At 36.7% G+C, this 72,089-nt stretch overlaps 1 protein-coding gene across 2 annotated transcripts; it reads left to right on the top strand.

Annotated features, from left to right (window-relative positions):
* The first annotated feature begins 39,714 nt into the window (after nt 1–39,714).
* Nucleotides 39,715–70,808, top strand: Snx16 (sorting nexin 16). 2 transcript variants are annotated; one of them, XM_090338998.1, is made up of 9 exons: nt 39,715–39,892; nt 40,327–40,422; nt 42,012–42,486; nt 50,162–50,248; nt 53,684–53,832; nt 61,718–61,787; nt 66,283–66,419; nt 67,384–67,503; nt 68,780–70,808. In XM_090338998.1, the coding sequence occupies exons 3-9, from the start codon at nt 42,112–42,114 to the stop codon at nt 68,874–68,876; spliced, it is 1,035 nt and encodes a 344-aa protein (XP_090195124.1). In that variant the 5' UTR covers nt 39,715–39,892; nt 40,327–40,422; nt 42,012–42,111; the 3' UTR covers nt 68,877–70,808. The 2 variants fall into 2 exon arrangements, with proteins under 2 accessions (XP_090195124.1, XP_090195125.1); XM_090338999.1 differs by lacking the exon at nt 40,327–40,422.
* The last annotated feature ends 1,281 nt before the right edge of the window (nt 70,809–72,089 follow it).

The raw sequence follows: 72,089 nt of genomic DNA, 5'->3' as shown, positions 1-72,089 counted from the left end.
ACTCAAAAGTACCCTAATGGCCGGGAGTTTGGCCTAGTGGTTAAAGTGCTTGCCTAGCATGCACGAAGACCTGGGTTCGATTCCTTGGTACCATATACATAGAAAAAAGCCGGAAATGGTACTGAGGCTCAAGTGGTAGAGCTCTAGCCTTGAGAAAGTCCAAGGACAGTGCTCAGGCCCTGAGCTCAAGCCCAGGACTGGCAAAAAAAAAAAAAAAAGTGCCAAAGTGCCCTAATTTCTTCTGAAAACTTCCCATGAAATTCAAGACTGAGAAACACAAATCTAGGTATGACCATATTTTAACAGATTAATAAGTGGGGGCCGGGAGTTTGGCCTAATGGTAGAGTGCTTGCCTAGCATGCACGAAGAACCAGGTTCAATTCCTCGATTCCACATACATAGAAAAAAAGCTAGAAGTGGTGCTGAGGCTCAAGTGGTAGAGCTCTAGCCTTGAGAAAGTCCAAGGACAGTGCTCAGGCCCTGAGCTCAAGCCCAGGACCGGCAAAAAAAAAAAAAAAGATTAATAAGTGTATATTAGTAAAACTAAACTTAAAACAATTTCTTTTTTTGTTGCTAGTTGTGGGGCTTGAACTCAGGGCCTGAGCACTGACCTTGGGCTTTACTCAAGGCTAGCACTCTGCCACCTGAGCCACAGCACCACTTCCAGCTTTTTCTATGTATGTGGTAACTGAGGAATTGAACCCAGGTCTTCGTGCATGCTGGGCAAGCACTCTTAACCACTACGCCAAACTCCCAGCCCCTTAAAACAATTTCTATACATGAATTATGTATTGTAGAATGAAAAGAGAAGAAAGAGTGGCTCTAAAATGACTGACATCGAGATTTTCATGGAAAATGGAGATGATGGAGTCATCAGGATTTAGTTTAGTTCAGTGACTCATTAATATCCACTTCTGTCTTCAGCCTGATATCTTTTTTCTCTTCCTCAATATTATGATCTCTGTTAAGGTAGCATTTATATTTTTCCTATTTGCCTAACCTTGAGCCTGACATTCAATGAGACCCTAGTACCTGGTCCAAGGAAGGAATTATCTAGGGAATAGAGAATAGAATAAAACTTGACTGACAATGACTCAAGATTCAATGAAATACTGTCTACAATAGAATATAGACCTTTATACTGTTTGGAATTGAAAGACTACCTAATCGATTTTTTTATTAAATCAATGAATATAATTGTAAGTAACTGAATATGTAGAAAGGTTGTACACAAATACATTAGATAGACAGATAAACAGAAACATACATACATGTATACATACATGCGGAATTTTCTCAGGTAACGTGAGTATGCAGTTAAATTTATAAAATCAAAAACTTAGTAGATGCCAGATACAATGACTCAAGACTATAATCCCAGTTACTTGAGCGTCAGGAAGTAGGGGACTGTGGTTCATAGCCAGTCTAACTCATAAAACTTCTCAAGCCTCCATTTCAGCCAATGGCTAGGGTGGAGAAGCACATGCCTGTTATCCCAGCTACTGGAGAAGCACAATGACTGGACCAAGTAATATGCACCTGTCATCTCCTGGAACACAAATAGGAAAATTGAAATCCAGCATGGCCTACAAATGAAGAAAAGCTCTACCTCAGAAATAACTAAGGCAGAAAAGGGCTAGAGAGATGGCTCACGTGAGAGTACCTGCCTAGCAACCACAAGGTTCTGAATTCAATCCCCAGGACTGCCAAAAACCAACTTCATTGTTTTACATGTCTTCAAAACTTTATCTGAATTATTTAGATTTCACCAATAAATCCTTTATAATATTCCAATGTCTGTAGAAATTTTCTAGCTGTAGCCTTCATATGTAAAAGTAACTCTTTAACTCTGATTCTCTGACTCAGCTCAATTTTTCAAAAATTTCTCTTTGATATGGCCATCTGAAAAAGTCTGATGTAATACAATATGTAATACAATAGGACAATACTGCCTATTAACTTGTTCTTTAAAAATACCCTTAAGTAAGTGACTTAAAACAGCATTTAGAATGGTGCTATCAGGTAGGAATATGGCTCTTAACTAGAGTTGCTTTCAAGCACAAAGATAAAGGCATTTTCCCTCCAACCTTTTATCCATGAGCTTTCAGGGACAATTTGTTCCACCTGGAAGTGAGTGTACCAAATCAAAACAAAAGCCATACAATGAATGATTGTTGTCCTTAATGTACTATGTTCTCTCATCTTTTTTGCTGTCCCTTGGTTATCTCATATTGTTATAGTATCTCACTTTGTTATCTGATATATTGGATTTATTTGTATTTGGTTATTTGAAATTGGATGGGGAGGGGGGAAAACCAAGAGGGGAGGGGGTGTGGAGGAGAGGGTAATGGGGACCAAGAAATGTGAAAGGGTATCAATATATGTGAATTAATGCACCTTCTATCTGGCAAATATCATGTAACCCTTTTATTAATTACAATAAAAAAGTTTTAAAAACAATGTTTTCTCCATGAGAGAACAGATTTCAAAATATAATGAACAGAATTTCTTGTTTGCTTTATTGTTTTGTGGTAGGAAAATGTTCATCATACTGGGTCTTCATGAGCTATTTCAAAAAGTTTATTCAGAACATTAGGTTTTACATGATGATGAAGGTTCTTTATTTAAGCAGAGGAATTTTTTTAAATGTTTCCAGGCTTCAATTGTTTCCAGGCTTCAAAGTGCAACTGTGGAATCTATTGATAAATTCTATTTCTTCCACAACAATGTAAAGAATCAATGCCTTCTTAGGAATGGCACAGAAATGTTTGCGTCTATCCACACATTATCTATCATTCACAATAGGCTGTCCAAGGGGATTATTTGTTAAATATAAATTTGGAAGCTGTCACCTAGGTTGACCCATTCAGAAACTGTGAAAATAAGACAAGGTAAACTGCATTTTTAAAAGCTCCCAAGAACTTTAGCCATATTAAAATTTGAAGGTGTTTTCATTATAGATTACAAATTTTCTCATCTGAAATCTCATGATTATTTACTGAAACTTTTCAAAAAAGTGAAGAATAAATATAGTCCTACTGCACATATATATGTAAATAAAAATATTAGTGAAATCTCATACCTAAGCTTTAAACAGATTTCATTAGTTATAAAACAATATCTTTTGATTTTCAAATAAACTAGTGAGACCTAATGAGATACAAGAGAGGTAGAATGTTTATTATTATTAATGGTATATGTATGGAAATATCTAGATCAAGCCAAGATCAACGGAGTCATCATTTATTCATTTTCCCACAAATCTTGTGCCAGTCCTTCTGATAAGTGCTGGAAGTAGAGATATGAATTAGAAATGTCCTTTCCAGGCTTTGGGAAACACCTGACCTTTTACTCATCCAATAGGTGAATGTAGTTCAAAGACAAATCCCAGCAGATAGAGAAGCTGAAGAATATATAGCAAGTACACTCTGCTTTTAAAGGATGTAAGAAGAAGGAGGATTGATTAAATTGAAGTGAAGGAGAGACAAAGGACAAGGGACTGTGCCTTTGGTATGTAAAAGTGGGATTCTTAAACACATAAGAGAATAATTTGAAGTATAGGACATAAAAAAAAAAAACAAATGGATTATCTTCCCAGAAGAAAGAGGCCAAGATGAAATCAAGAACCCAAGGGGATTGTTCAGCCTTAATCAAATGTCTTGACCCCCCTCCAGTATCAGAAGGAAAATAAGTATGCATCCAAGACCACAAAGGAGCTTTGTTCTGAGCCAGGCTCCTATGTGACATTCAGAGCCATAGCAGAAACCTGATCTGAGAATCAAATGCCACAGAGTTTGGGTAGAAAGGACAAATGTATTAGAAACAGAGAGCAGAGGTCTTGTTTAGGAACATGGCCTTCATTCCAACCCTTTAGCAGTGACCCTGAGCAGAGGACTATTGGTGATGGCCTCTTTCTCAGTGTTAGCTGTCACATAACATTTAGAGTATTCAGGCTAGAAGAGATAAAATAAGAATACTACTTTTAATAATGATGATTAAACTAGATGCTCTGATGGACCAGTCATGTACTCCAATCAAGGCTATTTCCCTCTGGCTTACAGGAGAGATCCTGTCTGACAGTCTTAGGTTGCCAAGTTTCTCAGTAAATTAATATGAGCTAAAAAGAGCTGCCTTCCTCTAGGCCATCATTCTCCTCCAGCCACAGTCTGCCCCCACCCCCAACCAACCAATGTAAGAACAGAAACTATGTCTCCTTACTGCAATCTGAGATAGAAGATTCATCCCAGTTTACTATCCCAGCTTCCTATACCATTCCCACTTCCTTCTCTCTCTCCGCAAATGGAGCTTTCACATAAAAATGCAGAACACATAAATTTTATTAATAGACAAATATATCCAAGTGAGTGCATTTTTAAATTTTACTTTATTGTCAGGGTGATATATAGACAGTTGCATTCATAAGGTAGTGAGTATATTACTTCCTGAACATTGTTACCCTTCCCATGTTTTTCTCCCACTTTCCCTCCCCTCACTCACTCCCAAGTTGTAAAGTTCATTTCCAACATATTGTCTTGTAAATATTACTGTTACTTTGACTTAACCTTTGTCCTTTGTCTCATCATTTTGTTTTTCCTCTTCCCTTCCTAATTTAAATAAATAATTCAAATAAATAAATGTATATACAATACACCAGGTACCATAAGCAAAAAAAAAAACAAATGAGGAAACAAATAACTTCACATAGTACATTAAAAAGAATAACTACAAAGATAAACCTCTTGTTTCTATATCCTGGAGTTCATATTACATAGCCGCATTCTATATGGCCATATGCACATCAATTTTGAGCTGTTATGATCCCAGAGAATACATTTTTATATTTTATTCATTCATTGCATATCCGAAAGTTAAATTTTACTGAACATTCTGTATACTTTTTTGGCCAGTCCTGGGCCTTGAACTCAGGGCCTGGGTACTGTTCTGGAACCTTCTCCAGGCTAGCACTCTACCACTTGAGCCACAGTGCCAATTCTGGCTCTATATTTTTAGTTGTCAAATCTTAAAACTCTATTCACAACTATCTGACAGTAACACTTCCTACTTTTTGGAATTCAATCACCTGTTAAGTGGATGGAAATGAAGAGTCAATGTCTGAGAAAATGATAAAAATAATTAATTCTTTAAAAAAAAATTGTCAGTCATGGGGCTTGAACTCCAGGCCTGGGCGTTGTCCCTGAGAGCTTCAGCTCAAGGCTACCGACCTACACCTTGAACACAGCGCCACTCCTGGTTTTATACTGGTTAATTGGAAATAAAGAGTCTCATGGACTTTAGTGCCCAGGCTGGCTTTGAACTGCAATTCTCAGATCTCAGCCTCCTGAGTAGCTAAGATTACAGGAATGAGCCACCTCCCCCAGAAAATATGATTATTTGATGCAGAATAGCAGAATAATGGTGCAATTATTAGTATTCCAGAATGACATACAGATGGAAGCAGACATACTTTAAATGGGACTCACTGAGATTTGAGAAGTATTGAGGGAGGAATGCAAATACAATGACAGTAAGATTGGATTTCTTTTACTGGTGATGATCAATGCTATAGATAAAGGATAATGAATAGCTGAATGTGATTAAATAACAGTGGAAGACTGAATGAGGGAAATAGGACTTCAGGGAAACAAGGAGATAGTTGGTGACAAATTGATACTTTCTACTCTGGAAGAATACTGGTTTTCTTTTCCTGCTGAAAGCATGTGTTAAGATAAAGGCTTACCATTCTTCCTTATAAAGCTTTAGCCTGTTGATTAAATAATGTGCAATTGAGGCCAGGAGTTTGGCCTAGTGGTAGAGTGCTTGCCTAGCATACATGAAGACCCAGGTACAATTCCTCAGTACCAGATACATAGAAAAAAAAAAAGCCAGAAGTGATGCTTCTAGTGGAGCTCTAGCCTTGAAAAAGTCCCAAGACAGTACTCAGGCCCTGAGCTCAAGCCCAGGACTGGCAAGCAAGCAAGCAAGCAAGCAAGCAAGCAAGCAAGCAAGCAATAAATAAATAAATAAATAAATAAATAAATAAATAAATAAATAAAGTGTGCTCTATGGACATGGAATTTCAGACAAAATCATATCAAAACCATGAAGGTAAAGCAACAGGTATGTGAACCCAAAACTTGGTGGTCTCATGTACTGCCAGATTCATAGAACAAAGAGGGGAAAGGCCTGATGAATTATAACTTAGACACTCTCTTTTTTTATTATTTTATTTAAATTTGTTGTCTGGGTGATGTACAGAGAGATTACAGTAAGGTTATGTAAGGTAGTTTGCACGTTTGTTCTGGAATATGGTTACCTGCTCCCACATTTTTCTCCGACTTTCCCTCCACTCAACAACCACCCCACCAAGTTGTAAAGTCCGATTCCAATATTGTATTGTGATTATTGTCCTTTGTCTCATCATTTTGTTGCTCCCCTTCCCTTCCCTAGTTCAAATAAATATATATACAATACACCAGGTAGCAAAATCAGGAACAATGACAACAGGAGATAGTGGTTTAAAACAATAACATAGAATGAATCTAAGATTAAAACTTTGCTTAGACACTCTCTTAGAAACAATATTCCTCCATGAGGGGAACCCCTTCTCTAGAAGGAAATATGCATATATACATACATACATACATACATACATACATACATACATTCAAATACACATGCACATGCAGCCACAGAAATTGACTCAGCCCTGTGTCTCTAAAAGGGAAAATCTTTGGGTTTGAGAACCAAAATATTAAAGAGGAGATTACCTAACTTATAAAATCCCTCAAGAACTTACTGAGATCTTCTGCTTCTCAAAGGACAAAGACTCCTATGTGGGAGGTGGGGAGAATCAGTAAGGAACGTCTTCAACTTTAAGCTATAGCTTTCCAGCTTAACATTTCATGTTTCACATCAAAAAAAAAAAAGAAGACCCCAATTAAGAGGAGAGGATACCAGGCTGCATGGGGGTAATAGATCCGATCATAAGAAGGAAGTAAAATGATTACACTATTAAGACAGAGAGAAATGTATTTAACACATGGGAAAACCACTTGGTATCACTCGCTACTCCCTTAGTCAAGTCTGTGGAGATACTAAACATAGGACAAAAGAGTCCTAGAATCACATAGAAGTTTTCAATGAATTCAGTGTCTACATTTCTATAACTTTCTGGTTTCCAAAGAACTGACCCCGAAACAAGATTACATTAAGAACCTTACTACATATCAGGTAATTTTCTTGTATTAGTTCACTATAATATTCATTAAATAAATTAGATTTGGATCCCTAGAGGTTAGAGAATTGACTTTTAAAATGTGAATGAATAATGGGGAAGCATTTACAAAACTGATAGAATTTTTAGGATTCAGATCAAAGAGGATGTTGGAGTTTCAAAATAGAAATGAGATGTCTAAATATAAATACACAGAAGTACTATGTAATAGAGCTTTCTTGTTGGGGTTTTTAGTCCTCTATCCCTCCTGACTTGCAGGAGGGATGGGGAGAATAAGCCCGGACCAGGACTAGCCTAGAAAGGAAAAGGCCGACTGACCGCCTGCACCCAGCCCTCCCTCACCAGACAATCAGACAAGTCAGGGAGACCCATTAAGGCAGGAACTCATTTATTGAGGAAGTATAGTCAGCTAATATAGGATCAGCACAAAGGTGGGGGGGAGTAAAGAAGGGGGAATCTTGTGGTGTCCTAGAGGGCAGAAGGGTTTGGGGCCTATCCCAGAGGTAGCATTAGTTTACATCACAAACCACAGCCACACCTTCCAACAGGGCAACAGGCAGGCTGGGTCCCAAAACCAGGAAATAAGGACTGGGCCACGAGGTAGGCCTCATTTTACAGCATAGGCTTCCATTTCCCTAATATGACGTGCCCCACAATTTCTGGTGTCATGAGAGAATATTTGATATTTTCAACACCCAATATTCTGAAATATATGGGATAAAAATGTTCTACATATATTTGTTTCCTGTGCATTACTGACTACCCAAAGCAAATAGCAATTATAATGTGTCTAATGTAAATGAGGAATCAATTTATCTGAGTGATTAAGTTAAATTTCAGTAACTACTTATATCAGATAGTACAATTCTATAGGATTAAATAGAATTTCTCTTGGGTCTCTAATAAACTTACCTAGGAGCTAAGATAATAGGTACAAAGACAAGTACTGAATTTCCAGAACAATGTTTCTAGTTTCCTGATCGCGCTTTTCTTCTCCCTCAAGTAATGACAAAATTGGTCTCATTGGGTGCTGAACTATAATTCATATGTAAAATAAAATGTATTAGAGACATTGATTAAAGCAGCCACCACTAAGTACAAAGAGCATTCAGAGCTACTTTTCATTTTCAACATTTTCTTGACTGGGTAAATTGTAACTTTCTCAAAAACAGTGTCTTGGTATGTTAAGCTAAGTGGCTGGTTTCTATGTTTTGATTTGAGACCTGTCTTTGTTTAGAGGGGCTGGTGTGATTTTGTTTTTCACTGTCAGTCTCATTTTTAAATATCTCTAGTCTGATGTTTACTGTTGATACAAGCTCTTTCTCCAGGGATTTAGGCCAAATAAATTTTCCCTGATTAGGTTGCTCATGATTATTTTCTGAGCTTCCAATTAAGTATCATCTGGCAACCTGGTAATTCTATGAAACATTAAGGTGGGCTCTGTTTCAAATTTTACCTTTTATCTTTTATCTTTCATTAAAAGAAATCTATTTTGAAGCCACTGCAGAAATAAGACCTACAAATACTTCATAAGTTTTGACACCTTGCCAAATCTACAGAAACCTAAATTTTGCTTAAAAGGGTTTTTAAAAATTGAATCCTAAGACAGACCATTTACCAAATTGAGTGTATTTAACTAATTTTCTGGCTGCTCTCATTCAATCTAATGGGTCACATTGAAATCCTGAAGTTCTGGCCACTTCCCAAATCCTACAAATATGTCAGAAATGTTATTTTTTCTCAGTAAAATTTAAGATTAAGAAAAGTATTAGAATATCAGCAATGTACTAATCTCCACAAAAATATTCATACAGATTTTTCAAACATAGAGTAGACCAGGCATAATAAAACTGTCATATCAAACTGCCAACATTTTGATTTTCAAGTATCTGATGAGATTCTGGAAGCTACACAAAGACTAAGCAAACACTAAATGTTCCACAGCCAAAGAAAATGGGTTTGAATGCTAATTCAATATGAACACTAGACAATGATTTCATCTATCTATGCATTTGATTCTTTATCTATAAAGTGGGAATTACATTAAAGACTTCTTAATAATGTTTTGATATTCAAATAACCATGTTAATACTTATACAGTACTTAGTGCCTAGTAAACTAATAGCATACCAGATAATATTATTAGCAAGAATATGATTGTGACTTTAAATAAAGTATCAAAAAATCAACATCATAAGACCATTGTTAAATAGTACTTTAGCAGCTGTTCATCTTGGGTGTATATTTAACATTTGTGTGATCTTCAAACACTTCTCAATATACCTTTGAGGGCTTCAGTTTTAGATTCTAGAAATAGTAAAAATTCATTTAAAACTTTCTATAAGCAGAAATGACATAAAAATCAACTTTATCCACTTTGAAACTGGTATTATGATAGTTCTGAAGTTACCAGAGATATAAATTTCATATCACTAATGGAAATTATGCCAACAGTTCTCATAGTGATAAGAATTACAAGCAGTGATACACTAATAGTTATCATACTCTTGAGTTTGCACAGTAAATTTGCTCATTTCATCAACATTACTTCTTTTTTTTTTTTTTTTGCCAGTCCTGGGCTTGAGCTCAGGGCCTGAGCACTGTCCTTGGACTTTCTCAAGGCTAGAGCTCTACCACTTGAGCCTCAGCACCACTTCTGGCTTTTTTCTAGGTATATGGTACCGAGGAATCGAACCCGGGTCTTCGTGCATGCTAGGCAAGCACTTTAACCACTAGGCCAAACTCCCGGCCCCTCATCAACATTACTTCTAGTTCATTTCTTTCCTAGAAATTTTGCTAGGTATGACAATAAGGTCATCAACAAAATAGCTCTTATGATACTTAATGCAGTAAGGAGGAAGACATTAATCAGAAAGGATCACATGATAGTGAAACTTTAACTGGTATATATGAATGTGTTGGAAAATATTAATTGAGGAATTTGCCCTAACCAAAGAAATTCAAGGAATTTTCTATTTAAAAAAGGTGATAAATACACAGGTTACTAAAAGACAAGAGGAAATGAATGGATCAAGGAAATGTAGTAAATGCATACAATGGAGTTCTATTCTTCTATCAGAAAGAATGACAGTACATCCTTCATAAGGAAATGGAAAGATTTGGAAAAAAATTATAGTAAGTGAGATAAGCCAGACACAAAGAAATATGGATTGTATGGTTTCTCTCATTTTTGTAATGAGAATGTGCTTATAAATCTACAAGTAAACACACTGAATGGCAAAAAAAAATGCCTTTGGACATGATAAATTAAATAGGAATATAAATATCCACACAGTGAGACAAAAGGAGGATACTTAGGAGAGGATCAAAAAGTCTATGTGTGTGATCACATAAAATGATGTTTATCAAAATAAACTCCAAGAAAAGAAAACAAGAAGCTTTTTGTTATTTTGAGTTTGTTTTTCTCTTTTGTCACTGTTTTTGTTTCTGTACCTTTTGTCCTATATGTTAGGTTCTCTTTTTGGAGAAAGTAAAGGGAGCACAGAAATGGTGGGACAAAGGGTGAATAAATGCAATGATACTCACTAGAGGCTATATTGAAATGAACAACTTGTAGTGGGTGGGAGGAAAAAACTATAAACAAGTGAGGAAAGGGGTGATACTGCTTAAAAAGAAATATACTCATCACCTAACTTACATGATTGTAACCCCTCTGTACCTCATCTTTACAATTGAAGAAGGAGGAGGAGGAAGAGGAGGAAAAGAAGGAGGAGGAAGAGGAAGAGGAGGAGGAGGAGGAGGAGCAAGAGCAGAAGCAGGAGAAGGAACAGTAGGAGACTTTGTACAAAGAAAACAACATGAGCAAAGTCTCCTGGGACCAAGGGAAATGATTAAGGTGAATGGATATTCAGCAAAGCTAAATGGTAACTAGGAAACAGAGGAAGAACTTACAAGTCAATCTTAAGTAGTGTTTTCCTCATGATATAGCCAATGGACCGCCATTGAAATAGTCTAACTAGGAGACACAGAAAGGAGAGAAAAAAAATGATCAGATTTACACAGAAAACATAAAACTATCATAAGAAGAGAAATTGGTGGAAAACAAAACAAAGCTTAAGTAAACTGTTAGATAATATGGAGAGTTTGCCAAAAAAAAAAAAAAAAGCAGACATCCAAGTACAGGGAACAAAAGAAGAAGTTTAATGCTGGGAATGGGACCTGAGACCCCCTCCCACATAGTTCAGCATGTGGGAAGACCCGCTTGCTATTGTTAGGGGGTGACCTGTATAACCTATAGGGAAAGGGAGAGGCCTGCTAGCTTATATGGTCATGGTCTGATCACCTCAGGTGACCTATAGGACCAGTAAGGTGTAGGGGAACCTTGCTGGCCTGCTTGGTGATAGCTCAGCCCTAGGGGGCGGTCCCAGGACAGGGGTTTGGTAGCTAATTATACTGAATGGGCCTAATGTTGCCTAGGCATGCTGTGAGAGAGGGGCCACTGGGCCCTCACCATCACCATCATAAACTGTTGAGAGGATGTTTAAATACTGGTAGATTGGTCCAACATGTGAATAATGGAGGAGAGGAGAGAGGTTCAAATTCTACAGTTCTTTTAAAAACCTTCATGATTGGGCCAAGACTATGCCTAGTGATACAGTGCTTGCCTACCATGCACTAAGTCCAGAGTTCAAACCTTGGCACAGAAAAAGATAGAAGTGGTTCTGTGGCTCAAGGGTAGAATGCTAGCCTTAAGAAAGCTCAAGGACAGTGCCCAATCCCTGAGTTCAAGCCCCAGGACTGGCAAAAAAAAGTCTTCATGATTTAATGTGAGGGATATGAAAAATATGGAAGTACCACAGATTGTCTCTAATTAACTTGTATAAATAGACCTGATTTGGGATGGAAAGCCCATGATCTTCTTTACTTTGTACTAGTTGCATGTGGAAGGCCTTTCAAATGCATAAGCCTAGTTATTAATTGACATTAAGGAAGCTTCTGGTTTAAAAATATTAAAGTCGCTGCTGTCAGATTCTTCTTCCCACTGTAAAATTGGACAAAATATTCAGAGCAACATTGTAAGACATTGGTCAAAAGTCCACTTAACTCTGATTCCTCTGAAATGGAATGGACCTGAAGTAAGCATTGTATTTGCCCTGAATTTCTGCCTGGGAAGTATTTGAAGATGATAGCATAATGGGTATAGAATTATGCAGAGCATAGCAGCATCACTGAACTCAGGAGACAGACATCCAAGTTTAGAACTGCTGATTAGGCTAAAATCTGTGGGAACTGGTGCCATAGACAAGGAAGAGATACAGATAAAGACAAGAATCTACAAATAGGTCATCTTAACATTTATTTAAATTCAAAAGCTTTGTGCATGCACATGATGGGACCAGTTAAGACTTGATGAAGAAAAACTGCTAGAAAAACTGTGAAATAAAGGACATATTCTTGTGGTTGCAACAATTAAATTAAATAGAAATTCCCATATCCAGAATGCAGAGACTTCAGTGGTCAGCCCAGTTACTTACGTGACATGGTTCACAAAGGCTATGTCACAGTTGTTTGGGCTATAGGGTAAGGTCTAAGCTAGAGCCTTAATAATGTTAACATACTTTATGAACAGCTTACAGTGAAGTAAATCATTCAGTAGCAAATTATCCCACTTTACTGTTCAAAACAAATTTATAAAAGAGGCTAAACGTAAGACTTTTATTCTACAATGTCTACTGCACAATCAAAAATTACTGGATGCAGAGAAACAACATCATAATAGGACTGTTCCCAACTCTACTTATAAAGTTCAATCTGTTGAAAATCTCCTACTAATTTCACTCAAGACCCATTAGGAAATAAAAATAATAGAGGAACAGCTAAGATAAGCAAAAATGTTTGCTGCAATAAACATTAAAAGAAAAGTAAGTAATGAGTTGTTTCAAAACATCCAAACCACTAGACCAAATTAATAACACCCCAAAATAATAACTAAAGGTTGAATAATTTAATTATAGCAAGAAACAGATTTCTGGAAGTCAAAAAACTGCATTTTTTTTTCAAAAAAAAATAAGAGTTTAATTAAAACAAAGAGCAAAATCTGTGTCTTCAAACACACATAATAAGATATATGTTAAAGGAGGAAAAAATATAAAGATGGCTATTAGGTTAACAGACTAATAACATAATAAATAAATAATAAGAAACCTAATCAATGATAAATAAATAAGTCATTAAGTCACAGAAATTAAAAAGACAAAAATTAAGGCGATTAGAAAAAATTCAACTTTAAAAGCTTAAACATCTGTAAACAAGACTCTTAAAGAGATTCAGAGAGATTTTAAAAGAAACATGTCAGGGCATATTTAGGGGAAAAAATAAAGGTTTCATGTTGTGATAGGCTGAAAAAATGGTCCTAAAAGACAAAAACATCTAATCCTTGGAACCTGTGAATGCTGCTTTATATGGCTGATGTTTGGGAGTATAATTAAGGATCTGGAGTCTGTTCTAAATTATATGGATAGATTCTAAATGCCATCATGAATCTCCTTATGAAAAGGAGGGCAGAGCTGTGCGCTGATGGCTCACGCCTGTAATCCTAGCTACTCAGAAGGCTGAGATCTGAGGATCAAGGTTTAAAGCCAGCCCAGGCACAAAAGGACCTAAGACTCTTTTTTTTAATATATATATTTTATTGTAATTAATACAAGGGTTACATGATATTTGCCAGATAGATGATGCATTAATTCCGATACACTGATACCCTTTCACATGTCTTGGTCCCTATTTCCCTCCCCCCCCACCCTTCATTTTGTTTTCCCCTGTTCCCTATCCAATTTCAAATAACCAAATACAAATATATCTGATATATCAGGTAACAAAGTGAGATACTGTAACAATATGAGATAACCAAGGGACAGCAAAAGAGATGAGAGATAACATAGTACCTTAAGAACAACAATCATTCATTATATGGCTTATGTTTCTATATCCTAGAAATCCTTTCATTTAGTGTCCTTCTATATGGCCTTATGTATCAAGGTTTTGCTCTATTGCAAATCTCTGCTAGGAGACCCCAAGTTTTCTACTGATTATGACAAAGGAGGGAAACCACTGAGCCTAAGTTCCTTTGAGTCTGGCTTACTTCACTTAATAGGATCTTTTCTAAGTCTTTCCATTTCCTAACAAATGGGGCAATGTCATTCTTTCTGACAGCAGCATAGAATTCCATTGTGTACAAATACCACATCTTGTTGATCCACTCATCAACTGAGGGACATCTGGGTTGGTTCCATATCTTTGCTATGGTAAATAGTGCTGCAATGAACATTGTTGTGCTGGTGGATTTAGTATGTCTTTGTTTCTGGATGATTGGGTAAATGCCAAGTAGTGGAATTGCTGGGTCATAGGGGAGTTCTATGTTTAGTCTTTTGAGGAACTGCCGAACTGCCATACTGCTTTCCATAGTGGTTGAATGAGTTTGCCCTCCCACCAACAGTGTAGTAGTGATCCCTCCTAGCCATATCCCCTCCAGCATCTGTTGTTATTAGTTTTCTTGATCCTGGCCATTCTAACTGGAGTGAGGTGGAATCTTAGAGTTGTTTTGATTTGCATTTCTTTTATGACCAGAGATGTTGTGCATTGCTTCATGTGTCTATAGGCCATTTTAGACTCTTATCTCCAATTTATCTCTAGAAAATGGGAAGTGAGGCTTGGCTAAAGGGTAGGGTGGTAGCCTTGAGCTGAAGAGCTCAGGGACAGCACCCAAAACCAGCACACACACAAAAAAAAATGAAAAAAAGAAAGAGAGAAAGAAAGAAAGGAAAAAAGAAAAGGAAGGCAGAGTTGGGAGGGTTAGTGGAAGGGCTAGTGGGAGAAAAACATGGCAAGGAGTATCAATGTTCAAGAAATAATGTACCACTACCTGATTAATATAACTGTAATCCCACGGTACATCACCCCAACTTAGAAAAAATCATCTTAAGTGAAGTAAGCCAGACTCAAAGTAACATAGGCCCAATAGTCTCCCTCATTTGTCATAATCAGTAGAAACCTTGGGCTCTCCTAGCAGAGATTTACAATATAACAAAATCTAGAGACATTAGGCCAAATAGTATGATACTAAATGTAAGGACCTCCAGGATAAGGAAACAAAAACCATATAATGGGTGATTGTTGTCCTTAATGTACTATGTTATCTCTCATCTCTTTTGCTGTCACTTGGTTATCTCATATTGTTACAATATTTCACCTTGTTATCTGATATGTTTTATATGTGCTTAATTAGTTATTTGAAATTGGTAGGGAAGGGGGGAAATCAAGATAAGCGGGGGGAGAGGGAGGGAAATGGGGACCATGTCATGAGAAAGGGTATCAATGTTTGTGAAGTTATGCAACTTCTATCTGGTATAATGTAACCCTTCTATTAATCACAATAAAAATATTAAAATAAAATAAATAAAAATAAATTCTTTTAAAAAGAATTAAAAAGAGAAAAATTTTATCTGAAATGAAAGGAAAAGGAAAGCAGATGAAAACTAAACAGCTGAAGAGAAGGGCAACATGACCACAAGGTCAGAAAGAGCCTTGGTAGCTATCAGAGTCTAGCAAAAAATATCTGTTCTGTTTGCTTCCTGTCATTCATGTATTGAAAAAAGCATCCTGACATGAAAAGACAAGGTTGTAGCACACAAGAGTGGATGAGGTGCAAATTCCAATCTCCCCAGAGAATGTGTACCTGGGCCAACACCTTGACTTCCACTTACTAATACTGAATTCCACTTTTGGTCTCCAGAATATAAGAAGTTGTACATTTCTTTTGGTTAAGCTGCCCAGTTTATGATAATTAGCTACAACAATCACAGAAAGCTAACACAGTATAAACACAAAACTATGCATCCTTCTACACAGCAAGAGTATGTTATTCAAAATTGATAGTAAAGAATGCAAAGATAAGATTGAATACACTGCTCAAGTGGTAGAGAATCTGCCTCCAGAGCCAGGCAGAACCCAGTGCCACTAGAAAAATAAAAAGAACCAAAGGTATAATTTTGTATGAATAAAGAAAGCAGGAAAATAGAGGACAACAAACAAGAGATACCAACAAAATACTTAAAAGATCTAAAACATTTAGAAGATTCAAAATGTAATCATGACACAATAAGCATATAGTTTAGTAGTTAGAATATTCTAAATACTTATAGTGGAACCAAAATATGGTGATAAAACAATATTGAGAGGCATAGGGAAGAGGGCAGCCATATGTAAGGAATACACATCATTCACTACAATAAGAAAAACCAATAGATAACTAAAATCAATAATGCAAGAGCCAGCAGGAAAAGGAAAATATTTAAAACATGAAGGAAATTACAGAAGATGGAGCTAAAGAAGTATATGCAATAGGTCCTTGGGTGTAGAGGAGTAGGAAACTTCTGGAATTTGTCCCAAGATTTAGAATGTTTACGTTTAGACTATATACACATATTAACCTAGTCAAAATTCAAACATAAGGGGCTAGGAGTGTAGCCTAGTAGTAGAATGCTCACCTAGCGTGATTCTCTGGAACTACATATTCAGAAAAAAAGCCAAGTGGCAGATCATTAAACTTGAGCAAAAGCGTCCAAGGACAGTGCCCAGCCCCTGAGTTCAAGCCTCAGGACTGGCAAAAAAAAATTCAAGAATGTCACCACCACACATACTGAGACTCTACAAGATTCTACTTTGAAAAAAAAAAAAATGTCCATTGGGTTCCCGAAGGAAATAAGCCCATGAGGCATAGTTTATAGTATCAGCCTTTGGAAAGAAGAACAAGACCATGGAGCTGCCTTGACAGAAGTCCTTGAAAAGGCAAAGAGAAAAATGTATCAAAAGGTCTAAAATCTGTTCACAAAGTGGGAAGATGGTGACCCAGGCTACTCAGCCATGGTTCAAAATGGGCTGTGCACACTGGAGCTGTCAGAGCTAGTCTATCTCCAAAGATAGAATACTTCATCATGGAGTGTTTTCTGCTCTACAATCAGTAGTGAGTAAATTGTACCTGGAAAACTTTATCTTCAGCTTTTCCTGTTGTGGGCATGTGCCCACTAAATGGGTTTAATTTTTGTTTGCTTAAGCACCCAGTGTTAAAGGAGTATTGATTTACTTGAAGTAGGCAAGTAGACTAGAGTGAAGTGAAATAAGTGATGGCTAATCAATAAATTCATCCTTCAGTGGCTACTCTGCAACACTCCAAAATAACTATGTGTTTGCTGTGCACAAAGTCTCACTTAAGATACTGCTTCTTGCTTGATATCTTCCCAGATCTCTTAGAGCAATGGTTCTGTCAATCTTCTAATCATGGTCATTCAGATTCAATCCTTATACCTGATTAAAATTTAAAAGAAGCCACTGGCTTTATTATCCAATCCTTCTCTTTCAAATGCAACACCACACACACACACACACACACACACACACACACACACACACACACACACACACACACACACAGAGAGATCAAATAAAACAAATACTGTATTTGAAAGATATTTTCTTCATATCACTGTGGAGTTCAACTCAAAGAGCCCAGAATATATGTAGCATGAATAATTAAAAGACAAAAAGTATCTAATAATAGCAAACCCAATAATAATGGAAAATCCAACTAATGTTTACTATGCACTCAGTACTTTCTACTTTCTGCCTGTATTATCACCTGCATTTTACCTATATTAAGTCATTTTATTCTATCTCTTCTTTTTCTGATCCATCATGGGGCTTGAACTCAGGGCCTGAGTACTGTTCATGAGCTCTTTTGCTCAAAGTTAGCACTCTACCACTTTGAGCCATAGCTCCACTTCCAGTTTTCTGGTGGCTAATTGGACTCTGCCTGGGACTTTACTGCCAGGGCTGGCTTTGAATCTCGATCCTCAGATCTCAGCCTCCTGAGTAGCTAGGATTACAAGCATGAGCCACCAGCACTTGGCTAAATTATTTTATTCTTGAAGTTTTATGAGATAATGATTCCCATAATTCATTTAAGGCACATGGAAATGAGGCTTATAAAATTCAAAAGCATTCCCTAAGTAGCCCATCTAGTCACTAACCAAAAGGAGTTTGAACTCAGATAGTATGAGGCTGTGTTCTTAACAATATAATATTGCATCAAACAGCTGAAAAATCCTTAAGGTTAGTGAACAGGCTGGTCACGTGATTATGATATTAACATTTGTTCATAAATAGAAATGAAAACTGTCCATGGGCATGGATAATTTCTACATCAATGGAGAGCTGGTATTTATCCAGCTCTACATTGGGATAATTCAATTCTGACTCAAGACGTGGAAGTCTGAATGGAAAAACACAACTGAAACATAGCTCCATGGCATAAGAGAAGTGATCATTTTTCTGATGTGTTGAGTCCTAGAATATTAAATGAGGGAAAAAAGTTAAAGTGGGTCTGAGATTACATGCTCAGAGAAGAGGGCACGATGTTTATGATTCAGGAAGACAGGAAGACTAGTAAACAATGACAAGTAAGTCTGCTTTTGCTATATTGTTACTCTCAGCAAATACATCTGTTAGCTTAGTAGCTCTGTGTCCTGCCAGTCAAGTATTTATCAGCTGCTTCTCGAGAAGAGTCTCATTCGGCTGCTTCTCAGGAAGAGTCTCATTGGTAAACATTCTATGAAGACAAACACATTATATGAATGCCATCAAACATGTTGGAGAGATTTCTAGCTCCTGCTCATCCTGTCTGAGTAAATCTGAGCAGCTCATTTACATCTCGAGAAACATCCAGATCTGAAACTCCAGTCATTTTAAATCTTTCAAAAGTGAGACATTCAATAAAAAATAACCCCAAATAAAATATGCTTCCTACTAGTTTGAAAAATCAACAGTACTATGTTTTTCACAAACATCTGCTGCTAGCCAGAATTTTCATGTAGTGATTTCAACAAGTTTGAGAATAATTCTTCACTTCATTTACTTAAGGACAATCATTGCTTTCCCACTGACAAGCTTCCTGGCTCACTTAATCAGTTCTGCATCACCAGGAATGCCATTAAACAAATCTACTTTTCTTAAATATGACACTTTCCTTGTGACATGAGATTTAATATTTATGTGTAAGAAAATAGTTGGATTTAATTTATATATGTAAGAATAATTTTTACTAAATACTGTCTCTTTCCAGGATTCGTCATGTGATGTCTATTGCCATTTATACATTAATATGGACTTTATTGTTTCATATAATTTTTATTATAATTAATAGGAGGGTTACATTATATTCACCAGATAGAAGATGATTATTTCACAAACATTGATACCCTTTCTCATGTTTGGGTCCCCATTTCCCTCCTTCCCTCCTCCCAACCCCGCCCCTCATCTTGTTTTTCCTCCTTTCCCTATCCGACTTCAAATCACCAAATACACATATATACAACACATCAGATAACAAGGTAAAATGCTGTAACAATATGAGATAACCAAGGGACAGCAAAAGAGATGAGAGATAGCACAGTACATTAAGGACAACAATCACTCATTATATGGCTTTTGTTTCTATATCCTGGAGGTCCTTTCATTTAGCGTCATATTTGTAAGGAAATAGAAAGACTTAGAAAAATCATATTAAGTGAAGTAAGCCAGACTCAAAGGAACATAGGTTCAATGGTTTCCCTCATTTGTCATAATCAGTAGAAACCTTGAGCTCTCCTAGTAGAGATTTACAATACAGCAAAACCTAGATACATAATATAAACTTTATATTATGCAACAAGGTATGGATTTTTTTGCCAGTCGGGTCTAGAATTCAGAACCTGGGCACTGTCCCTGAGCTTCTTTTCCTCAAAGCTAGAGTTCTACCACTTGAGCACCATTTTTGGCCTTTTCTGTTTATGTGGTACTGAGTAATTAAGCACAGGGCTTCATGCATGCTAGGCAAGCACTCTACCGCTAAGTGACAATCCCAGACCAAGATATGGATTCTTAAAGTGGTTTTCCAATAGCCAGAGTTCTAAAGATGTATAAATCCTTGTAGGTGAAAATAGGAAGAGAAATAAGTGTCCAAGGAACTGGGCAACAGAAGCCAGCCTTCCAGTGCTATAATGGAATACCTAAGAATACCAACTTTAAAAGAAGAAAAGTTTATTTGGGTTTACAAATTTAAAAGTTTCATCTGGGCTGGGTGTTTGGCCTAGTGGTAGAGTGCTTGCCTAGTATGAATCCAGGTTTGATTCCTCGGTAGCACACACATAGAAAAAAGAGGGAAGTGGTGCTGAGACTCAAGTGGTAGAGCTCTAGCCTTGAGAAAGTCCAAGGACAGTGCTCAGGCCCTGAGCTCAAGCCTACGACTGGAAAAAAAACTAAAAATAAAACAAAATAAAGTTTCAATCTGTGGAAGGTTGGGTCCATTGTTTAGGAACTGTGGTCAAGCAAAACATAGTGGTTAGGAGTATGTGATAGACAAAAATTAATATTCACTTTATGAAACCAAGAAGCAAAGAAATCAACAATAGACCAAACTTCATAAATAGAGTTGGAAATTGTTTTTCTTACTATGGCTTTATTTCTACACATCTACAAATTTTTCCTTTTGTAGTGAACAATGAAAAACTAAGAGGCTGGGGTTTCTTTCGTTTTTATTCTTTTTTGTCAATTGAACTCAAGTCCTTATACTTCCCCTTAGCTTTTTCACTCAAGACTGTTATTCTATCGTTTACCTCATGCCTCTGCTTCCAAGATGCCCTAAGAGATGGGAAAGGGTCTTCTATGTATGTGCTACCGAGGAATCGAACCCGGGTCTTCGTGCATGCTAGGCAAGCACTCTACCACTAGGCCAAACTCCTGGCCCCTGTCATCATTATCATAAGAAGAAAGAATGAGGGTTTCCCTAGAAAGGACATTTTCTATTGCTAATCATCCTAAGAAAAGATATAAAAAGGAAGGCAGGGAAAGGAGAGAAGAATTATTAAGAATTAGCTGATATAAAACAGTTCCCTTTTATCCATGATGTTTCAGTAATGTCTAAACAAGAATTAGTTTCATCTCAGCTATAGTGCGATAATTAAGAAAGGCTCAGTGCATTCATTTTATGGGGGGGAAAAGATATATATATGCAAAAAGTTTATTTTCTTAGAGCCCAAAGAAGATATGAGTAAGGGTTAGGAGGGAAGAGAAAGTGTGGGGAGAGTAGGAAAACACAATAATGCCAGGTAAAGTATCTGGCTTAGAAAAAAACATCAGTTAGGAAGGCAGACACATAGATACCACATGTGAGTAAATCCGAATAGAAGACAGTGAGACTTTGTGCCTGAACAGATAAAAAGCAAAATTCAGGAGCTAGGTAGAAACAGCTGAAATTCATTTTGATGATATTCATTTCCTGACAATTAAGTCAATAGGGCATTTATCAAAACAACTTATATATAAAAATGTTTGCTTTGATTTGATAACAGACTTGGTAACTTGAGACTCTGTTTTACATAGAGTAACCATCTGCCCTTTGTTCAAGTCTGTCCCAATTTATACCAAGTTTTCCATTGTGATTATGGAGATAAACATTCATTCTCACCACCAAATGTCTCAGATTGAATGGTGGAGAATGTGATTATGCTATCTAAGCACTGCAAAATAACAAAAGAAACACATAAATTCAGATGGGGAGATGCCAATGAATGGTGGAGATTGGGTCTAAAATGTCTTGAAAAAAGACAAGGTCTAATGTGAAGAATAAAATTAATGACTTTATAAGATAAAAGAGTATACATATTCAATTAGACACATTTGACATTTTTCTGAAACAAACTGAATTTTACCTTGTGTCATATACAATTTTCCATGTTTTCATGTGGGTTAACACTTTGCACTTCTTTAAATATCACTACGAGGTCGATACTATCACTAGTTATTTATTTAGTCAATTGGGAAAAGTTAATTAATCATTTAAGCTTACCACAGAGTAAGGAGGTTACAGAGCAAAGATTAAACACAGACAGTCTGTCTCCATCACAATTCCCTTCCTGTCAGGGAATAATGAGCTGATTTACTCTTCAAAACTTTTTGGTAAGTGAATAATGGAAGATAAAGTTGGGAAGATAGATGAAATACTGCCTTGATACAGCATTTGTACTTTAGTGTAGAGCTAATACAAGGTTTGAGGAGTTGATTTTAGTAGGGCTTTTAAAAAAAGATATATACATAAACATATACATATACATGTTTTGAGAACTGCATACAAAAGAGAAGGAAAGAGATTTAAGAAGTTGCTTTAATTACACCGGTTTGTCATTTCAGATTCATTTTGTTTCACCTACTGTGCACATTTTATGGTCATACCTGATGGCTTTAGAGAATGATTGTGGCTTAGATATGGAAACTAATATTAACATTCAGAATGGGAAGCATGGTGAATATGCATATTGGTACACACCAATACTTTTTGTTTATGGGCATGTATCTTAAACAAAGACTGAAAGTAGAACGCAAAACACTATAAGAACTGACTTAAGATGAAAGGAAAAGGCACAGTATGGCTGTGAAATGAGGTCACTGTTACAGGAAATGTGAGGTTTGCTGCTTTTGAGGAGAACAAAGACGATGGGTAGAATCTTTTCTGGGTGTCAGTGCTTTATGCCTGTAATCCTAGTTGTTCAGGAGGCTGAGATCTGACAATAATAGTTCAAAGCCAGCCTGGGTAGAAAAGTCAGTGAAATTCTTATCTCCAATTAACCAAAAAAAGCCAGAAATGGAGCTGTGGGAAGTGGTAGAGCACCAGTCTTGAACAGAAAAGCTCAGGGACAGCACCTAAGCCCAGAGTTCAAGCCAAAAGGAAGGAACGAAGGATGGAAAGAAGGAAGGAAGGAAAGAAGGGAGGGAGGGAGGGAGGGAGGGAAAATTTCAAATAATCATACTATCTGAGAGTAAACTGATGATGTGATTAAATATTTAGTCTAAATATCTCCAGTTTAAATCAATTAGATGTTAAACAATAATAATGTAGTTGATCCACTATGTACCTCGAAAAAGTAATCTTCCTTACTGTTTGAATATGAAATGTACTCACTCCTCAACTCATGGACTGATTGGTTCCCAGGTGTCTATTTTATATGGTTCAGGAGACAATAAGTAACTTGCTAAGAGGGATACCCTATATCTGCCTGTGTCCTGTACTTCCTTCTTGTCTCTCATAGGGTGAACTGCTTTCATCTGGCAATCCATTTCTCCATGTTATTCTGCCTTCTCACACCCTAAAAATAAAGGATCTAGATAACTGTTGAAAACTCTGAAATGAGGAATCAAAAATTAAATCCTTCCTCATTTTTTTCTCAGATATTGTCAAAACAACAAAAAGTCTAACATATATTTATCAAGTAAAAAAGAAGAGTCCAGTGCCCAGTGTATGTGCTGGGGGTAGCTTGGTAAGAGATAGATTAATGAATTGGCAAAATAGATTTCTAGATATTTAAATATATAGATGAATATATGAACAGACAGGGAACTAACATTACATTCCATTAGACAATTTTCCAGCAACACATGGCAGTCACAATCTGAATAGAAGCAGTACTTGAATAATGATTAGATTCCTCAGTACCACATAAACAGAAAAAGATGGAAATGGTGGTAGCTCAAGTGGTAAAATGCTAGCCTTGTGCAAAAGAATCTCTAGGACAGTGCCCAGACCCTGAGTTCATGCCCCAGGACTGGCAAAAAAACAGCTTGGTACTGACATATGAACCAATGGACCATGGAATAGAATTGAAGGCTCAGAAAAGCACCCACAGACATGTGACCAACTAATCTTTGATAAGGGAGCCAGAAACACAGGATGAAAGAAAGGCAGCCTCTTCAACAAATGATTCTGGCAGAATTGATTCTGCATATGTAGAAAATTGATGATAAATTCTTTTATACCATCCTGCACAAGTATCACTTGCAAGTGGATCAAAGACCTCAGTGTAAGACCAGATACTTTGAAAATATTAGCTACAGAAAGGACAGGGGGAAATACTAGGGCTCCTTAGCACAAGTCAAAACTTTCCAAGTAAAGATTCAGAAATACAACAAATCAAAGAAAGGCTGGATAAATTGTATTGCATTAAATTGCAGAGTTTCTACATAACAAAGGACATAGCTAGCACGAAAAATAGAAATTCTACAGATTGGGAGAAGATGTTTACTAGCTATACATCCAACAAGGGCCTAATATCTGAATTATACTTAGAGCTCAAAAAATTAAACCCTCCAAAAACAAATCCTCAAAGAAATGGCAATCCCACTAATAAGTGGGTTAAAGACTTAAAGAGAGACTTCTCTGAAGAAGAAACAAGAACAGCCAGTAGATATATGAAGAACATCTCTGGCCATAAAAGAAATGTGAATCAAAACAGCATTGATTTTGCACCTTACCCCAATAGAATAGCCAATATCAAGAAAACTAATAGATGCTGGCAGGATGTGGCCAAAAGGCAATGCTACTGAATACACTTTTGGTGAAGATGTAAACTGGTTCAACCACGCAGGAAAGCAGTATAGAGAATCCATAAAAGTCTAAACATAGAGCTCCCCTATGATCCAGCAATCCCACCCTGGGCATTTTCCCAAATCATCACAAACAAGGCCACACAAAAGCTACCAGGACAACCATGTCCCCTGAAGCATTATTTGCCATAGGAAAGAAATGGAATCAACTGAAAAGTACCCAAGTAAATGAGTGGATCAAGAAAATATGGTATATTTACACAATAGAATTCTATTCTTACACCAGAAAGAATGGCATCACCCCATTTGTAAGGAAATGGAAAGAACTGGAAAATAATATTAAGCAAAGTAAGTCAGACCAAAGAAACATGTGTTACATGGTTTCCCTCATTTGTAATGACTAGAATATGTCTAGATATTCTTAACACAGAAGCATGATGGCTCAATAGCAATGTGGATATTTGATATTATCCACATATGTGGTATTATCCACATATTTACATATTATCCTTTCATATCAATAATAATTATTATACTAATAGTGTCAGTTCTCTTACATTAGTAGTTTATATATTATTGTGGTCCAGATGAAAATTCCAGTAAGGAATAAGACTTCTAATGCTAATGTATTGTTTTAAGAAAAACATTAGATAAAAAAATAAAAATATTTTCATTTGTAAATCATTTATTTCTGCAGAAAAACAACTAATGGGTGTGTAACTTACATTTTTAGTCTACATAATGAGATCATTATTTCCAGAGAATAATTTCTTTTTTCCAATTGCCTGAAACCAACACCATGGTAATTTGATTTAGATTGGAAAAAGACAGTCTCTTTTCAATTAAAAGACATATTTCATTTTCCAATATCTCCAGTCTCTTTATTCTTTCTAGAACTCATTACAAACTGAACAATTTTATTCACTATCAGCAACTTTAAAAGAAAACAAGCAAAGGTAACTGTACCTCTGTAAAGTTTAAAGTTGTCCAATCTTTTGGACTGTATTAGCATTAGATTCCAGTTCCTTACCATACTTCTCTGTCATGAAAGCAGGGAAACTATAATTTACCTTTATAATTAATAACAATATAACAATGCCAATAGAATTTTTGTAGGACATAAATATACCAAGAAACATAATGATCATTATTATGTCATCACAGAGGGAAAAAATCCAAGGAAAGTTCAAAAAATATGTAATGCCAGATATATGAATTTTTAATCAGCAAAACCAAAATGCTTTCCTCCAAATATATGTAGGCTGCTAAATTCAAGCTATAATTTCAGAAGAAATTCTATTCTTTTGAAATTGTGCTAATAAAACAGCATTTTATACTAAAATGCATTGGAAAAAAATAGGTCTTAGAAAAATATTTAAATAAAATTTACTGAAGGAAAGAAAAATAAGTTAAATATACCATGTAATTTCAAATATTTCATCAAGCACAAGGACATAACTCCATGTGCAGTTATTTTCTTTATTATGTTCTTCTAGAATGGTTAATCTTTTCCTTATTTTGTATTATCCTTAAGTAGTTTTACAAGGATTTCAATTCAGCATGTCAGTTTATGAGTACAATGTATCTCGATTATTGTCACCCCTTTCATAATTCTTCCCCTTCTCTTCCAAATCTATTCCCTTCTCTCCTACTCATTGCCTTAATGATGGATAAAGAATGTGAGGCAGAAAAAGAACAAGTAATTTATCCAAGATCACATCACTGGTTAAGGGAAGTTTTAGTGTTCTAAACCAGATTTTGGTGAATAATCCCTTCTCTACTGACTTGGTTCTTCTTTCACCCACTTTTCTATAACTTCCTCATGTCAGCCACATCAAAGCTAGCAAAATACAAATTATGCCCAGAAATATGTAAATATTGCAGTATAGTACTGTGTGTGACATCATACAAAACAATGTAAATGAGTGTGGTAAATCTCTATATATTTACATAGAAAAATCTCTAAGATTTATTTTAGTAGTAAAATGAATATGCAACTCTAAAATGATGTGATTTCATCTGTGTAATTATGTTGGAAATAATAAATGTAGAAGACAGCTAACTGGAGACGTTCTCTTATGATGCCTCTGGAGAAAGAGAAACAAAAAGGAAACAGAGTGGGAGAGGAAGATAGAGGGAAATGGGAAGAGAAGTAGGAAAAAAGGGAGAAGAAAGGGGGCTGGGAGTTTGGCCTAGTGATAGAGTGCTTGCTTGGCATGCACGAAGACCCAGGTTCGATTCCTCAGTAACATGTACATAGAAAGAAGAGAAAAGCCGGAAGTGGTGCTGAGGATCAACTGGTAGAGTTCTAGCCTTGAGAAAGTCCAAGGACAGTGCTTAGGCCCTGAGATCAAGTCCAGGACAGGCAAAAAAAAAAGGGGGGGGAGTCGGTTGAGAAGAAATGGAGAAGGGAAGGGAGAAGAGGATAGAGGAATGGGAATATTTTAGGAGTTAGACTAAAAAGACCTTCCTATAGTCCTGTTACATTATTGGGGTGGGGGGAGTGGTTATGGGGCTTGGACTCTGGGCCTGAGCTCTGTCCCTGAGCTCTTCAGCTCAAAGCTTTCGCCTACCCCTGAGGCACTGCTCCATTTCCCGCTTACTAGTGATTAATTGGAGATAGGAGTCTCACATTCTTTAGTGCCAGGCTGGCTTTGAACCACAATCCTCGCATGTGATCCTCCTGAGTAGCTAGGATTACAGCAGGCATAGGCCACCGTGCCAGGCATTACATTTTTTTGTGAACATGGTTTTTATTTTTACTCTAAGAATATCACCCTATACCACAGGTCCAAGACCAAGAATTAAATGACTTCATGATTTCCTATTTGTCAGTCACCTTTAACTTCAAGGTGCATCTGTAATACTGTAAATTCGGATTGCCAGTTGTTCATGTAACTGTCTTTCCTTGTTTTTCAATAGTCCTTTGGGGATCCTAATGATTCTGTAACGTTCTACTGTGCCATGTGATCAAGTGGCAAGGTCTGTAAAGGCTCCAGGCCTTAATATGTCACTACTGAATTAATCATCATGTCCATTTGACATTTACCATTTTAAAGCTCTTCCACTCTAATTACCTAATCTGACCCTCACAGGAATGACAATCTGTGTTACTTAGAAAAATTCAACAATAGTGAAGTTCTGGTTTCCCCTCATGTTATACTAGTATAAACACATTTTAGACATTTAACAAAGCAATTATTGAGAGGCTTCTGCAAGTCATATTCTCCTAATAGGTATTGTCAGGATAGAAAGATGAACCAAATTAGACAAAGATCATTCTCTGAATCAAATAAGTAGTCAGGGAGTATGTTAAGGGAGGTAGTGAGTATTAATATATGTATACATACTATATTGAAATGAAGTTAACATGTGTGCTATTTACAGATACAATAAAATGTGTTATGTGTTAATAACCTGTAAATATTGAATTCTGAGAAGCTTAAGTAGTATTGTAAGCACTGAGCTTAACCTGTTCATGTAACTATCCCTGCTTCTTTTTCAGTAATTCTTTAGAAACCTTATTGACTTCACAACATTCTACAATGAAGTCTGATTAAGGAGCCATCACAAAGTTAAAGACAAATAGATCTGATCCTGTCCAGGCTCACAGTTTGACTCCAGGGGTTATTGACCTCCCAGCCTCTGCAGTAAATTACGATTTCTAAAACTGTTGTTCTTCCAACCTTACCATACACCATCAAGAGAAGATGATTCTTCTCCCTTTGGAAGTGAGCATTATTTACAGTAACTCAATAATAAGCTGAATGTGGTTAAAGTTACTGCTATCATGTTCAACATTATTCCTAAACACTGACACCTCTTTCCCCTCCTTCCTTATATTTTCTTTGTAACAACATACATTTTTGTAATGCACTCACTATGCTTTTAGAGAATGCAAACTAACCATGAGACAATATCACAAAGAGATCCAGGGCATCCACCTGTCAGCAACAGCTGTTGGACCTGAGAACAGCTAAACTTCCATTGATTGCTGATCTTGCCATCAAACTTCTTTCCTCAGACACAATGGTGGAAAGACAAGTCATCCCTGTTTGAATTTCTGGGCCACAAAATTTAATAAATTTCCATTTAGTGGCATTTGTAAAAAGGACTACAATAACTGGAATACTGTCTAACCTTAAAGACTTATAGTACAAGGATGGAGGAACATACGCTATATGATAAATTAATATGTCAGATGAAAAACATTTCTAAGTAGGCATCTAGCTAGCAACTTTTCATTATATAAACTGAAACATACTTTGCACCATTTCTAATGCCAAGACAGTATCATCCTTTATTGTCTTTGATTTGAAGTCTGTGCAGACTCGCCCTGAACTTTTGGCTCAGGGAGATACCCTTGCCTCAGCTCCTTGAGTATCTGAAGGGTATCTCTTGCTCTTTCTCCTCCACTGGCACTTTGAAAACTCAATAGAAGTACAGAGATTAATTCAGCATTCTGTATCTGCCTTTTGTTCTGGACTTCTTACTCCCTTCAATCCTACTATAGAACTTTCATCTGTGCCTGTTGGAATTTGTAGTCATCATGGAGGATTATACAGGTAAGTCTTGTTTTTGAAAGATTGCAGGAGTGGGAGGAAGTGTCAGTCATTAGGAGTAGTCTTAAAATAGTGACAGTAACTTTTGCCACATTCATCCATTGAATTACTATGAATAATGTTCAGTTTCATGGTAACAATGTTTTTTAAATGATGGATTGAAACAACCTTTTTACCGGTCTCCCAAATTCTCCTACTTTAATTTTTCCTTCCTTTCTGAGTTTCTTTCTGCCACATAGAAGCAAGAGCGATTTTTTTAAACTAAATTGCACAAACACACACACACACACACACACACACACACACACACACAAGCACTGCTGGTTAAAATCTCTGGGTTCTAGTGCTGCATTGACTCATGAATTATTCTGTTGTTCAAATAAACTCTGCTAGTTTTAATTTCTTCTGAAAGCATGCTTTTAACAATTCAAAACAAATAATTCAAGATAAATAATTCAATATAAATAAAGGTCATAAAAGAGTACTTGCTAGATTTAAGTACAATATAAGTATTATATTGCTGTAAATTCAAATCATAACATCAAATTCCTTTACAGTCTTCCTAACAAAAGAGGTGAAATTTTCTTCAGGTATATGTTGCTTTTTAATGAGGCATATCTTGCAAATATAGTGCCTTCCTTGAAGGTTAGCTAGAAGAAGTGATATACTTTCAAAGTGATTCTCTTCCCCTCTCTCTCTCTCTGGATGCCCAATTCTTGGAACCCAGTTCTTCCATTATGAGACAAGGAACAAGACACAAGGAAAAGCTAGGTAGGGTGCTTCAGTTCTTAGCCATGTGAGCATCAATTTGCTCACATGCATCTAACCCAGACTCCTGGATCCCAGTCCCCAGCCCTCCAGACACCCCACCTATTTTGGTGGACTATTGACCTGAACTGCTCCTTCCATCTTATTTGCTCCTATGATGAAACATAAAGAACTAGATTTTTCTCTCAAAGAGTAGTACAGTCTATCACAAATGAAAACATTATCTCTACTGAGGAAAAGGTGGATACTTTATTCAGACTGCTCAGGAGCCCTGTTCTCTGTGTTTTGTGACAAAAAAAAAATCCCTAAGCTTTACTTACAAATCTGTGGGGAATTGAGTTTAGAAACTCTATCTGATATGAAAACTCATCAATATTTAAGTGTCTTATATAGAGAGATAAAGCAGGGCTGGAACTATGGTTCATTGGTAGAGTATTTGCTCAGTAAATGAACTCACACAGGCCCTGGCTTCAATCCCTAACACTTGAAGACATACAGGGTATGATATGTATATATAATCCTCTACTTCGGACTTTTTCTTTTCTCTTTTTTTTTAATGCCTGAGCTGGCTTCAAATCATTATTCACTATTCTCAGATCTCAGCCTCCTGAATAATTAGAATTTTAGGTATACCCAGTGTTAATAGCTCTTTATTTTGATTCAGATATCCATCTGCACACTCCATGCAACCTTGGGTAAAGCTAATTCATGCCTCCAAATCAGGTATACAAAATGGCTGATTTAAGAAAGCAAATATACTCTATTCCCTTGGCCACAGTTGCTAGTGCATTGTTGGAATTGTGACTTGGTTTAGTAGGGTTAAATATTAGACTCTTGTCTAGAATATTCAGACAGAATTTTTTTACTAAATAAATAAGGAAGTATACACACTTGATTACTATGAGCATCTATCCTACATCACAAGGCTAATTAGCCACAGAAAGCAGAACAGAATCATTAAGTCTTGCAATCAACCAAACCTAAAATCTGTTCTACTTTTGTATTTTCTGGTAATTGAGCCAATAAATTTTCTTATTTATGTCTCAGCAAGTTTGAGTCATAGATTCTATTACTTATACCCCTAGTCATATCTAATTCAAAACATTGTATTAAAGTGTGAAATTGACCGAAAGAAGCACGATAATTATGAGCAATATTCCAGGTTGAAAAGTTGGCCATCCTGATTATAGAAGGAAAAAATATTGGTTAAACTGGTAGCTGTTGTAAGGGGAAGAACTATCCCCTTTTGCAAACAAGACATTCTCCCAATAGGCACTGCATCCTCTCTCCCTGTCTCTTCTGATGCTGCCTGGCTTGTCTTGGTGTTTGGGATAGTTCTCTAACTGCAATTGTTCACGTGCTATATCCTTATGGCATGAAGTTCTTAGCAAGTTGTATCCACAGCTTTGAGTTTCAGCTGCCATTGTAAGACAACATAGAAATCTTATTTGTCACCTAGTTGTACATCCTTATAGCTATACTAAAAGGTATAAGTATACCAAACTATATCTATATCAATATACATGCTTATTTCTCTCTTTGCATATACATATATAAATTTGCATGTCTAGGTATAAACGTATGTACTCAATTGCATATATGAAACATGTTACTGCTCAAATACAGGTTTATTATGATTAGCAACATTAATGTCTGTAAGTGTTGAATGAATAAAAAGTTCTTGAAATACTGTAAGGTCACGCATCATTATGGTAGTAAAGCTAACATTAATAGAAAAATGACAGCTTAGGCTTGCTTATTACTAAGAAATTTGTCTCAGATAATTCTATGTTCAGAATCATAGTGGCCTTGAGGTAACAGCATAACCAAATGCTCAATAATACCTCCCATATGCTTTATCTCTCTTTTTCCTATTTTTATTATCTTACAAGGAGTTGCCATTCAATGAAGCAACTTATGAGAACAATGGGACTTGATCAGTGTGACCACTTTCAACATTCTCACCCACCCCTCAAGACCCACACATATTTTAACCTTCGACTCTGGCTACCTTCATATTGGCCTCAGTGTGAAGTGACTCCCTTCAAGTTTTAAGATGATAACCAATGGCAGTCAGAAGTCTGTATGTTCTTTTATATATTTAAGTGGAGAAAAGAGAGTACTGTTCCCCAGGACCAAGAAATATCTTTCCCTCTGCTTAGTCTTTCTCTTGACCTGTTTCTTCACATGTCTATGGGCAAGTTCTGATATTTTTTTAGTTCTGATATTTTTAATTAATTTAATTAATTTTAACTAGCTCACAGAAATTCTAGAAAGTTTGGGGACAGCGCAGCCAAGAACAAAACTTTAAGCTACACACAAAACTGACCTTGGGACATGCTGTACTAAGCATTAGACCCTGTATCTCAAGCACCTATGTGGAAGTCTTCCACCTACATGGAAGACTTTTATAGTAGTTTATGGCTCTGACCTCTCACCAGGATTCAGAGAACAGGAATGCCCAAGACACAGAGAAATCCAGAGAGTTGGCAGCTAATAAGGTCTTCTCCATAGTTATTATAGGAACTTCTGCCAAATGATCCACCCACATGCAAGGTGCTCCCTGGAAGAGAGAAGACTATGAATGAAACCAAAAGAGTTGGCTGATATGGATGCTGTTACACTTCAGGATTCAAGCAAACATGAAAAAAAGCTTCTTCATTTCCATTAACAGCTGAATGCTACACTGTGAGTTTCTGGATCAGGTAGCATTGCTGGAAGACTTCCAGCTTGAAGTCATGGTGTCAGAGTATAAGTCAAGAGATACTGCATTTCTAATCTCCTTTAGGGCAAAGGCTAGTGTAGAGCTGTCAAGGCAAGCATGAATCAGCCAGTGGTAAAGACAGTGACAGCAACTCATCCAGCAACCAAGACAGAGAGCAAATGCCAGAACAGGTTCTCTGGAACATTGATTATAACCCTACAGACTGTGAGAATACTCAGGAAAGAGTAGACTAGAATTTCTTAGCAAAGAAGTCAGGATTTAAAAAGAGCAGGGAGTATTCATGTTCTTTTTAAAAAGTAACTCCAAGGGCTGGGAGTTTAGCCTAGTGGTAGAGTGTTTGCCTAGCATGCACAAAGACCTGGGTTCAATTCCTCGGTACCTCATACAGTAAAAAGCTGGAAGTGGTGCTGTGGCTCAAGTAGTGGATCTGTAGCCTTGAGAAAAAAGTCCAAGGATAGTGCTCAGGCTCTGAGTTCAAGCCCCACACCTGGCAAAAAATTAAAAAAAGTGACTCCAGGACATATGGCTTCCATTTACCATTAAGGAAACATCTGGAATCTTATTTCCTGGAATTGGACCTTTTAGGAGTAGGAAAAGGATGTGCTTTTGCTAACTAATTTTCTTCCCTTTTTCTTTCTTATGGAATGTATGAGATAAACTTCCTAGAAGATTAAACCACCATATTTTACCAGTTGTTTTCTTTCAGACATGAGAATCTTAGCAACTCAAGAAATATTCTCTGAGACGCTTGATTTTATGTCACTACCTTTCAGTTGTTTCATTTTTCCTTGCCAACCTTACTATACTAAACAATTTTATATTCATCAACAAATATAAAATATATCCAGCTATGTCTTAAAGTTTTTAATGTTTATTGAATACCCCTGAATAAATATTACCAGAACCCCATTGGAACAATGACTTGGCATTATCTTTTCACTAAGAAATTACTGTAGGCTGATGATAATAATGGGCATACAGGGTAGCTGTCAACAAACATTCACTGAATGAGTTAACATTTTTCAACTCACAGAAGCTAGGTACCTGAGGTCCTTCTCTGTTCTAGAAATCATGAGTGGATGCAAAGGAATTCCTCCACTTGTTCTAGGAAATGCCTACCTTGCAAATAGTAGGCACTTGCAAGTAGTGGCAGGAGATACTGGTGGGCAGTAGGCATCATGGGAGCTTTGCACTGATCCCAGAATTTCTGGGCCTTGGGGTCAGACCTGAAGCTTACCGTATTAAAGTTATTTTGTGCTTCATGCAAGGACCATGGTAACAAGTGTTTCCTAGCTACCAGTCTCAGCCAATGTCAGATTCAGGTTCACACTACTGCCTGCCCTGATAAGCTAACTCCTCTGCCAATTTCAGCAGTTTCCCATCATCCTGATTCCTCTCTTACCAATGGGAAACACTTGGCAAAGCACCTGATATGGCTCCCTCTGCACCCTCTCCATTGCTACTACCTCTGCTTCCTAGCCTAATGGCAACTCTGCTGTTGACTCTGCTGAGATGTCAGTTGACTGTTAGCTTCTACGTTTACAGTCTGCTCTGATCACTGCTTTCAGCTCTGCTATAGAGAGGCTCTAATGGCTCTTGCCACTGCTGCTAGCTCTGCAATCCCTTCTCTTTGTCTTCATGTTACCAACTCAGTCCTCTACTAATGAGAAGCCGCAAAAGTAAGCAAGGAAGGCCACTAAAAAGAAGTCACTATTAAACTTTCTGTGGAATAGAGAGCAGCAAAGAATATCTACTGGATACTCGTCAAATGAGCTGAGCAGACAGAAAAGAGGTATGACAAAGATACCTGTACCCACCATGCATAGGAAGGACTCTTGTACTAGTCACTAAGCTCATTTTCTACTGAGCCACTAAGAAGAGCTGCCCTGTGTAGAAATAGTTACAATGTCATCTAAAGTTCCCAGAGGCTTGTGGTAGAAATACCTGGGCCCATGCTGTTTCCTAGGCAAGGGACTTCAAGAGTTAGGGTCTTATTTGGGATTCAAAGCAGCCAGTGCTGGCAATTTAGTTGAATGCTGGAAGTCCTTCAGTCAGGACGTTGATCATGGAGGAGAGGGCTTGAGAGGTGACAATTACATAGTTAAATCTCCCTAACTTCCAACATCTCAGCGCATTTAAAAGAAAGTAAACTTTTAAATTATGCACAACACAAAGACTTATGAGTAAGAGTGCTTAACAATATTTAACAGTACTCCTACAATGTTTAATTCCTGTGCCAGTGCATTAGGACATCTTGAAGCCTTACCATCTGTTTCTACAGTAATTGACATGAACACATACAAATTCGAATTTTGTATCTGTAATCTTCTGTAGCTATAAACAACAATATAATATATGCCCTCTGTCTGGGATAGCCCTCTACCCAACTACACTCCTAATCTATGCTCTAAAAATGTACTTTGCCTGGTCAACTACTTACTGATGTTTTTTATTCTTCCCATTGCTCAACAAGGAAAATTAAAGTAACATCACACCAATGCCAGATAATGAATCATAATAACATAGAAAAGCTTGAGATAGAATAGGCACAGGATAAGATTTACCAAGAAAAAAAATTGAAATGACCTACACCTAAGATGAATAAATTGTGTTACAAAGAGCTAATGGTCCATGGGAAAGAAAAAGAAAACACTTGGGCCAGATATAATGATGTGAGGAGAACCACAATTCCTAGAAGTAAGTCAGAGAGTGAGCTGTCAACTAATGTCTTATCAGTGTATCTATTTGAAGGTCCAGCCTGCACCCTTATGATCTTTATGCTTTAGTTAGTTCTAACATTATGACTGTGCTGTTCGTGGAAATTCTGTATTATGTTCCAGTAAGATTTCTACCCATGCTTCAAAACTTTCCCTATGTGAGATAAGGAAAAATCACTAATTGATGGCAGCAGTTTTAATGTATTTCCATCTTTATTATTATACGTAGCATGTAGTTCCCATAGTGACCTATCAGTAACAAATTTATTGAGATAAATTGGGCTATCATGTTGCCATGCTACCAATTTTGGTCATCTCTCATTGCTCTAATAATAGATCATTGTGGTTCTTTCTCAGGGAACATGATTCATGGCAGTGTGAAGGTAGAGGGCAAATGGAGTGCAGGCCCTAAATTTAAGACTAAAGAAATATTGCCCATGGAAAACAATATGCATGAATTAGACATTCTACAAAATTAAACCAGAACAATGGATGGAATTATTTTTGTTAAACTATTTTATTTTATTCTTAAGTTATTGTGCAAATGTTTTTTCCTATCATAAACAGATAAATCACAAGATACACTTTAAAATCTTCATTTCTAAATAATTGAAAACTATTTTAACATATAGGAAGTAGTTACTATTCATTTTCAGTTAACATCAGCTCAACTTGTTGTATTCTCTTGCACCTTTGGTGTTATGCAAACTCATTCTAGACATATTTAAACAAAACGCTAATATACTGAAAGACCATAAGTTATCATTTAGAGTTTTGGAGAAATTTGAGAAAAGTAAAGGACCTAATAATTTCAGAGGACATAACAGTGGAACTTCATGGGCCTTATCACAGAATTTCCTTTGATCTGACTTCAGCACTGTTGACTTCCAACAGAGTATATTTCCTCAATTTCCAAATCTACTTCTTAGGGAAAACCATCAGTTGGATGTAACTTCTTCAGATGTTCTACTTGGGCTCAATTAACTGCGATGAAAAGCCCTGCAGTATCAAAGACAGAGTAATTCCTAAGAAAGAAAATCTTAAAATCTAGGAAACCACTTCCAAAGATCTCTACTCAATGCATATGGTTTATTTTCTGCTCTATTTTTTTTTTTTTTTGCCAGTCCTAGGCTTGAGCTCAGGGCCTGAGCATTGTCCTTGGGCTTCTTCCTCAAGGCTACCTCTGCCACTTGAGCCTTAGCACCACTTGCGGCTTTCTTCTATGTATGTGGTACCGAGGAATTGAACTCGGGCCTTCATGCATGCTAGGCAAGCACTCTACCACTAGGCCAAACTCCCGGCCCCATCTGCTCTAATTTTTAACTCTTCCTTTCCTTTTCTTTCCCACTAACTCCAGTTACCAATAGCAATATATCATTGTATAAATGTATGCCATAGGTAAATTCAAAATGTCCTTTGAAGGATATGTAATTTATGCAAAGTTAAAGTAATGAGACAGAGAAACAATTTCAGGTTATTAAGCAAGTTAAATTCCATGTAATTTTATTATAGGCACTATACAAGATATGTCAGACCTGAAGAAAAGAAACTGCACAATTAGTAACTAAACATCAGATATAGTTTATCATAATGTGATAATTTTTGCTTTGACCACCCAACAGTAGGGCATTTTTTCCTTGTTACTGAATCTGTTTAGCCATTTCTTAAAAATAATGTTTAGACATGTATCAGTGCCAGAAAACATATAGTGTATAGATTTTGTAATTCTTTACTTAATAATTTGTAGATTATTCAGTGGTCCTTGGACAATTTAAATAACCTTTTCTAGATCTTTATCCTCCTACCAGTGGTATTTGTGGATGCATATTTTCAAGAAGTATAAAAGTACTTGTTCATTCTTTTCCTAGATATTTCCCCTGCCTTCCTATACATTGAACTGTCATATTTTCTTCACTACAGGTTTTTTTTTTGCTACTCTGGCAGGATAGATCAGAATAAAATGAGCTACTGCATTATTTAATAACTTGATTAAAGGCACAAGACACTATTTTCTTTGTTTTTGGTCTTAGAATCTCTCATAGTCTTCAACATTAGTTAAAAGTGAAGGAGTCTTTCTTCTGACCTTGCATGTTTGCTCAAATTATGTCTAGTGTATCCTAGGAACCTAGAAATGAGATCTTAAAGGGCCGGGAGTCTGGCCTAGTGGTTAAAGTGCTTGCCTACCATGCATGAAGACCCGGGTTCAATTCTTCGGTACCACATACATAGAAAAAAGCCAAAAGTGGTGTTGAGGCTCAAGTGGCAGAGCTCTAGCCTTGAGAAAATCCAAGGACAGTGCTCAGGCCCTGAGCTCAAGCCCAGGACTGGCAAAAAAAAAAAAAAAGAAATGAGATCTTAAAGAAAAACACTACTTAGGCTAAGGGAAAAAGAAAAACTCTTGGGGGGGGGGAGGAATGGGACTTGAACTCTGGGCCTGGGCACTGTCCCTAAGCTCTTCAGCTCAAGACTACCTCCCTACCCCTTGAGCCACTGTGCCACTTCCGGTTTTCTAATGGTTAATTGAAGATAAGGGTCTCAATGGTTTTTAGTGCCGGGGCTGGCTTTGAACTGCAGTCCTCAGATCTCCGTTTCCTGAGTAGCTAGCATTGCAGGAGTGAACCACTGTGACCAGCTGAAAAAGAAAACTCTTAGAAAATGATTTCCTGCCACAAAAAGTGTTTGCAAAAAAAAACCCCGTTATCTCAAAGATGGAAACCTGTCATAATGAAACACCTGGAAGAGCTCATTAGAGTGAGGATCTTCTGGTCCACCGGACTAGAGCCCAGGAAATTATTTGGTTAGACCTAGCCAAGGCAACATCAAGTGGGATTCAAAACTCCATACCTTCAGGAGCTTTTTGTTAATGTGAAATCCTAGACCCACAAATGATGTTGTAAGTGTTCAACCGGCATTGTGCCAAAACAAAATGTTTGCCCATCCCTGGAAGAAAGGCTTGGACATCTATGCCAAAAACGCCCCCAAATTTACTCAATTGACCAACTCTGAAACTCTAGGCCCAAATGGTAACAGTGAAATCATAATGCTTATGAAATCTACTGCATCAGATTAAATGGGAGCATTTGTCTTATGGTAAATCTATGTAATGTTTAATGTTTAATCTTTTACTATAAATATCTGTGATCTTGGAGCCATCCTTGCATCCGTTATCAGATATGTGTGTCTAAGTTAGGTACCATCTATCTTCTTTTGCTCTACTTTACTAATCATTTTCGGTCTCTACCTTGGTATGTCCCAAAATCTTGAGGAACAGGATTAACTTTGTACCCAAGGACCAGAAAGAGACCTTGTCTTTGGAGCATCACTCTTTCAGGTAACAGTTTGTCCAGTTTGCAGAGAACATCATAATTCCAGTTACAGTACCATCAACATCCTTGTCCATGATTGAGGAAAAAATTTAAAGGTTCATTTTTCTTTGCTTTGATTTTCTTTCACATTTATTCACTGATATAGTTCAAGGCTAAGACTACCAAGTCTATCATGAGATAACATCTACACTCACTCTCAGTTTCCGTAGAACTATATTTTTTGTTTCATTTATATTTAAAGGCCAATATTTCATAAACCAAACTGATTATTATGACACAAGTCATCTTGTTTTCATTATTACATTAACACTCATTTTTCCCAGCCTTGGGAATGCTCCAGAGCCCTAGAAATCATGGAATGACCTTTAAATCCAACTGAAAAATCCTCAAGACGACCAGTCCTTTAGACTTACCTGAATCTTTATGTTTAACCATCAAAGACTGGCGTGTGACTGATAATTTTGTAAGTTTCCATATGAGCAGGTCTAATCAACTTACTTAATCATTTGGGATAAATATTTTTTAACTCAACAACCCCAAAACTCTCTATCCACAATAACTTCTGAATAGGAAAATAGACAATAGTGAAGTGCTCTGTCTGCCTACTTTTGCAATCAATCGCCATCCCTTAAAGCGCTGTTAATTCTGGAACAGTCAATAACCTAGCAGAACCAGCTCGGCTAGGTGATGACTACAAGTCCCATGAAGCAAAGCGGGAGTCCCGCCCATAGTGTCTCCTGGGAAAGAAAGGCTTCTAGCCACTTGCTAGGCAAATTACTTATCGTAAAGGAATTCCCAGAAGCTACCGAAAAGGGTGCCAACTTCACTCCTCAGGATCCTATTTAAACTCTCAGCTACCGAGCCGGGAGCTGACCCTTCAGTTGTGCGCTTCCCGGATGGACGGTCCGCGCTGACGTCACTTCCGGGAGCGGCGCCCGCGACGCCCCGCCTTCCACCTTGCCGGGAACCGGGGCCCAGCGGCAGGCAGAGGTGGTGTAGCATCTGTTTGGGGGGGCTAAGGGTCACGTGAGGCATCCCGGTGTTGTGGAAGCCGGCGACAAGCTGTGGTGGAGGGCCAGACGGCTTCCCCTCCCCGAGAAGCTCGCCGGAGCCCAGTGGTGGAGTGCGCTGAGGTAGGGACTGAGTGGCGGCGGGCGTGCGGATGACACCGGGTGGGCGTGAGGGGACAGGGGTCTCGCGTGCCGGTGACACCAGGTCCTATGGAGGGTGGCGGAAGGTTGACGGGACACCCCGGGAACTCTCCTTCCCACCCCCCTTCACGTAGCCGGGACTCCCCTGACGCCGCCCGTCGTGTGGGAGGCGCCGGCTGCGCCCCGGGCCGTGGAGACCCTGGGGTCTCCTCCAGGAACCCCGCCGGGGCCCGCGCCGTACCTGCGTGGCCAGTGTGCGCTCGCGTTCCAGCACTGCCTCGGCACCCACCGCCTAGCCTCTGACCACCTCACCGGGGCAAGCTGAGGCCCCGGCGACCCTTCCCGGAGCATCTCCTCGGGAGAACCCAGGCGGAGGCGCTCCTAGTGAGCCCAGTGCGTTTTCTTAACACTCCCAGGAGCGTCGGTCGGGTAGCTGTGTTGATAGACCACCTTTCCCCGACGTGGCGATCTCACGTGGCAAAGGCCAAAGGTCATCCACAGACACTGAGAAGGTAGCTGTATCGACTTTTTTAAATGTACTTTTTTGGGGGGTGGGGGGAGAGGAGTGAGGAGAGGCCATCAGAAAGAGCAGTGCCTCGAGTGTCTAGAATCTGTGATAATAGGGAAGGTTATTCAGAGCCACAGGCTGAAGTTCAAAAACAAAAACAAAAACAAAACAAAACAAAAAACCAGTTTCAGCATCTTTCCAAGTCCAGGGGACTCTCCTACCTTTCTCACGTTAGGAGTTGGGCACAGAAAGGTGGCCAGGAAGACCCTTTGTTGCTATGTGCAGTCTGTTGTTTGGTTGGTCTGTGGTTATATAATTTCTTATGAGTTCATTAACAGCTTAATGGTAAACCAGTGATTCTTTATATTGTCGTGAAATTATTCTGTACAATATTCTAGTCCTTCTAATAACATTAAATATGAATTACAAAGATTTGCTAAATGCTCTGTTGATTACAAAGCAGGATTCTTGATCATTAACTATGAAACCAACTGTTAACTCTTGTTGAATACAAGTTTTATTAGTTGGATTATGTTTATTTTTAAATATATCTGATCCTAAATTTACAAAATTTTACTTTGGGGGTGGGGCTCAAAGATTAGAACTCAGGATTTTTCACCCAGGCACTCTACCATTTCTCTGTGCCTCAAGCCCTTTTTGCACTGTTTGGGTTTGGGTTTTTTTTTTTTTTCTGTTTTTCTTTTTGTTTTTGTTTTTGCTTTTGTTTGCACTCGACCGTGATACTATTTTTTGCTTTGGTATGTAGTTGGAATGAGAATTGCATACAGACACACCCATCTTCTTCCTCTGAGGTAGAATATGTCCGAAATTTTTCTGTCCAGGTGATCCTTCCACATAGCTTGGATGACAGGCTAGCACTACCACATTGTTGGTTAAGAAGTCTCTTGAACTTTTCTACCTGGACTAGCCTCCAACTAAAATCCTCTCAACCTCCATCTGAGCCTGGCTAAAATGTTACTTTCAAAGCAGTTTTTAAATAGGTAACATCAGTATCTAAGGTTCTGACTGATTGATGGTATTGTTTGTAAATCCTTAAGTGTTTAAACTACTTAAATCAAAAGGTAATGGTGAATAATTTTCCTCTATTCTCCTTGCCTTCTAATGCTGTATATAACAGTCAGGTTGAAAGGCTTAGGATAAAGGTTCAAGATCTTCTTTACCATTCTTTAACATTTCAAGCTACTTTTCTCCTTCTTCCTATAGAGGATTAAATCCAGTCCTCACACAGGCTAGGCAGGCACTCTGCTTTTGAGATATATCCGCAACGCCATCTCCTACTAACTGTATAAAAAAAATATTTTGTAGTTATTAGGATGAAATAGGTTAAGATGAACATTACAAACTCCTTCACAAAGTAAAACAGTGGGATAAAGAGTAACAGGAGGATCAAGAAAAAGAATGTAGAATAATTTTACTCTTTTTATCTTTTAAACCAGAGACCTTAGAAATGGTTTGAAATTAAAGGAAGGGGTTTCAAGTTTATTTTTATTTGAAACAAATAAATAAAAGAATGTTTTGTTTGCCTTGGATTAAGCTCAAAATTAATCTTTCATTGTGTTTTCTTATTTTTAGATGATGAATTCCTAGGGAACAAAACAATGGATTGTGTATTAGTTACTATCTAAATGTTTGGACTCTGCAGTGTCCAGGTTTGTTGCAAAGGCAAAAGAAGATGGCAACTCCTTATGTTCCAGTTCCTATGCCCCTAGGAAACTCTGCTTCCAGTTTTACAACCAACAGAAATCAGAGAAGTTCTTCTTTTGGCAGTGTCTCAACAAGCTCAAATTCATCCAAAGGCCAGTTAGAAGACTCAAGTATGGGTAACTTTAAACAGACAAGTGTTCCTGACCAAACCAATAGTACTTCATCTCTCTGTAGCAGTCCTCTCATTAGGACTAGATTTACAGGGACAGATTCTTCCATTGAATATTCTTCTAGACCAAGAGAACCTGAAGAACAAAATCCTGAATCAATGAATTGGGAAGACAGACCATCTACACCCACAATACTGGGCTATGAGGTGATGGAAGAAAGGGCCAAATTTACTGTAAGTATTGCTTTCTGCTGTATACCAATGGAAAGTGGAAGATTAGGTATATAACTTCTGTATTTATTTATTTTTAATTTTTTAACTTCTGTATTTAAACTTGTACTAATAAACATGCACCTTACTTATAATTCCTTGGACAGAGAATTCCCTCATTCTTACATCCTGGAATTCTCTCATGCTAGAGTAAATGTTTATTTTACCTTAATGAATTTTCACAAAACTAGACACACCTGTGCAACTGCACATGTATCAAGAGTACTGAACATGATTAACATCTGGAAGCACCCTATGCTCTCTGTCAGTCTGGGCTCACCAAATACTTTTCTGGATAGCCTGGATTAATTTTGCCTATTTTGTACTTTATATAAATGGAATTATGCCTTTGTACCAGGTCTCGTTCCTTCAGCATTATCACCTTCAGCTTTAGAAGATAGTAATGGAATAGTATTCCATAGTGCTTATACCAGTATACACACTGCAGTGTATGTAATTTAGTTGTTCTTTATCTTCATACCATATGCTGTTTTTCTCTTTTTTTACTTCCTGTATTATAGTAAATAGAATATCATAGTGCTGTTTTGAGTTTTCCTAATGATTAATGAATTTATTTATTTATTTTATTTGCTGGTCTTGGAACTTGAACCCAGAGCCTAGACATTGTCTGAGCATTTTTGCTAAGGCTAGTGCTTGAGCCACAACACCATTTCCAGATTTTGGAGATTAGTGTTTCACAGACTTTACTGTCCAGAATGGCTTCAAAATATGATTCTTATACCTCAGCCTCTTGCATGTTAGCATTATAAGCATGCACTGATGCCCAGCTAAGAATTTTTTTGTTTTTGTTTTTGTTTTGTGGGTCACAGAGCTTGAACTGGGCTTGGGCGTTGTCCCTGGCCTGGGCGTTGTCCCTGGTGCTTCAGCTCCAGACTAGTGCCCTACCCTTGAGCCAAGCCCCAATTCCCTTTTTCTGGAGGTTAAGAGATAAGAGTCTCAGGTCCTGTTGTGCCTGGGCTGGCTTTGAACCTTGATCCCCAGATCTCAGCCTCCTGAGTAGCAAAGATTACAGGCATGAGCCACCCTACCCAGCTTAACTAGTAAAGTTTTATCTTGAAACTTAGTAGTTTAAATACTCTAGCTTTGTTCTCTCCAGGATTGACTTGGCTGCTCTTGATCCTTTGTAATGAGATTTGTTAAATCTGTAAATTAGTCTAAGGGTAGCTGACTGACATCTTTGCAATATTGTCTTCTAATATATGAACTAAGGTTTAAGTATTTAACTTCTTCTAAACAGTGGTCAATACAGAGATTTTTTGTGGCGGGGTGGGGGGGGTGGCGAAGGGGCAGGGACAGTCATAGTCATGGGACTGGGAACTGTCCCTGAGTTCTTAAGCTTAAGGCTACCACCCTACCTCTGAGTCTGTACATTGTCCCTGAACTCTTCAACTCAAGGCTTCCACCCTACCCCTTGAGCCTCTGCCCCACTTCCCACTTTCCAGGGGTTAATTGGAGATAAGGATCTCATGTTCTTTAGGTTCTTTAGTGCTGGACTAGCTTTGAACCTGATCCTCAGATCTAAGCCTCCTTGGTCGCTAGGATTAAATATGTGAGCCACCCTGCCTGGCTAAGAGATTTTTTTTTTTTTGACCTCTTCGTTTGATTTACTTCTGGATATCGGTGTTGCTTAATTTTTTTCTTAGGAATTTTTGTTTTGATTTTTATTTGTTCATTATTAATTTACATAGTTTAACCTTGTATATTGACTTATGTACATTTATCTGTTATTCCTGCTAACATTAGTTTAGAGTTTGGTTTTTGGCATTTCTTATAGTAAACTCTATGTTTGCCTTAGTACATCATGATGCAAATTTATGCCATGATGGAAGTTCCTCCAGGAAAAATGTTGACCCAATTTATGAGGAGATAGTCTTTAAAATTGTTATTATAAGGTGGAAAATCTGCATAAAATTTGCTTTTGATAACAGTTTTAGAAATTATTATGTAATTACTCAATACCTTTCATTTACCTACCTTCTTATGAAAGAATGAGTATTAGGTAATGCAGTGATGTGAATATTTGTGTCTTCCATTTCCTTAGATTTTTAATTTCCATGTTGGCATTAAGATGTAGAGCATTTGTGAAGCAATTGAGTGATGGGGGACAGCCCTTTTGAGTGGAATTAGTACCCTTATAAAAGATACCCATAGAGCTTCCTTGTGTGTCCTTTATGCCTGTTTCTAGACACAGAAATTGAGCCCTCCTCAGACACCAAATCTGATAGTATCTTGATCTTGGACTTCCCAGTCTCTAGAAATGTGGAAAAAAATAAATAAATTTCTGTTACACATGAGTATCTAATTTATGGTATATCTAAATGGACTAAAATGCGATATCTGTGAAAATGCCAGTTTGTAGCAAATTTAAGGTAGTAATATATATTTATATGTACATTTATAAATCCATATTTATATATAAATGTGTGATTTATATGTATATAAATAGTATATCTATATATAGTTATATCATATTTATATAGAGATAGGTAAATAAATATATAGTATTTTTATATATAAATGTGTATATAAATATATATATATATGTATTGCATGACTTTATAGATGTGTCTATAATTTTCCTTGATAGTACTATGGAAGAAGATGTAAAAAGATAAAATTAGTCTTATTCGTATATTCACTAACTCAGTGTTTTCAATTATTACTATTTCTGGTGATGGTAGTTTGGCAGTTTAAATGAATGAATCAATCAATAAATGATGAGTAAATAAAGATATTTCTGGTATCCACTTCAGAGAAATAGCAGGATTTAAATATTGTTGCTAGTCATGGTCTCCCGGGGGGGGGGGGGGGGGGGGGGGGAATGCTAATACTAATAGGCACTCTCTGAGGCAAGAGCTTTCCATACAGATGAAACAGCTACAAAGACTCCTGTGGCTGACAGCCAAGTAAGCAAGGTGCACAGATATGAGATAGTAGGTAAAAGGCAGAGCACACGGATTGTAGCACCTAGCTCACATCTTGAGAATTTTGGATTCTACTCCTAGTAAGATGGGAATCTTTGTAAAAGATTTTAAAAGAAGAATCATGGAATATAGGTTAACATTTTAAAAGGCTTGTTCTGACTGTTAAACTGAGATTAGAGTGTCAGGACCTTTTATTGTTGTTGTTTTTGTTGTTTTGTTTTGTTTTGTCAGTTGTGGGACTTGAACTTGGGCCTGGACGTTGTCCCTGAACTCTTCAGCTCAAGGCTATCACCCTACCACTTCTGGTTTTCTAATGGTTAATAGTCTCACAGCCTTTAATGCCCTGGCTGGCTTTGAACCATGATCCACAGATCTCAGCCTCCTGCGTAGCTAAGATTAACAGGCATGAGCCACCGTGCCCAGTTTGAGTGTGAGGACATTTGATAGCAGGAAGCTATTAGGTTCTGAAATAACACAAGGGAGGCAAAAAGACAGGCTAGGTTGACTAAGAACCTCAAAAAGTTATCCTGAAAGTACTACCAACAGACCAACAGTATTTCCTACTATTTTGGAAGTCGAATGTGGGAAGAAGTTGAAGCTGATCTCAATCTCGGCATAATCAACAAGAAGAATGAGATTAGATTACCAGTTAATCAAATGGCAGATTTTGAGCAAGATGAGGATTTGATTTTGATGATGATGCACTGGAGATGACTAGTAGACTTCAGTGTCCTATTTGTGTTTATACACACACATATGTATGTATCTTCATTGATTTTAGAGAGAAATCTGAGCTGGAGATAATAAAATGAGGACCTTAGATTTTTAAAAACAATTTTTTCCTAGCTATGTACCTTCGATTCTTTCTTCGTTTGATCCTTTGTTTCTCTGATCTTTCATCCCTTAAATTGATCTTTTAAATAGATAATTAGAATAACTGCTTAGATCTTGTCATTCACATTATTAAGTCTTTAAAAGGGATGGTTAGAAACTAAAGGTGGCTAGTAGGTATGGTGATTAGGATCTGAAAGGAGACATGGGAGCTTCATCAAGGGATAATCTGTTTCTTATTCTTGGTAATTTCATGGGTTTGTTCACTTTATAAAGAACATGAGAAAGGGTAACAATGTTTGTGAAGTAGTGCTTCTATCTGACTAAAATAATGTAACCCTTCTATTAATTACACTAAAAAATGAATTTAAAAAGTTTCAAGTTATAGACTTAGAATTGTACTTTGTACTATTCCATATATATAATAATTTCATGCATGCTTCTATATGCCTTATAATTCAATTAAATATCTCAATAAGAACTACACAACTAAGCTTCAGATGTAATAATAAAAACTGCTATTAGAATATAGAATGATTGGTACTGCATTTTTTTTTATTAGAAGCACTAAGTAGAAAGATTGAAAACTTTTTAGAAAAGACAAGAAATGAAGGTCAGTATTCTCTCTTTGTTAGAAAAATAAAGACAGTTCACAGGCCATAGTAGTGATTACTTAGTGTGTATATGAGGGGATTATTTTCTAAAATAGGAAAATAAAATTAATATGGATTATTTGTGGTTTAAATCATCTAAGTTATGACATTGACTTTTATTATTTATGAGTCATTTGCAAAATTTTTGAATTAATGTATCTCTTTTGGTTTAATGATTCCTAAAGAAATTTCATATCCTCATTATGACTTTCTCATGTCAGGACTTTTTTTGCATCCTTTAAAGGGTATCCTAATCATTACATTTCCCATCCTTACATGTTACAAAAGTGTTTTTCATTTCATTTCTAAAAGATTTATCTGGTGCCCTTGCTGATTCACCTACTTAAAAGCTGAAAAAATAATCTATGGAGGAAAAAATTCAAATGGCAAGGATGGTTCACAGTTCTTTTTTTTTTTAATTTTTTTCTCTGCCAGTCATGGGACTTGAACTCAGGCCCTGAGCACTGTCCTTGGACTTTTCTTAAGGCTAGAGCTCTACCACTTGAGCCACAGCACCACTTCCAGCTTTTTTTCTATGTATGTGGTACCAAGGAATTGAACCCAGGCCTTCATGCATGCTAGGCAAGCACTCTTCCATTAGGCCAAACTCCCGGCCCATGGTTCACAATTCTTAAGTAATGATTTATCTTTAGAGCAGTACTGTCCAGACCCAAAGTAATTTGAACTACAAGTATGAGTCACATGTGGAATTGTTTTCTTTGATAGCACAGGAGAATGAATTCAGGGTTTTATACATGCTGTGTGCTAGGTAAGCACTCTGTCCCTTGAGCCACATTCACCAGTATTTTCATTTTTAGTTTGTTCTTCAGAAAGGATCTCATGTTTCTACCAAGGCTGGCCTTTGAGCCTCAGTCTTCTATCTTACCTCCCAACGAGGCTTGAATATAAGCATGTATCACTATGCTTGGCTGCATGTATGTAATACACACACACACACACACACACACACACACACACACAGCATTGGGCAGCCTGGGCAGCATTAGGGTTCAGACTTACAAGGCACTTGAACTACACCTCTATTTTCTTATTTTTCTTATAGTATGTCATGTTTTTATGCCCAGGCCAGAGAGGACCATAATCTTCCTATTTTCTTTAGCATGTTGGTTGAGATGAACTTTTTGCCTGGAGTGGCCTCAAACTATGATTCTCTTCATTTTTACTTACCAACTAGCAAGAATTTGAAATGTAAGCCACCACATTCAGCACATTTGTAATTTTTAGATTTTTTTTGTTTAGTTTCATATGTCTAAAATATCTCAATGTATAATCAGTATAAAATAATTTTAATTAAAATTATATAGTATTTTCATCCTGCATTGGAATCCAGAGTGTGGTTTGCACATGTACTACATGTCAAGCGTCTATTAACCTCGTTGATAAGATACAGTTGTAGAGCTGTTGAAAATAATTTCTTAGCAAATCCACTTTTAGTGCTCAGTCAGTGTACTGAATTCCTCATCTCTTAGAGATGTATTTTGTAAAGAAGATAATGAGTGGGAAATATTATAGAAATGGCTAAAATGACCTAGGTATATGGACACCTACTTTCCTTATCCCTTTATTTTCAATAGAATAAATAATAGACTTAGTATATTTTGATGAAGCAATATGTTAAGGGTTTTTAATATTTTTCCTAAAGATCCTACCAGTCAAAGACTATGCCAGACATTAGGAAACACAAGAACTGCAATACTTCAATAAAAATCATCTGTTTCATCTCTGAAAAAAGAAAATGATTTCATAGGAAATTATTCTGCAGATTATATTTTAGCTTACTTAGCAGATTATATTTTAGTAGACTTTTAGCTCTGAAGATAAATCATTACTTAAGAACTGTGAACCATCCTTGCCATTTGAATTTTTCCTCCATAGACTATCCTTTCAGCTTTTAAGTAGAAAAATCAGCAGGGGCACCAGATAAATCTTTTAGAACTGAAATGAAAAACACCTTTGTAACATATAAGGGTGGAAAATGTGATGATTAGGATACCTGTTAATCCTGTAACAAAGACTATCAGCAGATGCTTCTCTTGAAATTCTGTCCTAAATAACAGATCCGTGTGTGTGTGTGCACGCGCGCGCGCACGTGCACACACGCACGCTGATGCTGGTACTTGTACTCACAGCCTGAATGCTATGTCTAAGTTTTTGTGCTCAGAGTTAGCACTTTACTACTTGAGCCACAGCTCTACTTCCAGCTTATTGTGGTTATTAGATATAAGAGAGAGACTTTTCCTGCCCAGGCTGACTTTGAACTGCCATACTTGGATCTTAGCTCCTGAGTATTTAGTATTACCGGCATAAACCACAGACGTCCTGCTTATGCTCACACTTTTAAAAAATAAAATCTAGGCTAGACTTTGGTAACTCATACCTATAAGCCTAGCTACTCAGGAGGATGAGATATGAGAATCTGGGTTCAAAGCCAAGGCAGGGAAGTCCACAAAACTCTTATATCCATTTAACTACGGAAAAGCTGAAAGTGGAGCTGTGGTTCATTAGTAGAGTTCTATCCTTGAGCAGAAAAATTTAGGGACAGCACCAGAGCCAAAGGTTAGTTTCTTCAGGGTCAGTGCATAAAGAAAAAGAAGGGGGAATATATGTTTTTCTAAAGTTCTTTTTTGAAGATGTTGGTTTTCTTCAACTGAATTTTTCTACCCAGTGTCCTAGATACATAGTTACAAAAATGAAAATTTTATCTACTATGTATAATTTTTTAGACATTTCATTCTTATATTTCAGCCTTGAAGATTAAGATATATTAAACTTACTTGAGAATTTAGCTTGATATTAGGTTTAAAAATTACTTATATAGAACACAAAAACTATTTTATAGCTTGTTTAAACATATATGAGTCTTTTATCAATTTTAGAATATGTAGTCATAAAACAGTTTTGAAGTTGAGTAGTTTATTAATATGCACAAAAAAGGCATTTATCTCATATTTGTTCTATTAAGAAAAGAATTGTTCCTGTGCCTCCATTGATTTTCTGTATATTTAATGACTTCTGATGTTTGCTTTCCTCTCTCTCTCTCTCTCTCTCTCTCTCTCTCTCTCTCTCTCTCTCTCTCTCTCTCGTCTCTCATGTCTCTGTCTCTCTCATGTCTCTGTCTCTGTCTCTCTTTCTCCTTTCCTTTCTTTCTCCCTTCTCTCTCACCTCTCTTCTCACTTCTTCTCACCCCAGGTATACAAAATATTGGTAAAGAAATCCTCAGAAGAAAGTTGGGTCGTTTTCCGGAGATACACTGACTTCTCTAGGCTTAACGACAAAGTAAGTGTCTTAATGCCTTTAGTACAAACTGCCTTTTTAACTGTGACTTATTTACCTCCTTCCTATGTTTGTCATATTTGTATCTTTTCTTCATTACTACTTGAGCCAAGTCAAATCTTATTTTTAAATTGTTTTATCTCATTGTGACAATCATAAAATTATCTTTATATTTATCTTATTTTTATGGGAAGAACACAATTATTTTAGTGCAAATAAATTTGAGAAAGATATCACTTGAAGTATTATAAAATGACTAGCAAAGAATGAACAAAAAGAATTAACATTAGTTTTTTTCTTCAAACATCTCAAACCTTGTTAGTTAAAATAAAACTCATTTATTTAGTTGGGTAACTTAGTTCCACTTGATTTGCTTTTTAGGATCATCAGACAAGCTCAAAGTCAACCTTTTGGCTGAGTTTGCTCTTATCTGCAGTCTCTGGGGAAGAATCAGTATCCCAGTCCATTCAGGTTGTTGGCAGCATTTAGCTTTTTAAAGTTGAGGACCAAGGTACTGTTTCCCTGCTGGCTGCCAGCCAGAGATCATTCTTACCTTAAAGAAACTGATCTTTGTTCCTTATACTTGGCCCTTCCATCTTCAAAGCCAGCAACAGAGAGCTAAGTCCTTCTGGTTCTAACTTTCCCTTCTGCAAACTAGAGAAAACACTCTTAAAGCTCACCAGGATAATCCCTGTATTTTAAGGTCAACTGATTGGGAGCTTCAGTACAGCAGCAAAACCATTTTGCTCTATTGTAACCAAATCTCACAAGTCATGAGAGTCATTAGAACAGGATAACAACAATCCCTAATATGTTAAGACCCTTAAAATAAAATTTAAAACCCCAAAGCAAAAAGAAAGTGGATATGAAAACATTATTTCACAGAAGAAATATAAATGACCAATAAATAGGAAAGCAAGTACATTAAGAAAAGTAAGAAACCATATTATGTCAGTCAAATCGACAGGTATTTAACTGGTATTACATAGTATTGGAAGTACAGATCTTCCTACAGGATACCACAGAGTTTTATATAATTTGAACATCACAGGTAACTCTTAAAATATTGTGTTATATAGATTAGAAATAGAGTATTGCCTACATGAAATACATAGGGCATGAAGAAAATGGATTAAATATAAATGTAACAGTGTATAATATTGTTCCTCCAAATAAGAGGTTCTCTGATCACAGGTACTGCACTAAAGTAACAGAGGTTGGCTATGTGCTGGAGCAGGATGACATGAAATTTTATCATGTTATTTTAATTTAATGTTAATTACAAATTGTGTGTTTACAGGACTTTTCAGTTGATCATGGAAAGCTGAAACCAGGGAAAGCAAAACTGACTGATGGCAGACTATACTAGATATTAGAAGAACTGGTCTTTTTTTTGCCAGTCCTGGGCCTTGAATTCAGAGTCTGGCCACTGTTTTGGGGCTTTTTCAAGGCTAGAGCTCTACCACTCGAGCCACAGCACCATTTCTGGCTTTTTTTTTCTATGTATGTGGTACTGAGGAATCAAACCCAGGTCCTTGTGCATATTAGGCAGGCACTCTTCCACTAGGCTAAACTCCGCCCCCCCATCACCTACTTTTGCTGGCAAGATTAAAAAATGTGTCAGATGTTCAGTATATGCATAGCTTAAGCTATAGTTCTTTCATAATAGTTACATATATAGTGAAATCTTGGTATCGTCTATAAGTCAAATCTTAAAATATTAATGAAATGAATAGTTTGAGGACAGTCGAGCTAGAAAATCTATTGATATGATTTGATTCTAAATTTGTGTTTCTGATACCTCAAACAATACTGATAGAAAGGAAAATCTTTCAGCTAATCATTAATCTTACCTTTTCTTTCCCTTTTTAATCTCCTGGATTAAAATATGACTTCAGAGTCTCTAGAAGTTTTATGAATGCCTCTGTTGAGTAAGCTCTGGAATGTAGGGCTCACCTAATGAGGCCTCATGGCAAAGTTAGGGTCGGAGGATGGCTAGGGGATGCATTGATTACAGAATCACAGACATGAGAGGGGGTTTTGGAAATTCTCCTTGAGAAATCAGCATTTTTTTAGCTCTAAGTCACAGCAGTCAAAGATGAATGATTCTGAGTAGTAAAATGAGTGCAAGAGGGCCGGGGGGTTGGCCTAGTGGTAGAGTGCTTGCCTAGCATGCACTAAGACCCAGGTTCGATTCCTCGGTACCACATACATAGAAAAAAAGTGGGAAGTGGTGCCGAGGCTCAAGTGGTAGAGCTCTAACCTTGAAAAAGTCCAAGGACAGTGCTTAGCCCCTGAGCTCAAGCCCAGGACTGGCACCAAAAAAAAAAAAAAAAAAAATGAGTTGAAGAGTCCAGCCCCCAGAAAATAGGAAACAAGGATATAGAATCGGGGCCAGGTGTTTAGATTCCTCCCATTTCATCCTCACAATAGAAAATTCAGTGCTTGTTTCTTGACATGTCTTATTCCTTAGACAAACTGCTCTGTCCTGAATTATTTTTCCTTAATTTGAATTTATCCATAATCTCAGCCCTAAGATTGGCCGTCACTGTTTTTCTGGGGAATTTTTCACTTCTTTTTTCTTTCACTTTGGATAATTTTAAAGGGAAAAAAGTGAATATGGATGGCATTTAATTACAAGCCTCAAACTAATAAAAAGACTGAAGTTCTTTCTTGTTGCATTTATTACTTTGTGTTCATTGCAAATCTGTTAAATAATAGACCAGCCTGACCTACAGGCTTTAAGACCCTGTCTTAAAGCACTAAAAAGAAAAAGTAAAAAAATGTGTTTCCTGTTTCTTGAAAAGGAAAAATGGATGGATTTGATAAATTAAAAATTAAAACATCTGGGGCCGGGAGTTTGGCCTTGTGGTAGAGTGCTTGCCTGGCATGCACGAAGACCCAGGTTCGATTCCTCGGTACCACATACATAGAAAAAGCCAAAAGTGGTGCTGAGGCTCATTTGTTAGAACTTTAGCCTTGAAGAAAGCCCAAGGAAAGTGGACTATATAAAGAATTCTTACAACTTAACAAAAAGACAATCCTATTATTTTTAATGGAAGTCCTATTATTTTTCATATTTTAATCAAAATATTAGAATGGTTAATTCAGGGAAAAATGAAAGAAAAATGGCAGAAAGAAGCTATTCTAATTGTTTATCAGTAGGGAAATGCAAATTACAACCACAGGGAAATGCTGCTCAACATCCACTCAAATAGCAAGCAAGAAAAAGGTGGACACTGCCAGAGTTTGGCAAGGACATGGAACAACTAGAACTCACTTGCAGATGCATAGAAGTAATAGAAATCAAGGCATAAAACAAGCTTAACTGAATTTGACTATTATAAGATTACTTCATGAATGATTTCACATACTCAACATAATAGATTTTATAGAATTTATTTAATTGATGTAAACGACATTTTTTTTCTTTTTCAGTTAAAGGAAATGTTTCCAGGCTTTCGATTAGCACTTCCACCAAAACGCTGGTTTAAAGATAATTATAATGTCGACTTTTTAGAAGACAGACAATTAGGATTGCAAGCATTTCTTCAAAATTTAGTAGCTCACAAGGACATTGCTAACTGGTATGTATCAAAGTAAAATAAGATATAAAAACATTCCAACAACTGACAAACTAAAGAGTAAATCTAGGACCATAGTTATTTAAGCGCATTATGTAGAGTAGTCGTACAATTACTTACCTTCTGCAATAAAGCACTAGATGTCATTTTCTTTTGTAGAAGATTTTTTTTTTAGCATTTGATTTTCATTAAAGCTTTTAAAGTCAGTGAAGTGAAAAATTCAGTGTTCCATGTATTCAAACTATCCAACTGTAAACTTGATCTTAGGATTTAGCATCTTAACAATCATTTGAACACAGTGACTTACATCTTAGTCACCTTTTGGATGAGATGGCACTTTAATTTTCAGGCTAAACATATCATTCAAAAGTAATGTCAAAATATGAAAATTGTAGAAGTTGTGTTAATTTATATAGAATGTGATGTGAAAATGTAGAAGAAATGATCCATATGGGGTTTTTTGTTTGTTTTTTTGTTTTGTTTTGTTAGTCATGGGTCTTAAATTCTGGGCCTGGGCACTGTTCCTGAGCTCTTCAGCTCAAGGCTACCACCCTACCCCTGGAGGTTAATTGGAGATAAGTCTCTCTCAGACTTAATGCCCGGGCTGGCTTTGAATTGTGGTCCTCAGATCTCAGAATCCAGAGTAGCTAGGATTATAGGCGTGAGCCGTGCCCAGCTCCATATGGGTTTTTTTTTTTCTCGAAATGTAAGAAAAGTAAATTATTATTAACTACCTCTTCTAAAGATTCACTTTACCAGATAACTTGAAAAAAATTCATGAAAAAATAATCTTTGAAATACGTGTTTAAAAAGTAGGAAGTGTTACAGGCTGTCTGGCACGCGCACGTGCATGCACTCTCACACACACACATACAATGTAGAGTATAATAATAGTTTGTCATTACTGGGTATTACAAAATTAAAGCCGTACCCTTACCCTCATATGGTTTAACAAACTCTCAATGATTTGGGAAGCCTTACTTGGTCGGAGTGGATGAAGATAAGCATATGTATACTGCTATTCTTTGCCTCTTCTAGTTTATCACTTTCCAGTAGAAAGTAATTTACTCTCAAAACATGCGCCCATGGTCTCCTTGATACGTAGATATTACATCCAAACAGTACAAGAGCAGTAACTCAATACTCAGGTACTCAAGGTCAATATAACTATATAGACATATAAACCTATGATGGGATATATATTCTATAGACATATAGATATTTAAATCAATAAGTATCTGTGACATATAAAATCTCAGCTTAATTTTAATTTTGTTCTTAAATTTCTGTGCCATTGATTACATAGAGATTCCATTCTTGAATACTTGTTTGTTAAAGTTGACATTTGAAATATGATTTAAAAAAAGTGTTAATAATAAAATATTTTCATTTAAAAAAAAAACACTTGCCCAGCCCAAATACAGAGTGTGATCCATGAAGAAGATATAAGACCATAATCTTTGCTTTTATTTTTGTTTGTCAGTCCTGGGGCTTGAACTGGGCCTAGGCATTGTCCCTGAGCTCTTCAACTCAAGGCCACCTCACTACCCTAGAACCACAGCCTCCACAGCCTCACTTCCCATTTTCTACTGGTTAATTGGAGATAAGAATCTCATGTTCTTTTAGTGCCCTGCCTGGCTTGTACCATAATCCCCAGATCTCAGCCTCCTGAGTAGCTAGGATTACAGACATGAGCTACCATGCCCAGCTGTCTCTAAACTTTTTTGCTCAAGACTATCACTCTGCCATTTGAGCCACAGCTCCACATCTGCCTTTGAGGTGGTTAATTGGAGATACCAGACTTTTCTTAATGTATTGAGAGAATGTTACTACTTTTAGGTGCAAATTCATTTTTTTAAAATGAATTAGAGATTTTTACTTAACATTTACGTTTATTTACAACTTATCATACCTAAATTATGGCCCCATAAATTATTTAGATGCTGATCTTGTTTTATGAAAATAAAAATCTGACTAGAAACTATATTGGAAATGAGGGAAGTAAGGGAGTGATACTTTAAAAGAAAATGTACTCATTACTTGACTGGTGTAACTGTAACCTCTCTGTACATCACCTTACAATGCAATTTTTAAAATCCGAAAGCAAAACAAACAAAAAAAACGTAATTGAAACCAGGCACCAGAGGCTTACATCTTTAATCCTAGCTACTCTGGAGGCTGAGATCTGGGGATCCCAATTCAAAGCTAGTCCAGACACAGAAGTCTGTAAGACTTATCTCCAGTTAACTACCAGAAAATGTGGAAGTGGCACTCTGGCTTAAGTGGTAGATAGCCTTGAGCTGAATTGCTCAGGGACAGTACCCAGGCCCATAGTTCAAGCCCAACAACTAACAAAAAAGAAAAAAATCTGAAAAGCAAAAGGACTGGGTGTGAGAGCACCTGCCTCACAAGTGTGAGTCTATAACTTCAATTCCCAGTGTCACCAAAAAAAAAAAAAAAAAAAAGTGCAAGGATAGCCTAGGCTATGTAGCAAAAGTCTTATCTTGAAAAATAAATAATTTTTTAAAATGTTAATAAAGTGGGCCAGGAGTTTGGCCTAGTGATTAAAGTGCTTGCCTAGCATGCATGAAGACCCGGGTTCGATTCCTTGGTACCACATACATAGAAAAAAAGCTGGAAGTGGTGCTGAGGCTCAAGTGGTAGAGCTCTAGCCTTGAGAAAACCCAAGGACAGTGCTCAGGCCCTGAGCTCAAGCCCAGGACTGGCCAAAAAAAAAAAAAAAATGTTAATAAAGTGTAATGAAATCTGGTGTAAATCAGCATGTCTCCCATTGAGTTGTTACATACTGAAATTGTTAAATATCAGTGTGCTTCTTAGTGTCTTCCTTTCCATCTGAATTGCTTTCTCATTATTTCATCGATAGCTTATCTTTTCAAGAACAGGTTATTACCTGTGACTCATTTTTTTCATGCAATTTTTATTGTAAATAATAGAAGGGTTACATGATATTTGCCAGATAGATGGTGCATTAATTCCCATACATTGATACCCTTTCACATGTCTTGGTCCCCATTTCCCTCCCCCCCACCCCCACCCCTATCTTGTTTTCCCCCCTTCCCTATCCAATTTCAAATAACCAAATACAAATATATCTGATATATCAGGTAACAAAGTGAGATACTGTAACAATATGAGATAACCAAGGGACAGCAAAAGAGATGAGAGATAACATAGTACCGTAAGAACAGCAATCATTCATTATATGGCTTATGTTTCTATATCCTAGAGATCCTTTCATTTAGCGTCCTACTATATGGCCTTTTGTATCAAGGTTTTGCTCTATTACAAATCTCTGCTAGGAGAGCCCAAGGTTTCTACTGATTATGACAAATGAGGGAAATCATTGAGCCAAAGTTCCTTTGAGTCTGGCTTACTTCACTTAATGTGATTTTTTCTTGGTCTCTTCATTTCTTAACAAATGGGGCGATGTCATTTTTCCTAACAGCAGCATAGAATTCCATTGTGTACAAATACCACATCTTGTTGATCTACTCATCAACTGAGGGACATCTAGGTTGGTTCCATATCTTCGCTGTGGTAAATAGTGCTGCAATGAACATTGTTGTGCTGGTGGGTTTAGTATGTCTTGTTTCTGGATGATTGGGTAAATGCCAAGTAGTGGAATTGCTGTGTCATAGGGGAGCTCTATGTTTAGTCTTTTGAGCAACTGCCATACTGCTTTCCATAGTGGTTGAATGACTTTGCACTCCCACTAACAGTGTAGTAGTGATCCCTCTTGGCCACATCCCCTCCAGCATCTGTTGTTATTAGTTTTTTTGATCCTGGCCATTCTAACTGGAGTAAGGTGGAATCTTAAGAGTTGTTTTGATTTGCATTTCTTCTATAGTCAGAGATGTTGTGCATTTCTTCATATGTCTAGAGGCCATTTTTCTTTCTTCTTCAGAGAAGACTCTCTTTAAGTCTTTGGCCCATCTTTTAATGGGATGGTTGTTACTTTGGAGATTAGTTTTGGATTGATTCAATTTTTTGAGCTGTTGATATATTTTAGATATAAGGCCTTTGTTGTGTGGTTGGGTGAAGATCTTCTCCCACTCTGTAGGCTTCCTAATTAGTTTACTAGCTATGTCCTTTGCCATACAAAATCTCTGCAGTTTAATGCAGTCCCACTTATCCAGCCTTTCTCTGATTTGTTGTGATTCTTAGTCCTTATTAAGAAAGTTTCAACCTGTGCCAAGGAGGTCTAATGTATCTCCTATTCCTTCCTGTAAAGTTTTCAGAGTGTCAGCTTTTGCCTCCAGGTCTTTAATCCATTTGGAGTTAATCCTAGTACAGCGTGACAAAGAAGGATCCAACTTTAGTTTTCTTCAGGTGCTTAACCAGTTCTGCCAGCACCACTTGTTGAGAGGCTATCTTTCTTCCATTCTACATTTTTGGCTCCTTTGTCAAAGATTAGGGGGCCATAGGTCTGTGGTTTAATATCTGGGTCCTCAGTTCTACTCCATTGGTCTTCAGGCCTGTTTTTGTGCCAATACCAAGCTGTTTTGATGATTATAGCTCTGTAATAAGAGTCTAAAGTTTGGTATTGAAATTCCTCCTGCGCTGTTCTTTCTGCTAAGAAGTGTTTTTGCTATACGGGGTCTTTTATTATTCCATATGAAATTTTGGATTGCCTCTTCTATTTCTTTAAAGAATGATATTGGGATATTGATGGGTATTGCGTTGAATTTGTAGATAGCCCTTGACAAGATTGTCATTTTCACGATACTGATTCTTCCAATCCAGGAGCATGGGAGGTTTTTCCATTTCCTCAGTTCTGCTTTATTTTCCTTTTTCAGGTTTTAAAGTTTTCATCAAAAAGGTCCTTTACATTCTTAAGGTAATTCCTAGGTACTTTATTTTCTTTGAGGCTATTACAAAAGGAGTTGCTTTCCTGATTGTTGCCTCATTCCTCTCACTGTTGGCATAGAGGAAGGCAGTTGATTTTTGAGGGTTAATTTTATAGCCTGCTACCCTTCCAAGGTTTTGAATCAGCTCAAGGAGCTTGGGAGTAGAGTCTATAGGATTCTTTAAATACAGGATCATGTCATCTGCAAAGAGGGAAAGTTTTACTTCCTCTTTCCCTATTTGGATCCCCTTTATGCTTGCTTCTTACCTGATTGCACTGGCTAGGAATTCTAATACTGTGTTAAAGAGGAGTGGAGAGAGTGGGCATCCTTGTCTCGTTCCTGATTTTAGAGGGAATGACTTTAGCTTTTCACCATTACGTATAATACTAGCAGTGGGTTTGTCATACACAGCCTTTATTATATTGAGGAATGTTCCATGGATTCCTTGTTTCTCCAGAGCTTTTAACATAAAGGGGTGTTGGATCTTGTCAAATGCCTTTTCTGCATCTATTGATGTGTTGTATTATATTAATTGATTTGCGTATGTTGAACCAGCTTTGCCTCCCTGTGATGAAACCTGTTTGATCATAGTGTATAATTTTTTTAATGAGTTGTTGTAGACGGTTGGCCAGTATTTTGTTGAGAAGATTTGCATCGATGTTCATCAAAGAAATAATTCTCTTTCTTTGATGAATCTCTGTCTGGTTTGGGGATGAGATTGGTAAAGAACCTTCATTTTCAATTTGGTTGAAGAGCTTGTGGAGTATTGGTGTGAGCTCTGCTTTGAAGACCTTATAGAATTCAGCTGTGAATCCATCTGGCCCTGGGCTTTTCTTAGGTGGAAGTTCTCTTATTGCCATTTCTATTTCAGAGCTTGAAATAGGCCTGTTTAGTTGGGTTAGTTCTTCTTGGTTCAGTGTGGGTATGTTAATATTGGCTAGGAATTCATCCATTTCATCTAGATTCTCAAATTTGTTGGCGTAAAGGTTTGAGAAGTATTCCCTCATGATATTCTGGATCTTGGTGATTTCTGTCGTGATATTACCATTTTCATCTGCGATTTTGTTTATTTCGATATGCTCTCTTCTTTTTTTGGTAAGATTTGCCAAGGGCTTGTCAATTTTGTTAATTCTTTCAAAGAACCAACTCCTTGTTTTGTTGATTCTTTCTATAGTTTTTTTGGATTCCAATTCATTTAATTCTGCTTTGATTTTAATAATTTGCTTCCTTCTACTGGGATTAGGATTGGTTTGTTGCTCTTTTTCCAGGAGCTTAAGTTGACACATTAAATTGTTGGTTTGCGATTTTTCCAATTTGTTATTGTAGGCACTCAGAGCTATAAATTTTCCTCTGAGTACTGCCTTTGCTGTGTCCCAAAGGAGCTGGTGTTTTGTGTGCTCCTTTTTGTTAAATTTCATAAACTTTTGGATTTCTGTTCTGATCTCTTCGATGACCCATTGGTGATTCAACAATGTGTTGTTCAATCTCCATGAGTTACAGGGTTTTCGTTGGTGGAGATGTGTGTTCAGTTCCAATTTGATGCCTTTATGGTCTGAGAGAGTGCAGGGAATAATTTCAGTGTTTCTGAATCTGTCCAGGTTTGTTTTATGGCCTAAAACGTGGTCTATTTTGGAAAATGTTCCATGTGCTTCTGAGAAAAACGTATATTGTGTTGTTGCTGAGTGGAATATTCTGCAGATGTCTGTTAGATCTAGTTGGTCTATATAGTTGTTCAATTCTAAGGTTTCTCTGTTGAGTTTTTGCCTTGTTGATCTGTCCAAAGGTGAGAGTAGTGTGTTAAAGTCATCAACAATCACTGTGTTTCGATCTATGTAAGGTTTCAGTGAAAGTAAAGTTTGCTTGATGAAGTTCAGAGCTCCGGGATTTGGTGTGTAGATATTTAGGATGGTTATGTCCTCCTGGAGGAAAGATCCCTTTAGTAGTATGTAGTAACCTTCTTTGTCTTTTCTCACTAATTTTAGTTTGAAATCTATTTTATCTGATATGAGGTTGGCAACTCCAGCCTGTTTATGGGTGTCGTTAGCTTGATAGAGTTTATTCCAACCTCTCATTTTCAAAAGGTGTTTGTTTTTTTGGGTAAGATGTGTCTCTTGAAGACAGCAAAACAATGGATCCTGTTTTTTGATCCAACTAGATAATCTATGCCGTTTAATTGGAGAGTTAAGTCCATTGATATTGAGAGTCAGGATTGAGAAATATTTATTAGTTCCTGCCATTTTTACAAGCTTTCATTAGGGTCTGTGTTTTTGAGGTACTTAGATGTTATGAGTTTTAGGTGCCATGTCTTTCTCTGTATTACGTTTGTGTTGGTTTTCCATGTGTAGAACATCTTTGAGAATTTTCTGTAGTATTGGTTTTGTTGCTACATAGTGTTGAAGCTTTTCCTTGGAATGGAATGTTTTTATTGTTCCCTCAGTTATGAATGACAGCTTAGCTGGGTACAGTATTCTTGGCTGGTAGTTATTTGACTTCAGGGCATGGTATATATTGTTCCAATCTCTTCTTGCTTCTGTGACTCATTTTTATCTAGTAATGGATAGTCCATGGCCAATGAGTGAATATATTCAGTGCTGTTAAACCAACGGCAATATTCTGACCACCAGAATAAAGAATAAGTAATATGGGGCTGGGACTGTGACCTAGTGGTAGAGTGCTTGTCTAGCATGTACAAAGCCTTGGGTTTGATTCCTAGATACCACATACACAGGAAAAGCTGGAAGTGGTACTGTGGCTCTAGCTTTAAGAAAGCTCAAGGACAGTGCCCAGGCCCTGAGTCCTAAAGCCCCAGAACTGGTAAATAAAATAATTTTTTTTTTAATTCATTACATACACATTGAACAAGAAGAGAGGTGGGGGGGCGGGGTGCAAGAACAAGGAATCTAGACAAACCAAGACATAAGACAAAAGATTGTAAAGCTTTTAGGAAAGATACATGGAATATGGAATGCCAGCTAACTTCCTTGTATTCCAGCTAACTTTGTTCCTTCACTTTTGAAAAGCCTTGCAGTGAGAGAATTTCTTTGTCTGGATGACCCACCAGGTCCATTTGATAGCCTAGAAGAAAGCAGGGTAAGTGATGCATTGTATATCACATGAAAGAGGAATGAATAATACAATTACTACATTGTTTCTTGAATGAATTACCTGCAGCAAAATATGATCTTTTCAGTCTGGTATTTTTAACAGAAGGCTTTTAATGTCTTCATCAGAGGTTTCTTTCATTGAAATACATGGACTTAGTGTACTGAAAAAAAAATTTTAAATCATCTCATACAGTGTAAGGTAAAAAAATTAAGTTTTACCTTCTTTTTACTATTTTGAAAAGTATAAGGATGTAGGGGCTTTGTTTTGCTTATTTTAATGGTATTATTTCTTAATATCTAAATAAAGGAACAATTATTGAAAATCAAATTTAAAAGTCTTCAGGAGCAGGAGTGATTGTCTTGTTACCAATTCAGTTCATGCTTGATGCTACTCAGATTACATTAATTGACGCATTAAAGTGGCCTATTTCTTGAAGCAATAGGGTAAATACACAAAGCAGATTTAGAAATAATAGATGAGCTAGGGATTTTATGCAAGTTATCTCTCAAAATGTTTAATGGCATTTAAATGGAACAGATTTAATTGATAGATTTGAAGTGTTTTTCAGTTAAAGTGTGATCGTTCTTTGTGTTAGAGTGAATGCCATAGCCTTTAAAAAAAAATTGCCCTGTTGAAGTAGTCAACGTTAAATCATCCATTTACTGTTTGTTATTCCATTGTAAATATACAGTTTAATATTTTAAGAAATGTACAGATTTGTGTCACAATAATAGTCACATCACTTCAAAAAAAGTGTTTTTCAGTGGGTAATAGATGCTCTTGGGTGGCTGAGAGCAGGGGGATAATGATTTGAAGACAGCCTAAATTAAAAAAAAAAAAAAAGTACTTTAAGCCCATAGTTGAACATGGTAAGGAATGCCTGTCTTCTAGCTTTGTGGTGGAAGAGACCGGGCATAGGTTACGTGCCTGTCATCCTGCCTATAAGGGGATGCCTAAAATAGGTGAATGACACACCAGGTACATAACTTGGCAGAAATTGGTATCACAAAATTAACTACTGCAAAAAAGGAATGGAAGCATGACTCTACAGTGGATCACTTGCCTAGCAAGCACAAGGACCTGAATTCAGTATAGTTTGCACAATACGTTGTCAAATATCTGTATTTTTTTTTGCCAGTCCTAGGACTTGAACTCAGGGCCTGAGCACTGTCCTTGGGCTTTCTCAAGGCTAGAGCTCTACCACTTGAGCCACAGCACCACTTCACTTCCAGCTTTTTCTATGTATGTGATACCAAGGAATCAAACCCAGGTCTTCATGCATGCTAGGCAAGGCACTCTACCACTAGGCCAAACTCCTTGCCAGCTAACTGTATTTTTTTTTTTTTTGGCCAGTTCTAGAGCTTGAACTCAGGGCCTGGGCATTGTCCTGACTTTCTCAAGGCTAGATCTCTACCACTTGAGCCACTCACCACCTCTGGCATTTTCTATGTATGTGATACTGAGGAATTGAACCCGAGTCTTCATGCATGTTAAGCAAGCATTCTACCATTAGGTCAAACTCTCAGCCCTCCATAATCTTTTGTATCTGCCTTTTTTCACTCAGCATGTTTTTGAAGGTGATCCATTTTATAACAACCCTATTGTTTTGTTATGTTAAGTTATGGAATGGTTTTTGATTGTATGTATGTGCCACATTTCAAGTATCAAGTTAAGTTATTTCTGTTGTTGTTTTGGTTTTTTTTTTTTAATTTTCCAAGTTCTGAGCTTGAACTCTGGGCCTCTGGGCCTGGCACTGTCCCTGAGCTCCTTTTTTGCTCAAGGCTAGCTCTCCATTTCTGGCTCTTTCTATGATTTAATTGAAGATAAGAGTCTCGGACTTCCCTGGCAAGCTAGCTTTGAACTCCCGTCTCAGATCTCAGCCTCCTGCATAGTTAGGATTATTGGTGTTAGCCACCAGCACCTTTATCTATGAATTATTTAATAAAATGCTTTGTGGGAAATTCTTTTCACTACTCTTCAGTTAATACTTAGTAGGGGTATTGTTTTATAAAAAAAAATTGTTTAACTATTGAAGAGGAAGAATCTGACAAAACAATTTTTGAAGTGGCAATACCTTCTTACAAACATTTGATATTATCTTTATTTATGAGTGATACCTTTGCTGACAGATTTTCTTCTTCTAATACATTGAAGATGTCATTTCACTGTATTCTGTCTTGCACTGATTCTGATGAAAATTCAACCTTTAGTAATATTCTTATATTCATGTATAGGATGAATCATTTTAGTCTTAATGCTTTTCTGATTTCTGCCTTTGTCCTTTCATTTGTTTAACAGGTATCAAAGTGTAGATCACTTTGAGCTTCTTGACTTAGCAGAGCTATATTCTATGTTAGACTTGGGAAATGGTTAGCCAGTGTCTAAACTTATATCTTCATATTGTGCCATATTTCCTTGAAGTTCTGCGCATTTTTCATTTTTTTTCACTTTTTTCTCTGACCTCAAAATTGGAAAATTTCAGTTGATCTATCTTGAAATTGATGTATTCAATTTCTGTATGGTAGGTCTGCTTCATAAGACCCTCTTGATGGGGGATTTTCATTTTGGTTACTGTATTTTTCAGCATCAAAATTTCCATTTGTTCATGTTTTCCATTTTCTTATTTTGAGTTATATATTTATTGAATAATTGCCTTTCATTTTATCTTTTACTTCACATACATAATAGCTGTTTCAAAATCATTCTATACCTAGTATTTGCAGCCATTTACAGACAGATTCCTTCTATTAGCTGCCTTTTGTTCCTATGAATACTTAGACTTTCCTTGTTTCTTTTCATATTTCATCATTTTTGTTGAACACTAGATATCACAGGTAATATATTTTAGACTCACTTATTTGCTATCCCCAAATGGTGTTATTTTGACTGGCTTCTTTGGTTTTTTGTTGTTGTTTTGTTTTCTTTTGTTTTGTTTTTACCAGTCCTGGGCTTAGGCTTAGGGCCTAAGCACTGTCCTTGGACTTTCTCAAGACTAGCGCTCTACCACTTGAGCCACAGCACCACTTCAGGCTTTTTTTCCATGCATATGGTACCAAAGAATCAAACCCAGGTCTTTGTGCATGCTAGGCAAGCACTCTACCGCTAGGACAAACTCCTGGTCCTTGACTGGACCTTGTCTAGACCTGTATGTGATGTTTTGTTTCCCCAGCAATGTAATTCTTTGCTCATTTTGTTACTTGAACAGTTTTAAGTGTGAATTGTGCTAAAGAGATTGTCATTCCTTCCCAAGCTCACAGATTCCTTGAGTTTCATTGCTTTGAAGTCTAGTATTCTTTTACTTTTCCAAAAGTTTTTAACTTGTTTTTAGTTTTACATTTGCTCGTTTACAAGCAAAACTGTTTATCTTCTCAATATCTTTAGTGCAAAAATCTGCAATACTACATGTATAAGGCATTGTAACTGAGTAGAGTAGAAGCTGGTTCAAATTAGGGTTTCTCTGCACCACACTATCAGCATATGGAGGACTGAATAATTCTTTGGAGAAGAACTGGTTCATTGTCAAGAGTTTTCTCAGTTTAAAATCACCCTGGTTTGGAATAATTGATTTAATTAATTACCAAGGCCATATTAAACTTATTTACCTAACATAGTAATATGGAATATCTCCTGGAATTTCTTTCTAAAAGAAATTAAATGCTATTTGGACAACAGGTTTGAAGAAATTCTGCACTAGCTCTTTTCTTTCAAAATATAATTTATGTGGCCTTATCAAATATTATTTTAGTCTATACACTTCCTTAAACAGCCTCCCCCCTCTTTTTTGTCTTTTTTCTTTTTTCTTTTTCCTTTTTTTTATAATAGCTTCATAAGTAATCTTAGTATCTGTCCAGACAAGGGTTTTCCTTCATATTTTTCTTCAAATTTCACTATTTACACTTCCAAATAAATTTCTTTTACTTTTTCATATGAACTTTAAATCTGCTCATGAGTTCTTTATAAAATCCTGTTGAGATTTTGTTTGGAATTTAAGGACACTCTTTTTTAAATTTTGAAGCACATTGTCTTCATTTACTTAAATCTTGTCAGTAGATCTTTGATCACATAGATCTTTTTCAAAAGACACTAAGTAAAAATATAATTTTTTCCCTAAACTCTTGTCTACAACTCAGCCGTTCTTAATTTGTAGGTATTATAATTAATGAGGGTTTTTATATTCTAAAGTATTATTAAATTAGTTACTTTGTATGTTTTTTCTTTCATATCTTTGCTGAAAGATTTCTGTAATTATATATCTACTTATAGTCTTACTGACTTACTACTATAATAGTTCTCACAAAAACAACTCATGTGTTCCCATGGTACATAAGTACTATCTATAATCTTAAAAAGGTGGTTGAAGAGAACAGATCATTTGTATTATGTACATATTATTTTGTCTCTTGACACTTCAGTAGTGCTCCTGAGAAAAATACTACTTCAGTAAAAATTGTGTTCCTTTTCCTATTTGCTTCTTTTTAAGGCCTTCTGTGAAACTCTAGAAGAGACTAACTACCATTTACAGAAAGAGCTACTTGAAAAGCAAAGAGAGGTGGAATCACTGAAGAAACTACTCAGTGAAAAGCAACTTCACATAGACACATTAGAGACCAGAATCAGGTGTGTGGTGATAGTTGCATTTGTAGCTGGACTGGTTAATCTCCTAGTATTTGAGCTAACTGCCATTGGGTTTTTTTTTTTAAGACAGTTGAAATGCATACTTGATATGCTTTTATTAAGTCTCCAAGATTCATTATAATCTATTTTTCAACTGTTTTCCTTTATTTTATTTTATTTTATTTTTATTGTTGGGGTATTATACAAAGGAGTTATAGTTACATTCACCAGGTAGTAGATACATTACTTCTTGAACATTGTTACCCCTTCCCATGTTTTTCTACCACTTTTCCTCTCCCCACCCCCTCCCATTCATCTTGTTTTTCCCTTACCTTCCCATTTTCATCTAAACTAATAAATATACAGTATACCAGGTACCACATTCAGATACAGTAACAACATGAGATAAACATAAGGGGAAAAGAAAAGAAATAGCTTCACATAGTACATTAAGAACAACAGTCACAAAGATAAACCTCTTGTTTCCATATCCTAGAGTTCATTTCGCTTAGTCTCATCCTATATGGCGATATGTACATAGCTTTTGAGCTATTATGATCCTCTGTTAGGAGAATTCTGATTCTAAAAGTCAGAAACTCTTGACCTATTTCCATATAAATTGAGGAAATTGATTTTTAAGTTAGGAAGGATGGGCAATAGGAAAATCAACCAATAGCTGTCCAGCACAATAACCATTATTCATTTCAGCCTGGTATTTTTCTAGGCTTTGATACTGACTTCACACACATAAAAGCTCTAAGTTGACTTCTTACCAGCATATATCAGATTGATGTTGATAATCATTTTTAGTTAATTATAGTTGCTGATTTCTCTGTGGCTTGCACAGTGAGTTATTAGCCATGTTGATTACATTAGACAGCTAAAAGCTATTAATGCTGTATGTATTTACAATAAATGTATATTCCTGTTCTCATAAAAATGACTTTATGCTATAATATACTTTTAGAACATTGTCCTTAGAACCTGAAGAATTGCTGTATGTGTCAAGAACAGATGGCGGTCATACCCTAAGAATGGAATCTTCTGCATTTGAAGTTGATCAGAATGTCTTGGGTGAAGAATCTAGGTATATGTTTAGTTTATTACACTCTAATTTAAATAATTGGAGAGAAATTTTCGAATGCTCTTAGTATCATGAATCTGCTAAGCACTCAGAGAAAGACCATTAAATTTTCTTGGTTCTCCCTGAAAATGTGTCTTTGGCAGCAGCCCTAAGTTTTTCATTATTTTAAAGCTAAATCTGGCCGGGCATGATGGCTCATGCCTGTAATCCTAGCCCCTCAAGAGGCTGAGATCTGAGGATCAATGTTCAAAGCCAGCCTGGGCACAAAAAGACCTGAGACTGTTATCTCCAATTAACCTCTAGAAAATGGGAAGCGGGGTTTGACTTTAGGGTAGGTTGGTAGCCTAGCCTTGAACTGAAGAGATCAGGGACAAAGCCCAGGCCCAGGGGTAGAATGGTAGGACAGTGCCCAAACCAAGTTCAAGCCCCATGACCCACCAAAAAGAAAAAAAAAAATCTATGTCTGAATCAACAGAGCTCTCACAGAATTCATCAGATTTTTAAATCTTGACAAATGAATCTTCTTAATATCATTCTTTTTCCATTCAGAGGTAGAAAGTGTGATAGGAAACCACTCTGCCTACCTAATAGGAATGACTGAAAGTGGATAATTGAAGGTAAAGTTGTTAATAACTAGTGATAACAGTTGAACTATAATTATGAGAGCCATGCTTAGACTGGTTAAAATGATTATAAACTAAAATCTAATTGGCAAGTGGTAGTTTTAGAGAGCTAAATTTAAACTTATATCCATCAGGGTTGGTGGCACTTATTTAAAATGTCAGGCCAGGCACTGGTGCCTCACACCTGTAATCCTAGCTACTCAGGAAGCTGAGAATTGAGGATCACAGTTAAAAGCCAGCCCAGCACCGAAGTCCAGAAGACTCTTAGCTCCAATTGGCCGCCAGAAAACTGGAAGTGGTGCTATGGCTTTATGTGGTTGAGCAGTAGCTTAAGCTGAAGGGTCAGGGACAGTGCCCAGCCCAGAGTTCAAGCCCCATGAGGGACAAAAAATAAAATAAAATATCAGCTACTCAAGAGGCTGAGGCAAAAGGATCACAAGTTTGAAGCCAACTAGGGTAAAATAGCAAGACTCCCATATCATAAGAAGCATATGTATATATCTCCAAAGCTGTTTCCTTAAATTTCTTATTGAATATTTGAATGTTTTTACATTAAATGTTTTGTCATTCCAAAACATAAGAGGTTTTTAAGGAGAACAATAAAGTGAAATAGCATGATTCTGTTCTCTTCATTGACATTTTCTCCATTTTTACAGAACTAATAATAAGCCACACTTGAGTTCTCATGAAGCTGAAAATGTTGTATCAGACATAGAAGTGGCAGAACTGGCATATAATGCTGAAGAAGACTAACACCACACCAGAAGTGTCCTCCATTTCCATGTCACAGCAACTTGGAAGAGAGGGGAAAATACTGTTTAAAAAGATAATGGATAGTGAAACACAGAAAAACAAGAGTGCAAATGTATAAAGTTTACATTAAAGAAAATTTTTTTAGAAAATACTGGAGTAGGTAATGTATCTATTGCTGCTTTTAATTGTCTTCTATCAGCCTTGTATTTAATACACTGAAAAAAAAACTGAAGATAGAATTCTGTTATCAAGGCTTATGTATGTTTTTAATACCTTGTATAAGTTATTCTGGTGTTTTGCCTGTATATTGCCTCAGTCTAGTGCATGAGTGTGTGTGTGTGTGTGTGTGTGTGTGTGTGTGTGTGTGTGTGTGTGTGTGTGTGTAGAGAGCGAGAGAATAAGAGAAAATGTATTTTAAATCATCAGTTACTTTTGTCAAATGGAAGTTAATTGCATGTTACTATCTGGGCAATAGATACTTCTTTGTATCTTTGACATGACCTACTTTCATGAGTAGTATAAATCAAAGGCATCATAGTAAAGATATAAGTTAAGTTTAATATAATGCTGGCATATTTATCATCTCTAAATAAAAATTGCTATTCCAAATGTTAATACTATTTAAAAGACTTTCTAGTACCAAAGGGAAACTTTTAAAGAGCTGTAATCATTTATCTAAAGTGACAAAATAGCCTTGATTGTAAAAGCCAATTCATTAATAAGATACATTATCCTGGTTTATGAATTGTTATACTGGGTTGTTTTCCGCATATTTTTCATCTTAAACTTCTGCCTGTAGATTTGGTCAGTTTGCCTTTCAGAACACTACCTCTATTTGTTAATCTAATACATAGTCTTTGGAAAATATATTCCACAATCTAGGGAGATAAAATTTTACACTAAAAAAGAAAGGCAAGAGATTGATACCATCTGTAGCTCCCTTAACTGCTGGCATTGCATCTGTATTTATGTACATGTGAAGTTGTTCTCTTATATTGTATCATCACTATTTTTCTTTCTTAAGAAGCCAACTGATGCACTTTATGATCATTAAACTTTTGTGCCAAGTTTAATTGGTAGATTTCTTTAGGCAGTAGAGTTAGGTGAATAAAGTATAAAGTGCCTTTACTATTTCACTTTATACAAACTTCTGCAATGATCTGTGACCCAGGATAATGAACAAAAACGTCTGTACTTGTTTAGCTTTGTGTCTAGTTATTGAAAGTGCCTTGTTTTTTTTCATGATGTGAAGTTATGTGGTTTTCTGTTTATATTATTTTGCTTAGTGATATATGCATCATAATCATACTATCATTTGGGAGTCCTGGTGGTAAATTGGATGAACTAAACTCCACAAAGAACTTTAGTGAATAGAATAACAATCTTTTTTTTCTTTGCTATCTTGGAGTTTATAGTATCTGAATGAACATGTTACAATGAGGTTGTTCAAAATTACGCTGACAGAAATCAGCACACCCAGGGGCTATTGTTACCAAAGTATCCAAAAGTTTAAGTCTGATAAAATGTATTCTATATGTTCTGAATCAGAACATTTTCAACAAAGTGTATTAGGAATGTGTTTATTATCCTTACTCAGAAATGAATATAATAATTTGGTCTGCATATTTATTTTAAATTATTCTAGGTCTTCCAAATAGCTTCAAAAGAACAATCACTGAATACCATTTTGAGTCTAATAAAACAAGGTGATATTTGCCAAATTCCAGGTATTATAGTGCTACTACATCTGTTTTAAAGGGAACGAAACACTTACATAATATGGCTTTTCAGAAGATGTATTTAAAGTTCTGAATGGACAATGAAAAACTACTAATTAGCTAAAAACATTATATTTAGAATTTACCCTTTTTTTACTTTTATAATGTGTTTTGCTTCCAGTATTCCATTCATTTAATAAATTATTTTTTCATGATAACAGTAACTGTGTCACTCCAATTTGGAAAGTCATTTCCTCCATCTACTTTTTACATTCTCTGAGTTCTCTGCCATGCTTATTAGAGATTGAATTCTGTTTAAGAGTTGCATTTCATAGGTGTGAAATGAGTGATTTACATTCTAAGTTTATACTTTACATCCCTGATCTTCTTTTAAAACTTAGTGACTTTCCTTGTTATTAGTCTTCTTTCACATTGAAAAACTACGACACGAATATTTTTGAAGATTTCCTGATTCATGTAGTTGTTTTGTTTACCTGAAAAACACAGATGAAAGAATAAGATTGTAACCTCTCATTTTAGCCGTTTTTGTAGACCATGGTTTAGAACATTTCTGTAAGCATTCACATTATCCTAGCACCTTTAAAAAATGTTGGACTTTACATGTTCACTGAAGCACTCACAATGGACAGGATATTTAAAGTATTTTTCTTAGAACTGTCTGTAAGTGTATTAGAGTTTCAAAACCTTCAGGTAACAACATTTAATGTTAAGACTTGACAGAATAATAAGACAAATAATTAAAAGGAAATTTATCTCCCTTTAAAAATACAGATTCGGGGCCGGGAGTTTGGCCTAGTGGTAGAGTGCTTGCCTAGCATGCACGAAGACCCAGGTTGGATTCCTCGGTACCACATACATAGAAAAAAGCCGGAAGTGGTGCTGAGGCTCAAGTGGTAGAGCTCTAGCCTTGAGAAAGTCCAAGGACAGTGCTCAGGCCCTGAGCCCAAGCCCAAGACTGGCAAAAAAAAAAAATACAGATTCATGGGCCGGGAGGTTGGCCTAGTAGTAGTATGCTTTCCTAGCATGCACGAAGACCCAGGTTCGATTCCTTGGTACCACATACATAGAAAAAAGCAGGAAGTGGTACTGGGGCTCGGTAGAGCTCTAGCCTTGAGAAAGTCCAAGGACAGTGCTCAGGCCGTGAGTTCAGTCACCAGGACTGGCGCAAAAAAAAAAAAAAAAAGACTGAATTATTTAAGATTTCATTAAAATCTTGAAGCTCAGTAATCAGTAAAGCCCAAGACTGGAAAAAAAAAAAAATACAGATTCATGTGAGTATCACTGGTTTAGGCCTGTAATTCTAGCTACCTAATAGGCTAAGATGTGAGGAACCTGGCTCAAAGCCAGGAAAGTCTGTGAAATTCTTTTTTGTTTGGTTTTGTTTTTTGTTGGTTTAGTTTTAATTTTATTGTAAGCGTGTTGTGCAGAGGGGTTACAGTTGTATAAGACAGCAAGTATTTTTCTTATCGAACAC

The sequence above is a fragment of the Megascapheus bottae genome, chromosome 9, assembly GCF_031878675.1.
Source record: "Megascapheus bottae isolate mThoBot1 chromosome 9, mThoBot2.hap1, whole genome shotgun sequence".
Taxonomy (NCBI): Eukaryota; Metazoa; Chordata; class Mammalia; order Rodentia; family Geomyidae; genus Megascapheus; species Megascapheus bottae.
The sequence above is the reverse complement of the archived record's forward strand: the minus strand, read 5'-3'. Positions and strand labels throughout refer to the sequence as shown.

Bases quoted from the DNA above. Each gene is read 5' to 3' on its own strand.
- Snx16 (XM_090338999.1), top strand. From the start codon at position 42,112: ATGGCAACTCCTTATGTTCCAGTTCCTATGCCCCTAGGAAACTCTGCT. The intron at 42,487-50,161 runs GTAAGTATTGCT...TTCTCACCCCAG, and splicing joins AAGAAAGGGCCAAATTTACT to GTATACAAAATATTGGTAAA. The intron at 66,420-67,383 runs GTGTGTGGTGAT...ATATACTTTTAG, and splicing joins ACATTAGAGACCAGAATCAG to AACATTGTCCTTAGAACCTG.